Raw genomic sequence first — 71376 nt, forward strand, 5'->3', positions numbered from 1 at the left:
AGCATGCTCTATTACTTGAGGGTGTTTAGTAGTTAAGATGGTAAATTTGTAGGAACCGTTCGCATAAATAAAATAAAATAAAATTTTATTACTGATTACAATACAAAGAAAGCATGAAATAAGCAATACTATTACAACTGAAAAACAAATACAAGAAATCGAGTAGAAGCAGAGTGACTAAGGCACGTGATCACACGCTTCCCTTAAAACAAATTCCGAGTCTCCCATGAGTACTCGTTTTGTTTCCCAGGGTACAACAGCCGGAGCAGAAGTACTGCCGGAATTCACCTACAACCCGAAGGTTACCTTGATAACTGCAGGAAAAAGATGATAACAGTAGAGAGAAAGTTAGAGTTGCTGTTGTGTTGCTGGGTTTTTCGTAGTATATTCTACAGCAAGGTATGGAGCTGTATTTATACAGCTCCCGGTTTGAAACGGACAAAAACGAATTAAATGAGAGGTTTAAATTGCATTAAACGTCTTCAATGCAATTTAATACGTCATTTAATTCTCAGTCAAAGCTTATTAACTCGTCAGTTACGAAGCTGGACTGAAACTGCACTGTCATTCAATGCTGGAAGCTTCTGCGCGCGCAAGTCACCCTGGTGCGCGCGCGCCCAGGTCTGCATGCCCATGCGTGCAACCGCGCGCCATGTGTACTCGCGCGCGCATGCGCATGACTGCCACGTCATGCGCCGCATCACCTACCACTTGGTCCTTGCAACCCTTGTGCTCCACCACGCGCGCGCGGTCAAAAATACAAAGGCGGCTCGCGGCGATGCGAGCGTGCGAAGTGCGCCATCAAAGCGCCACATTGCGCCTCATCGCTCACGCCACGCGCGTGCGCGCGAGGGCGGGTGCGAGTTAGGGTGCTCCGCACCCTTCGCGAGGACACTAGTGTGTGCTTCCATGAAACAATAAGGATGGAGAGTTCCACCTTAAATACCCATTTAAGTTCCATCTCTCCTCCTATGTGGGACAAGGTGCTACTTTCCCTTTTGTTTTAGCATTCAATTTTTCAAGCACCCAACTTTGAGCCTCGATATCTCATTCATCTTAGCTCGGTTTTGGACGTGGTTTAGTTCGTTGCGAAGCTCTTCCAACATAGAACACAAACCCACAAATTAATATATAAAACCCGCTCATTTTATTATATTTATTTCTAGTCCAAAGTAGGAAAAAATCATTTTCCTATATTTGTGAATTTGATTTTTTTTAAATACCAAACGGTCAAAAATATTAGAAGAGACAACGGTCAAATATTCCTCGATCCACGCAAATGTCACACGACTTTCTCTACTAGCCAACCTAACCCGCATAGGTGGCGGCAGTGTGCTGGTAAGGGCTAAAACCCGATTTTGTCTACCCGGGTGGTGCCCCGTCCCCCTAAATGCATTCCTACCAAAAACATTTATTTTATTGTTTAACCTTGTTTGTTTGTCTTTGCTTTTGTTCCCTTTGAGTTAATTACTGTTTTCGTCCCCGTGGTTTGTGAAAAATCACTATTTCAGTCCATTAGTTTAAAAATTGCGATTTCAGTCCCTGTGGTTTCACTTTGGTAACCATTTCAGTCCACCTCGTAACCATTTCAGTCTCTGTACTTACAGAATAAATGGATTGAAATGGTTACGAAAGTGAAACCACAGGGACTGAAATTGTTACGAAAGTGAAACCGCAGGGACTGAAATGGCAATTTTTAAACTAATGGACTGAAATAGTGATTTTTAACAAACCACAGGGACGAAAACAGTAATTAACTCATTCCCTTTTTACCAATTACTATTTTTAAACTTTTTTAATGTTATTCAAATATATTATATGCTTAGATTTTATTAAAAAGGTTCTGCATTTTTTAAAATCTATACATATATTGAAAGAAATCAGATTTGAAACACTTATCACATTATGGTTGGGTGATCTTTATAGAGTTTTCCCACCTAAAATATATTTATTCTCATTTATCTCTACTTAATTTTTGAAATTTAAATAAATTTTTGATATGTATATATTATTTAGAGTTAATTGTTCTGGATGGTCCCTGTAGTTTGTCATTTTTCACCTTTAGACATCACCTTTTTTTAAAATACCATGTTTGTTTTACTCAATTATTTTCTAGGTTAGAAATTTATGTATTACACGAGTTTAATACATAAGAATATTAAATTGTTAATAATGTAGATTTATGAATTATTAAACAACGTTTCAAGGGATGAAATAAGAAAAACAAGAAAAAGAATCATGAGTTCATAGAATTGTAACATGTAACGCAATTAGTTTCTTATTTGTTACGCATAGATTCAACATTTAACACATGTCTTAATTTTTTCGTATTTTTTTATATGTGAAAGTGCCATGTTATCTATATATTTTTTTTAACGGCTCATTTTCCTCTTAAATACTTACACCTCCAAAGGATTGAACATTGTTCTTCTCACAAGAGATAATTCCTCTTGAAACCACTAGGCTATAACTTAAGTGGCGTTATCTATAGATATATACATTTACCTCATGGTGACAATATATTTTTTAAATTTTAATATGACCCAATTCATGTCTCTAAATCATGCATTATTGTTTGGTTTGAAGTTTGAACAAATTATTAACATAGTAAAAGGGTTTTTTTTTATATATACAATTTACAGAGTACCAATGGGGTGGTGGTCTATTGGCAAAGGCAAAACCTTTAAACACCTTGCGAGGGGGAGGTTGGGTTCAAGTCTCACAGACGATAAGAATAAAAAGAAATTTGCCGTTGAAAAAAAAGGTGTTTTTTTTTTGTTTTTGTTTTCAAAAACAAGTAAGAGTTTAATTTCAGACACGATAAATTTTAGTTATTTGATGCATTTATTAATTAACAACGTTGACATGTTTGAAAATCTTTAATTTTTTAAGGTTAATATATATTATTATTCTTATTAAAAAAAACCAAAAACAATTTTAAAAGCAAAACAAATGTTGCCAACTTCATCTTCTCCTTTCCAATTCCTACCTCCTTCATCTCCTATCCTCAATACTCCATTGATGAACACTTGAATACCGATACCTTAACTATATTTAAACGCGAATGAAACATAATTATCGTCTCACAACTACGATAAGAGAAGGTTATTTAACTCTAAAAAACTAAGAGAGGAGACGTTTACTAATCAAATATTTGTAGTAAACTTATTACTAAATTTACAAACTGCAAATTAAATGTATACCATGCAAGAAAATTTTACCTTCTACGTGAACAGTTGGCGTTCGCCGGCGGCTAACTGGAGGGAGATTTTCGCCGGTGAAAATGTTTTGTGGTTTGATAAAATTATAACAGGAAACTGCTGGTTATATAGGGAAGATAACTATTTTTAAGGGGGTTTAAAAAGTTTTTTTTAACTATTTTCCACAACGTGTGGAATATGGATAACGCGGTATGATTGCGAAATAAATGTTCTCAATCTTTTCACAATATTTTCTTGTGGTTTACAGTTTACTTATCAAATTTGTGAGGAAAATTTCGGGACATTTGCCTAAACCTTTTTTTTTTCGTTATTTGAGTTAAAGTGTAAGCATAAGATTACTTAACGTGTAACATCAAGTTCTAAAAAATAGGAGTAAGGGTTAAAATATTTCCGTTAAATGTTTGGTTGGTCCCTATAGTTCGTAAATATTGCAGACTTAGTTCTAGTGATTTAATAATTAAATATTTGGTTTCAGTCAGTGGCGGATCCAGAAATTTTTTCCACTGGGTTCACTTTTTAGATGCTCCAATTTCATAATATTTCTGAACATAAAAAATTTCAGGTCGGTTCGACAACTCAGATCGAGTATGGTTCATCATATAATAAAAGTTCGATACAATAATTCTAAAAACATCATTATCAGAAAAAAAATACACATAATCTAAAATACGAAAGTTTTTACGAATAAAAAAACTACCTAGAGTTGCGCCTTATGAGTTTTTATCTTTTGAAAACGTTGCATTACACTCTCGACTTTGTGAGTCCGTGGGCTATACATACCCATCCAAAATCCAAAAACCCACCAAATGGCTAGACTTGATCCAAAAACAACAAAACAAATATAAGAAGATGACTGGATAAATTATAATTTTTATTTCCCCACCAAACAACATACATTGGGAGAGGGTGGTGGCTTTAAGCTATGCGATGCTGTGTTCACACCCTTAAAAAAGAAACAAAATACAAGCACAGAAAGGCACAAAAGGTGCAGAATCAGGATTCGAACTTAAGATGTCAAAGTTAGAAACTATACGTCCAGTGGCGGATCCAGAAATTTTTTCCACTGGGTTCACTTTTTAGATGCTCCAATTTCATAATATTTCTGAACATAAAAAATTTCAGGTCGGTTCGACAACTCAGATCGAGTATGGTTCATCACATAATAAAAGTTCGATACAATAATTCTAAAAACATCATTATCAGAAAAAAAAAAATACACATAATCTAAAATACGAAAGTTTTTACGAATAAAAAAACTACCTAGAGTTGTGCCTTATGAGTTTTTATCTTTTGAAAACGTTGCATTACACTCTCGACTTTGTGAGTCCGTGGGCTATACATACCCATCCAAAATCCAAAAACCCACCAAATGGCTAGACTTGGTCCAAAAACAACAAAACAAATATAAGAAGATGACTGGATAAATTATAATTTTTATTTCCCCACCAAACAACATACATTGGGAGAGGGTGGTGGCTTTAAGCTATGCGATGCTGTGTTCACACCCTTAAAAAAGGAAACAAAGTACAAGCACAGAAAGGAACAAAAGGTGCAGGAATCAGGATTCAACTTAAGATGTCAAAGTTAGAAACTATACGTCAAACCAGTGGATCACTAGCCATTTATGGTTATGGGTTCACCCATAATTTATTTATGGGTTCCTTTTCAATTTTCTATATATGTTTTCACTATAAGTTACAAACCGAATGGGTTCCTAGGAACCCGATGTTTGAACATAAATCCGCCCCTAGTTTCAGTGTTTGTAATTTTTACACTCATATGATCTTTATCATTAACTTAGGTTAGATTTCTCAGTTAAATTTGTATTAAATTACCAAAGTACCCTTACTTATTAAGAAAAACAATAAATAAAAAATAAATTAATTAAAATAAATATTTCTGTGGGTAGCACCCCCGCTTCTTCTCCAAATCACCATCTTCACTACCACCCCTGTATCTCTCTCTACCCAAATCTCTCTCTCTCCTCAAACAAACACCACCCCCACCACACCTCCCGACCACCACCGAACACCCACTACGTACCACCACTACAAGTTTATTTTTTATAATTTTATCAAGACGTTTTATCGCAACTAAAACTTTATTGACATCACTAGTTCACTACGAACGTATTAGGCCTTAATGAGAGACTGTGGATATAATCCTACCCGATTTCACTACACTGAAAAACTTGGGCCTTGATGAGTAGCAGTGGTGGAAAAGCGGTGACGTTGATGTCGGTGAAAACTACCAAGTAGTGGAAACAAACAATGGTTATGAGTGGTTATGTTAACAAAGTTTTTTCATTTTGTAAGTTTCTAATCATTAATTGAATAAATTAAGTAGACTCAAGTTGACTTTAAGGTTATTTAGATGACCCATTCTTTAAAAAATAGGTCATGGTAATGATTTCCACCGATAGTACTAATATTTTAAAATTTTATATTAACTCATTTCACATCCTATTCTATACGTGTTGTGTGTCTACACATCTAGCCAGTAGCCGTATCAATTCCGCGTCCTATTGTATAAGGGTGTAAGGGTGTACGGTGTGGGACTCGGCAACGTGCGGCAAACCAGTTTGTCGATCGGCAAACACCGGCGCCGACCTTTTGGCGTCGCGGCAAAGCAAAGCAATCGGGGACAGCATGCCGAATCAGGAATCCTCCTTTTTGACCGTTTTTTTTCTCCAACGGTAATAATACCGTTCAAATTAAAAAAAATTATTTTTTGTTTTAAAAATTTACACCATAAATACTACCCTTCATTCTTTGATTCTCATCCTCTTTTTTACATTTCAATCTATAACACTTTCAAATATCTTGCAAAAAATGGAAGGCTACGAGAGGCGTTGCGACAAACAATGTTCGACAAGGACTTGGAGACGTATAATCGGCCTACCGACAATGTTCACCCTGCGATGTTGGAAATCACACTCGCTAGAAAACGTGAGATCGCAAAAAAATATGGATGGCCTTGTGATTTTTAGTTTTTTTTAAGTTAAATTTTATTTAAAATGTAATGTTTTATTTTTATTAAAGATGTAATGCTTTATTTTTAATTAAAATGTAATGCTTTATTTTTATTTTTAAAAAGTTTATGTTTTTTTCATTTTATCTTAAATATAAAAAAAAAACAGAAAATAAAAAAAAAAGTTTGCCACTCAGCAAGTGTTTAAACCATTGCCAACAATTTTCAGCAAAGTTTAAACACTTTTAACTGATTGACATGGCACGCTCTGATTGGTCGGTTTTTTGGTTTGCCACTTCAAAGTGTTTAACCACTCCTTACACCCTAAGGAGTGGTTAAACAATTAAGAGTGACAAACTAAAAAATCAACCAATCAGAGTGTGCCACGTCAATTAGTGAAAAGTTTTAAACTTTGGTGAAAAGTGTTGGCAATGGTTTAGACATTTGGTGAAGTGGTAAACTTAAAAAAAAATATGTGATTGGTTGAGATTGGAATGGACCCCACCCCACACTACCCTCTCTCTCTCTCCTTCCTCCCTTCACCGCAGCGACATGCCTTCACCGATCAACATTGAAACCGCAACGGCAAAGGGGTCGGCGACAGTGTTGTCGCGCGGCAAAACCCTTTTGCCGCTCCCCTTTAGCGCACCACTCTGGATACCCTAAGGCTCAAACTATCTACACAGGTGTGTAGATAGCCAACCCAAAAAGTGTTTTTTTGTCATATATGCACACCCTGTAGTGTCGAGCCGTGGTTAAAGCGCGGCGTTTTGGTCCGGTCAACCAGACAAAGACTGACGGGTCTGTTGACCGGAACAAAATGCCGAGCTTTGGCCGCGTTTTGGTCCGGTCAACAGACCCATCAGACACCCGTCAGTCTTTGTCTGGTTGACCGGACCAAAACGCCGCGCTTTAACCACAGCTCGACACTACAGGGTGTGCATATAGGAAAAAAAACACTTTTTGGTGTGCATATAGACACATTGGTGTGCCAATAGGTACACCTTTGTATAAATTGCTTAGTACTATTTTGTATGATTCATATTCATAGAGATATTGAAAGGTAATTAATAAATAGTTTTATAAACTCCAATGTTCATTAGTGCTTAAATATTCATTTGAAGATATGACACTTCATACTTTTAGTCGAGTAAATTGGTGGTTAAAACGTTTTTTTAACGACAAATGAATTATTCAAATGGCTACTGGTGATATTCACCATATCAGGATACACTCGCCTCCGAATTGGTGAAAATCCTCACCTAGTGTCGATGCCCGTGAACACTAGCCAGAAGGCACAACAGTGCAGTAAAGTAAAACCAACTCAGTTCAGCGATCGAACTAGTAATCTAAGTCTAGTCTACCATCATCACCAGGTGCTGTGGAAACTAATGGGGGGGGGGGGCAGGAATCGAACCTGGGTCACTTTGAACACCAGGTCTCTCCCTTACCAGTCCACCACTTGCTCATTAGCATGGTTAAAACATTTTTTCTATAAATTTTATGTACATGTATACTTCTTTCGATTCATTCACATTCCTAAACACTCTCCTCCACATTACTCTCATATCACATTTTTCCATCTCTTTATCGCATTCCTGAACATATGATATCAATCTTTTAATCTTATACTTCTTAAATTAGTAATTGTGATGTAACGTGACATATTTCTATAACCTAACAATGTTTTTCTCGTTTTTTTTATTAACATAGCCTAATTCATGACCCGTTTCTAATGAAATTTCCTAACCGTCATTTCCTTATTTTCATCTGATCAAACCAACATTTTCTTATGTAATATTTTTTTATTCAACTCGTGTAATACACGTTCTTTTAACCCAAGTAATTATAATCATAAAATTAAGATGAAAGTAGCCAATATTGGGTCCAAACGAAGAAATCCATTGGAATGTACTCAGGAACAAGTCACCGATTGGAGGAAGGAAGATGGGGGTATCGAGGGGGCCGGGCCATGCTCCAACACTATCGCATCATCCTAAATCCCCTCCCGAGCCCATACCATATACCCTTAGTAACAAACTAACAATTTCTTAAATCTTAAGATGATCTGGATTGCGTATTCTTCTAAACGAGTCAAACGCTATAGTCAAAAACTAGTTTTTAATTAATCGAACGGGTAAATGAATTTAACGTGTTAAAACATACATAACACAAAAATTCATTCTAAAAGAAGTATAAGTTGGTCCACCCAAAATAAAAATTCATTCTAAAAGAAGACATAAGTTGGTCCACCCAAAATAGTTTTTCCAACTTGAATTCATTTTGAGCCGTACGTTATTCAACCCATCCAATTCCATCTTGTCACCCTTTAAGAAATATGTCCATTTTCTTTGATTCCTTGTATATATAGTACGTGTGCATGTAGTACGTGACAAATGGCAGCAAGTACTATGCTAATCATACACGATTTGTACACCACTGTTTATGTTTTTGTTTTCTTTTTTCTTTTTTAAGTTAAATAGTGTTTGTGTTTCGTTTAATGTAATTTAAGTATGATGTACGTATAAAATAAAAATATTTGTGTACAGCATGTACGTACGTTGCATGCCTCTATGTGTTTAGTGTGTAAGAGAAAAAAACCCATTACATTTTAAGTAAACATATCAGATGATTATTGTTGGGGTTAAACAAGCCTTAACCCCTTAATAGCTCATACTAAAAGTACATCGATCCCAGTATATATATATATATATATATATATATATATATATATATATATATATATATATATACACACTAGATTATTAGTTAAAACAACAACATGCATAGGCTAGCTAGCTATATGAGAACAATAAAAACCATAAATACATTATGTAACTATAAATTAAAAACCATAAATAGATTATGATCAAGTGATTACTCAAAGAGCATGCAAGATTAATAACCACGAGGATAATAATCGTAACCTGCATGGTACCCAGCTGGAGGGTACCAATAAACCTGATAAGGATTTGTGGGAATAGGCGGAGCAAATGGCCTGATATCAATTTGTGGTGACGGAGATGGTGGTGGCGACGGTGATGGTGGATCCGAGTGGCTGATTTCTTGTGACACGTTGATATTCTTTTTAGGAAATGGTTGGTTAAGTGCATATTCTATTACTTGAGGGTGTTTAGTAGTTAAGATTGTGAATTTTCCTATACTAGGATCGGTTGCTAACAATCTGACATCACCAATTTTACTAAGTGTCTTCTTCACCTTTTTTATGCATCCTCCACAGTTACAAAAGTCTTCAATTTGTAGTGTAAGTGTCATTGGAGTCGTCATGTTGGTGTTTGCTGAAAATGTTAAAAACAACAAATTAAAATGCAAGTAAAAAGTTGAGAAGATATCAAAACTATGTAATCCTTACAACTTTTAGCGGCAACCGTTGGTGTTAATTGCCTGTGGTTTCCGACCGAAAAAATAGTAAAAACTTGTTATGGTATGAAGGAAGGAATGACATGTAATATAAGGTTTATATAGGGAAAAAAATGGATGGATTGTCCGATACGCAAATGCAATGAAAGTCACGAAGGGCACTTTTTGCCCTCTTGGTCAGCGCCTAAAATATAAATCCTGTTTGCTTTTCTACTACGTGTGGGCAGGAGCAGGGTTACAAACCCACACCTGCTTTTTTTAGGGGAAAATCAGAGATAGGCATTGGCCGCATTGTACTAACAAATATAGCATAATAGGCATTGTATTTTTTTTTTCATATCTAAAATAAGGAATCCTAAAAAAACCAATCAAAGATAGACAAGTAAGCGGGCCTGGCAAATGTGGGAACCGTAGAACTAAATTCGAAAAAGGTTCACGAGCCCACGAGTCCACAAAACAATCAATCTAATAGTTGTGCACGTGTAGTGTGCCGGCGCTATGTTGGCCGGCACCGAAAAGGAAGCTTCTTCGCTTTCTGTTACAGCCAAGAAAGAGTAGACTCCTTTAATTTAGCACATTGGCTAAAATAAATAAGTCACTTTACATGTGTATTTATTAGATTGGTCGGCTCCTCTTTTTCTGTGTCGGCTAAGATAGAGTCACTTCTTTTAGCCCCTGCTCAAAACTTAACCCCCTCTTTTTATGTACCGGCTAAATAAAGTCGGCTCCTTTGCCCCGCTAGCTAAGATAGAGCCAACACCTTACACGTGTAATTATTAGATTGGTGTGTTGTGGACTTTGTTGTGCTATTTTCGGGTTTCGTGTCTACTCTATAGCTGTCACCTCTATCGGCCCTGTGTACTTGTCTATTTCTTATTGGTTCTTTTTGGATTTCCAAATTTAGTGCCTCTTCTCCTATTTTGTGTGACCAACTTGCCTATTCTCCTATTTTATCGAAAGTCGCTCATATTTTATCGAAAGTCGATTGAGCGAACAATACATGATTTAACTGATGATGGTAAATGGTTGCATTTTTTTATCTTCTTTTGTAAGCTTTTAAACTAGAAACCACATAAGAGAATAAGGGAAAAACTATAGTTCTAAACTTAGGAATTCCTTACGTTTCGGGTAATTGTTTCAAGTGACATATATTTGCATTTGATCTCTTGAATGCATATAACATATTATGAATTTTGAGTTAATTTAGTGGTAGTACAACTTGTATATAAATGTTGTCAAGGGTTGTTTGTTTAGGATTTTTTTATCTTACCTCAATTAAGTTTGAGAATTGGAGTTCAACAAGATAGAGCCTAAAATACTTCTCTAATTTTGGTAACTTATATGGCATTTCAGTCATAAGATTGAGAATTAGAGTTCAACAAGATAGAGCCTAAAATATTTAGGTGATTTTCTTTTTTTTTTTTTTTAACGGCAAATTTGGATCACTGACGGACCACTAAAGTATCATCGTGCCACCAGCGGAACCACCCGATCATATCCATCTCCACTAGGCATAATGCCTCACCAATTCAGGAGGAAACCCAATAAATATGGGAAAACCCCCTTGTGGGAATCGAACCCAGGACCTATTAGTCCAAAGTCTTATCCCACCCCAAGATTTTCTATGTCGAATGTTTTTTAATAGTGTAATTCGGTGCCAGTGAAATGCAACATCATGGCTTGGAGGGCTAACCTTGATAGATTAGCAACATCGGTTTTGTGCAAGTATTGTGAAGAACAAGAGGAAACTGCGGAGAAATTATTTACGGCTTGCATATTCTCGAATCGTGTTTGGATGAGTTTTATTGTTTGGTGTGATATACCTCCGCTATACATCTTCACGGTTAAAGATTTATGGAAGTGCACGTGTTATTGTATTTAGAAAGGAAGAAACAAGAGGATTTTTCAAATTATGAAAAATAGTCCGCAAGATGTTTTGAGAGAAATCAAATCTAGAAGCTTTTTTGGTTAAGGAATAGGTCTTCTTTTAAGTCCATTCGTTGGGAGGAAAGGTGTAAATCTCTTTTTTATATGTTGTAATTTATTGTCTATTGCCCGTTTAGGTTGGGGGCACGTTTGTATGTTTTTGCCTTTGCCCGATTGGGTCGGAGGCATGTTTAATGAAGTTTAATTTAAAAAAAAAATGAATGTCCGGTATGAACTGATGAGCGCCCACCAAAAGGAAAGTTCCTAATGTTTTCACTGTTTTCTGCTCAAATTCGTATGGTGCACTCTAGCATGGTTGAATTTCTAGGCATTTGCATAAACCTTTGGGAAAATTACGATTCTAGCCAGGAAAATTGGTTGACCACCAAATTAGCCAGCTCATGCCTCTTTGGAATAGGGCATCCGCCATCTAATGCGTCCGCCAGTAGATGATTGACACGTGGCAAAACTTAGTGGAAAGGTCAGCCGCCGACGCATCCAGTCCAAAAGGTAGGCTGATGCGTCCGGCTTAGCTGCGTCAAAATGCAAATGGCTGGCTCGGCTCAGTCTGGTTGAGTGGCTCGTTGAAGCAGCTTTTAGACGCGAAATGGGGCATTGGGATGTGTTCGACGCATTGTGGCGCATGGGGGGCATCGGTATCCGTGATTTTGTTTTTCTTATTTTATAAAAAATTCATTTACATTTTTTTCTATTTACATTTCTCCCTCCTATATATATATTGAAAAAAATCAGATATATTTCAATATTTTCTCTCCAGACCAACTGATTTTTAAAAGCCTTTATAAAATGCTTATGTCAATGTATCCGCCATTTGATACTCTCCAAATAAAAATCAAGATGTTTAACAGTTTTGAAGATGACGTTTTTCTGAGCTTTAGAAGTGCTAGTGTTTATGGGTGACGGGACCTGCCACTAGTGCTCGAAGAGATCGTCGTTGCCATTTATTGTAGGGGGTTTAACGAAGAAATGTGAAGAACTCACCTACAAAGGGAACGTTGGATCACTTCGTGTTACCGGAGTTCCTCGTCCACGTCCTCCACCGCTCCTCCTAAGGCCCGAAATTGTTTAAAAACAAAGAGGAATTGGAGACCGAGCTTTGTGGAGGAGTTGGATCACTTCGTGTTATTGCTTAAAAAAAAATTTTATTATTGTTTTCCTTTATTTTTGTAATTTAATTTAATTCTGTAATTTAATTTGTTTGTTTAGTAAATAAAAAGTTGTACGTTATTTTATTTTTTTTATTTAACATTATTATCCATATGTCCATCTATATATTTAAAAATTTTTATCTAGTATATCACTTTAGAAGAGATGGGTGGTGGTGAATTTGAAGAATTTCAACCCTCGGGGTATTGCAACCCACCACCATGCTACCCTTCATTGCCACCAACCTACCGTGACCCGCCAGTAGCCTTCCCTTCACCGCCAACCGGCTGCCGGGCACCGCCAGCAGGCTGCCCTGCACCGCCACAACACCACTGTACACCGCCAGCAAACCACTATACACCGCCACCAGGCTGCCATGCAATGCCACCAGGCAACCGTGCACTGCCACCACCCCTTTTAAATCCTAATTTATTCAACCCGCCGCCTGGTAAAACTGATGATGAGTGAGACGGTATCACCGATGAAGAAGCAAGCTTTGCTTACGATTGTGCCATGGCAGAACTCCAATTTTCCTGTCTGCGAGTTGGTGGTAGTCAGTCAAACTATAGCGAGTGTGAGAACCCCAAGGAACGTGAGCAGCGGTTAAATTAGCAAAGTAGTTATTAATGGTGTAATGTATGTTAATGTTATTATGTAATATTTTAAGAAAAACTAGTCCAAATTTAAAGTTAATAAAAAACAAATTTCGTATTTTATTTACAATTCAGTAATTTCTTATGAATACACATGCAAGTATTTTGTAAATGTTAGATATTAAAATGTTAATATGTTTGAAATTTATATTTTAGGTTATTTGTTATAAAAGTCAAATGAAAACCAATAAATATCTTGTTATTTGGTTATTTTTGTAGTATTAATTAAATTATATTTATAATTGAATTATTACATAAAGAAAAAAAAACTGAAACAATCATGATGATAAATTTAAAAGGCCAAATTTTGTTAAAAATTACATATTAAACTACGTTAGGACGTGGTAAACAACGCCAGAAATACAAATTATCTGCCATGAACCTTCTATATGACTTCATTTTTTGATTGATATCACCGGTCAGATTTATCGGTTTATCCGTAACGAGATGCTCCATCAGCATACATAGATACACAGCTTCGTTTCCAGTCAAAGAGGCGTTTGACACGACATAGTCATCGTTCATTTCAAATGAAATGATTTTTTCTGGCTTTCCAGTCTTTTTCCAATACCGCAGATTAACTAATACTGCTCCAAGGTATATGCATATTTTTGTCAGCCTATGGATGACAACCTGTCTGTATTTATTGCCGGCACAAATGTCTTGACCCGGGAACATTACCAGTTGTTGGGTTTCTAGCTCTAGACGTAGCATTAGCCACTCTTTATTTTCTAGCGGGATCGGGAAAAAAACATAGTCAATGTCAAAAAAGGAAGGAAACGGGCTTAATTTACCGTTACAGTAAGTAGACGCGTTTTTCGTAACCGATTCCAATAAACAATCATAAAACTTTGGTGGTAGTATTGTCTAGCGGGATCGGGAAAAAAACATAGTCAATGTCAAAAAACGTAGTTTTTTTGAAAACGCTTAACCAAAACGCGGCATCCATTGTAGCGTGCCGTCCAGTGTGTCTAGTTTCCACGTATGACATCGCAATGGCGATGTCTTCTACTTCGCTCCATGCATCATCCATGTTGTTCAAGTTTTTGTTTAGATAAAAGAAAGTTGAGTGAATAAAATGGGAGGTAGAATATGTATTTATAGGGATGAATGGGTTAACTAAAGGTCCCTTAATTAAATGCAAAATGAGTAATATTAATTGTCATTATCCTTATATTAAAAACCAAATTCATTGAACAGTAAAAACGACATTTTTGTAATTCCATTTTATAACCATTTCAATCGTTTAGAACTGTAACTTTCGATTATTTAAAAAAAAGATAATAAAGAACTTGTATACTCAAGTATAAAAAAACTATATAAAAACATTAGTTTCACAGTTTTTATTATAACAATATTAGTTTCACAGTTTTTATTCACATCTTAGTTTAAATCGTGGGGTATGGTGGAGCGGGGGTTTGAGGCATGGGTTGACATGTGGACTTCGAGGACCATATAACTTAAAAAATGATAATTTTGTATAACTTAAAAAATACCTTTTAATAATAATAAAAAAACAGATTCAAAAACTTTTTTAAATGTTATTAAATTATTTAATTAATATTGAGTTTACCTATTTTTAACAAACGGTTTCAAAAAATTTATATTAATATGTTAGTTATAAAAAAAGGAAGAGGTAGGTGGAAGTTATTATTGGTCTATAAATATGGACCATTGGTGAGATTTCTTCATACCACCACAAATTCTCAGAATCATGTCGTCAAAAGAAAGGCGTCAATCAAGCATTCCAGATTCTGTAGAGAACGCTGTTTGGCTTAATCCGGATGACCAATCTGTTTATTGGTCACAAAATGTTCTTGACTTCTACTACGGCGGTGATAGCCAATTTTGCTATTCAACTTATATGGGGCAGACGCCATTAGACAGAGAGTGGTGGGGTGGAGTGCTAGGGTATTGTGGAGATGGATATATGCAAGAAACGGTAATTAGATTAGTTTACTTACTGTTATTAGTTATATTATTTTTAATTTCTAACTATGATACTTTAAAAAATAATTTTAGCATGTTCGTGCATGGTGTAACAAGCTAATACAGGATAGAGAAACAAAATATCGTCGGGGGACATCTTCATCAAATACTTTTCGTTGGACCATTCTACCCCCAAATTTCATAGACCTTCTGGCAGAACAGGATAACGATGCTTACGGATACGCTACTGGCAGTGTAGAACTTTACCCTCCCTTTTGGGACGTGGATACGGTAAATATTTACTCACTAAATATTTACCGTATGAGTGACATAGATATGTACTCACTAAATATTTACCGTATCTACTTTTTAGGTTTACATACCAGTATCCAAAGAGAAAGAAGGCTGGGTAATCTTGAAGATAGATATGCACTCACTAAAAATTACCGTTTATTTTACCAATAAATGTGATGCACTTAATTGCGGGGAAAGATTCTGCATTCACAGAAGGATACACCAAATTCTAGTAGAATTTGAGAGTCTCTTCTTATGGTTCCTCGGTCGTATACAGTATTGGGAAAATGCAGGACTAAGTGAGGCTGATGCGTTGGATTACACCGGGGATGTTGTCTGGCCTACATCGGAACATCGGGTTGGTCGGAATTCGGGTGTGATATTGTGTATGTTGCTGCAAAATCTTGTGCAAAACAGTGTACTTCCAAATTGGCAGGAACGAAACATGCAAGATGCATGTATGAGATATAGAAGATTTATGGCGGATCAACTCTATTCTGCACGTTTCATACCCCATTAATAATCTACTTAAAAAATACTTCCTAGTGAAATTATTGTGGGATAAATTAATCCCTAAATTAATTGAATCAAAATTTTTGTTAATTGTTTATTTAGTGAAATTATGTTCTTTTCTTTTTCAATTACAAATGACTTTTTTTGTTATTTACAAAACAAATAAAACAGAAAGTTAATATAAATAAAAAAACAATTGTAATATATCTTAAATAGGATATACATTTGGCATAAATTTATACAAATACTTCTTATTTAATCATCACCCAAGTTGTACGAGGGCCATGTATGTTGAAGTACATAATCCTGAAATTCTCCGGCTTCAACTTGGGCGGTACTGGGTTCCGGCCTAGGGACGGTGCGAGAAGAAGTCTTTGTTTTGGACGGTGCTAAACAGCTCGCCCGTGAATGCCCATACGTTTTGCACCTACCGCAATATACGGGAGTGGGGTCCTCTCCTTGCGATAAGATTCGTTTGTTTTCTTTCGGACGTCCGGCTTGTCGTTTTGTAATAAGCGGTGGTTGTAGATTCACCAGTCCATCGGGTACTTCCCACTCTGATTTATCAGGCACTGGATTTATATGCTCCACATACGTCGATTTATAAACTTCATTACTGTAAAATGGCATCGCATAATGAGCACAATCTGGTTCACCTAAAAATCTAGATACCGCAATAACATGCCCGCAAGGTAACCCAGATACTTGCCAAACCCGACAAGTGCATGTTCCATTTGAGAAGTCAACTAAACCTCTCTTTCCACCGTCATCAACATCAAAACTGTCCTGGGAAATTCCAGCAACCACCCACGAACGAGAACCTTCCACTTTGCCTCGAATTTTTTTTTGAGCCCACGGTGTAAGAAAGTGTTCCCCTTGAATTCCCTCTTTCCGGCGATCATAGAACCATTTTTGGACAGACTGTACGAAAAATTCTATCAATTGGGTTATTGGAATTTTTCGAGCATGGTTTGATAAAGCATTCATAGATTCAGCGCTATTAGATGTCATGTAATGATATCTTCTCGCTGGACAATGTGCTCTTGACCATTTCTCAAACCCAATTTCTATAAGAATGTCTCGTAATCTTGGAACAGCAGCACATAGCGCGTCAAACGATTCTTGAAAATCGGACATCCGGTAAGATTTGCACGTCTTCCACCAAAGACTCTCATATTCCTTTTTTTTTTTGACGGTAATCAAAGGTTGACCATCAAATGACGACAACATAACCCGTGAAAGCTTCTTGGAAACACCAACCGTACGGCTAATTGTATAGAAGCTGCCCGGTCAGAAATGATTGCCAATTCTGGATGTTCGCCGATGCATTCTTTCAGTTTTGAAAGGAACCACGTCCACGACTCACCGTCCTCAGATTTACCAATGCCATAACCAATAGGCAAAATCTGATTGTTTCCGTCCATGCCCACAGCCAAAAACATTGTTCCCTTAAATTCACCTTTCAAGTGGGCAGCATCTATGATGATAAGCGGTCTTAAGTTACGGACAAAGCTCCGAATCTGAAACAAATACGATAATGTTAGACATACGTGGAAAATTTTATTTATTGATTTATTTTTTTATAGTGTTTCACTTACCACCGCACCTATGGCCACAAATAACATTTCAAAACGACTTTCAGAATCAGTGCGTATCTGTGTCACTGTTCCTGGATTAACCTTCTCCAAGTTATAACAATAGACGGGAAGTTCCGCAAAAGAACTTGACGAACTACCTTGCAAAAGTTCTAATGCGTTACATTTACCACGCCATGCTTGCATATACGTTAAATTGACTTTTTCTTTAATCCTAAAATCTTTTACAATTTCGGTCGAACGGTATATCCGTCCAGAATCTTTAAATTGTTCTACTAATAAGCTACCCACCACCATTGGGTTTGCTTGTCGCATATGTGGATATGTTTGCGTCTTAGAACATGTATGATTGTTGTTAAAATGTTTTACGTAAAAAACATCACAAGATTCCCGACTCGCTGCCTTGAAATTCCACTCGCAATTCTCTTCAATACAAGATACTTCGTAACGAGTTTTGGATGATCTGTCTACTTTATACGAAAAACTTTCGGAAAGACACATTTTTCCTAATTCTATTTTCATTTCCTGTTTGTTACGGAAAATATAACCTATGTAAAACTGGCTTTTATTTCCAACGGGACAATTAACATTATCAGTTACTCCAGATTTATTATATACGTTACATTCATCTTCAGGAAAAACATTTGCATTAAGATCAGGACACTTAAAAAAATTCGAAGAACCGGCCGATGAACCAACTTGATCTTCAACCACATATAATTTAAATAACTCAAGAGGGTTTGTTTCCCCAATTTTGGATAAAAAAGTTAGATCAGAATCATCAACTATATCAATGGGATCGTTAAAATTTGAAATTTTGTAAGATACACGTGTGATGTTTTGAAGACCGGTTGACTCACTAAGATTTTTTAAAAATGTACTATAAGAAACTGTAGTAGAAGTCTCAAAACCACGTCTAACAGAATCTGCTTGGACCACGTACTCTAGCCTCCCATCAACGACTTCCCACTTGCCACCACAGTAAACAACAAATTTCATTGCCATATCAATTGAGAGAGAAAACAAAAATAGGAAGATGTATTTTCTAATCTAAAAATAGAAACGCACACATTTATAATAAAAGTAAAAACAAAAAACAAAAAAAAACAAGTAGCTATTGTTTTTGTGGTCTAATGCGTCTCGTAGACTCCTCGGGTAGACGCCTAAATAAACGTGATAAGACGCATCACATCATCCAGCTACTGACACTGGAAGCGCCTCGAAGACGCATCCGAAGCAGCCTTTAGGGGCATGGCTCTGACAATGGAAGCGTCTCTCAGACGCATAGCAAGCAGCCTTTAGGGGCTTTAAAAGCTGACATCGGAAGCGTCTGTCAGACGCATAGGAAGCAGCTGATAGGGGCAACCAAAAGCTGACATCGGAAGCGTCTGTTAGACGCATAGGAAGCAGCTGATAGGGGCAACCAAAAGCTGAAACGGGAAGCGTCTGGTAGACGCATAGGAAGCAGCCGATAGGGCATCCAGCTCTGACAATGGAAGCGTCTCGTTAGACGCATAGGAAGCGTTTCCAGAGACGCATAAAAAGTAGTGCCCAGCCAGACGCAACAAATTCAGCCGGACGCAAGCTACAGTGGATGCGTCACTTAGGCGCCTTCGAAGCAGCAGATTTCTCTGCCCCAATCATTGAAACATTCTTGCCACGTGTCAATCATCTACTGGCGGACGCATTAGATGGCGGATGCCCTATTCCAAAGAGGCATGAGCTGGCTAATTTGGTGGTCAACCAATTTTCTTGGCTAGATTCGTAATTTTCCCTAAACCTTTTTCTTTTAAAATTTTTGAAACCCATACTTGTTATTTAACCAGAATGACGTCATAAAACGTTTGTTTAGTATATAGAAATATACATAAAAAAATGAAATTTCAAATATTAATAATCAATACATGGTATGCAAGTTTAGAGTTTAAGCATTAATCTCCTAGAACGTAAGTATATAACTCAAACTCAAAAATCAATCATCTAAAGACTAATAAGCTTACAAAACGGAATATAATATATAATCATGAGTTTTTTTTTCTTTTCTTTTAGACATAATATTTATTAAAATCTATTTCAATAAGTAGGAAATCACATAATAGCGGTAGATAAATAGGCCACGAACACCGACGGTTTGATTCGTTTACAGCCCTAATATAATCTGAAATCTATGAACTATTTCTTTCTTTTTTTACTAATTGACATCGATTATATATACGTGTGTGTGAAAATAGGGTATATTTTAGTTGTCGTTTAAAAACTCGAGTTGGACTTAGCGTTGGTCTATCGGTCGGTCGGTTTGCCTTTGGTCTTCAGGAGTGCTACGGGCTCCTAACATTAATTAGCCTAGTTGTGCCTCTAGTGTCATTATTTTACAGACCTAGAGTTAGGAGTGTGCACGGTTCGGTTCGGTTTTTGGGCAAAACTAAAACCGAAACCGAACCGAAACCGAAATGTCGGTTTTTGGTTTTTTAAAACCGTTCGGTTTTGTTTTTTTTTTTGGTTTATGTTTTTTTTGGTTTTTACGTCGGTTTGGTTCGATTATTTCGGTTTTTATAACAACATTATGTAAAATTCAAATAATAAAAAGTATAATTTAAAATATAAAAACCTTTTTTATATGTTTACATTTAAGTGATTATAGTTAACCTCTTTAATTAATATTGCTTACATAAACCTAACCTTCTAAACTATTTTATGATCCTTTAAAGTTTTTATTAAGACATTTTCTTTTATAATAATGTGAAGATTATTTAATTTTTAGATTAAGTTTTGTTATTATTTGTAGGCAATAAATAAATCATCTCAATTATAAATAAACATGTAACGTTTTTATTATAAATACTTAACATTCAAGAATAAAATTAATAGTTTCTACTAGCATTGGGTTAAACACTTAAAACAACTTAAACATAAACATAAAAATATATGAATTGTAACTTATTGGTTCGGTTCGGTTTATTCGGTTTTAGAAAATGGTTATCTGAAAACCGAATCGAAATTTTCGATTATTAAAAATTCAAAAACCGAACCGTCGGTTTTTGTTTTGATTTTGTCGGTTATAGGTTTATTTCGGTTTTCTGCTCACCCCTACCTAGAGTGGTCAAGGCAATCATACGCTTTATATGCATTAGCATAGGAAAATATCTTAAGACTATCAGAGGGGAAGGGGGACTCGTATTTCATATTTTTATAGGCCCATCCTTCATTTCCCCCATTTGCCCCATCCTCACACTCATCCTACATAGCGGAGCATCCTTTGAGTACTACATTCCTCCCACACCGAGGAGCCTTAGAAATTCTCCAACATCTTCTATAGAAAATATTGCACTCTCTTTATAAACTTAAGGGTGTAAGGAGTGGGCGGCAAACCCACTCGGCAAAGTGAGTTTGCCGCTCGGTAACACCACCACCAACAAAACTTTAGTCACCAAAGTTTACCAAATCGGTGAGTGCTAGCCGATTCGGGGAAGGGAGGAAGGAGAGAGAGAGGATATTGTGGGTGGGGTCCATTCCTATCTCAACCAATCACAACTTTTTCCTTTTTTTTAAAAAATAGTTTAGCACTTCATCAAGTGTTTAAACAATTGCCAACACTTTTCAACAAAGTTTAAACACTTTTGACTGATTGACATGGCGCGCTCTGATTGGTCGGTTTTTTGGTTTACCACTTCAAAGTGTTTAACCACTCCTTACACCCTAATAAATTTTAATAAAACGTTAAATAAGGAAACATGAAACTTGTCAATAACTGATTAACAGTTAAGATAACATTTTACATCTTATGAACGGATACACTATACCGATAAATCTGAAAGGGATCGCCAATACATTGGCAACACAGAAGTTTCACTTTGCAAAAAAATAAATAAAATAATAATAATAACTATTACATTTTTGGATACTAATAAACGAGAAAGAAAAAAGTTGGATGAACTATGTTAAAGGAAAAGTGGATTATTGGATCCGTAACTCGAAAAAGTTGTTAACATTTTAGGCCCATATTTGTACACGAACTCTGTTAGCCCGAACAGGCTTGCTTGCGATTTACTAGTGAATGTCTTGTCAGGATATATATTTGGTTCTTGCGGGTCTGCTTACGCCGATCCGTTCTAGACCACTACCACAAAGAAATATTCACATGACACCCTTTAAAAGGCAACCCAAACCATCCATAAAAAGCCCGGCACGACCATAAAACCCTGCAAACGAACCTTCATCCCATGGTACCGAAAAATGAGTCCCCGTCTCCTTACCAAAAGGGCCGTTAGTTTTTTTATTCGTGACAAAACCTAGTGACGATATTACTGTAATGCCTGGATGTCGTCCGGTGGTTAGTCCAACTGTTCCAAGTATCCCTATAATTTTTTCATCGGTGTCAAAGTTGACCTGAGATAACAAAGAATAATTATTATGTCAAAAGACAACAATTGAATTAATTATCATAATTACTCTGCAAGTTGCCAAATTTTCAAATTAAAAAGAAAATGTAACATTTTTGAATCTGGATAAGATTTGTCACCTCAGAAATTATGCCACCTCTCCAACCACTATCTCCACCATAGCGTTTAGAGGAATGAAACAAACCATTGAAATCTTGAGTGGTGAAAATGAGGGAATAAACCCAATCCTTGTAATCTATGGTTATCTTCCTAAGCTTTTGATTGTTGTCAAGTTGCAATGACCATGGATTTCCACCTGTGCTCGATCCCCATAACCCGATTCGCGTGATTCTTTGACAACCCTACCATCAAATTATATAAAGTATGAATATTGATTTGAATCTAATTAACGAAAGTTATAAACTTACAATTTGAAATTCCAATGAGTTTTGTAGTTCTTCGACGATTAATCCCATTGTTGGGCGTTTTTTTCGATCGTTTTTTAAGCACTGATAAGCAATCCTTGAGAATGTTTGTAACGAATTTGGTGTCATTTGTTTTCGTAGATTGGGGTTGATGATCTCATCTAATTTTCCCTCTTTGTAGTGAAGTTTTGCCAATTTAGATAGAAAGCGACGCTCGTCGTTAAATGTTTTAATCACCGCTAGCCTTCCACACAAGACTTCAAATAACACCACGCCAAATGAGTACACGTCAGATTCTTTTGTAAGCACATCAGTCGTTGCATATAGGGGATCAATATAACCTAGTGTGCCACAAGCATTCGTGACAAGAAAAGTAAACTCCTGATTCGTTGGGCCTATTTTAGATAATCCAAAATCGGAAATCTTAGCTTCCCAATTCTCATTTAACAAGAGATTAGAGCTCTTTATGTCACGATGTAACACCCTGTGCCCCTCTCCCACATCATAATGAAGGTAATTAATTCCACGAGCGGCACCAAGACATATATGAAGCCGTTGCACCCATGAGAGATCCGTGGTGGCCAAGTACTTATCGAGGCTTCCACGAACCTCGTGCTCATAAACAATGATTTTCTCATCACTTTCATCAGAGAATCCAACAAGAGAGACAAGATTATCGTGTTTGTAACTAGAGAGCATGACAATCTCCATCAAGAACTCATGTTGTCCTTGCAAGCCCTTAACGTCCAAGCGTTTTACAGCAACGGAGATTATTGACTTGCTGGAGCTTGTGGCGGTGGCGGAGAGGGGGAGTTGGCCTTTGTAGACCCTCCCAAATCCACCTTGACCGATGAAGTTATCATCGGAAAAGTTGTTGGTTGCCAATCTGATGTGTTCAAGTGGAATTTTGAGGTGGTCTAGTTCTTGAATGAGAGACATGGCAAAATTTCAGAAGGTGGGTGGAGGTGTTGATAAGGAATAACTGAAAGAATTATTTATTGCTTCAAAATGAATTGACTTTTGCAAACAATAATCAGTACGCCAGACTTGACTGCTTCATTGCAAACAAATGGACAAGTTGAATGGACACAAGATTGTGTTGAAAATTAATTATATAACTAATAAGTTTTATTTTATTTCTCTCATGGTCGGTTACAACCATGCTTTTTCTTATACTATTTTAGAGTTAAATACCATTTTAGTCCCTGTGGTTTGGTCTATTTTGCCAGTTTAGTCCAAAGGTTTCGTTTTTAACCTGTGGGTTCAAAAAGGTTTCACTGTTGCCATTTTAGTCCACTGGGTTAACTCTACCCATTTTTTCTGTTAATGAGAAGACCAATTCGGTCATTTTATATGGCTAAATTGCCCTTTTAGTTAACAGAATTAAATACAAAATTACCGAATTGGCGTTCTCGTTAACAGAAAAAATGGATAAAATTAACCCAGTGGACTAAAATGGCAACTGGGAAACCGTTTTGGACCCACAGGTTAAAAATGAAACCTTTGGACTAAACTGGCAAAATGGTCCAAACCACAAGGACTAAAATGGCATTTAACTCACTATTTTACTTTTATTTTAGAAACATAGACATGAAAACGGATGATATTAAAAATCTGGGTATTGCTCTACTAGTTAGCATGGTTGCAAAAGTCGCTAGGCGCTCCATAGTCGGATTCGGGAGTATTCAGGAAGTACTCGGCTTAGGCGGAGATTGCTAGGGGAGTAATTGGCCTGCGAGACCAGTACTCGTGCCTCAGCAGCCTACCTTGTAGCGAGTACTCGGGGAGTACTCCGAGCCTAGGCGGAACTTTTATAACCATGCTAGTTAGTGCTCCACCTTGTTATTTTTCATGGTCGCTAACAACAATAACTTTTGGAATTAAATGCCTAGTTGGTCCCTGTAGTTTGCAAATATTGCAGACTTGGTATCACTGGTTTACTAATTACAGAGTTGGTCCTACTGGTTGCAAATTTTACACTCGTGTGATCTTTATCACTAACCCATATTAATTTTCTCAGTTAAATGTATACGAAATGACTAGATTGCCACTGAACAATAAAAAAAAAATGGTCCACCCTCGTCTTCTTCTTCACCTCTCTACTCTCTCTAAAACCCACCGTGACCGCCACCATGTTCAACCCACCACCACCACCTTCAATCCACCACCTCCAGTCACCTTCAACTCACCACCACCACCTGTAATATTTGCTAGATTACTATCTTTAATTGGTATTAGAGCAAATCTGGGAACATTACATACCTGCGATTAAGCAAGGGTAACTTGCTGGAAGATTGAGTTCGAGAATCGGCGGTAACTACTAATTGTCCTGTGCACACCGATAAGAACCAAGCTGTAGCAAATCGGAGCTGAAACAGATCTGGACAGAAAAGGGAACAGTGGATGATGAAGAACTTGCTTTTGTTGTTGTGAACAGAACCAAAAGGGAGTGCAGGCGTGCTGCGGGTTTTTTGATGGAGTGGTTGTTAATTGAAGGGTGGGGGTGGGGTCGATTGAAGGTGACAGTGGAGGTGGTGGTGGGTTGAAGGTGACGGTGGAGGTGGTGGTGGTGGTGGGGGGGTTGAAGGTGGTGGCGGTAGTGGGTTTTAGTGAGAGGGAGGGGAGGAAGAAGATGAGGGTGAGTATCTTTATTTTTTTTTTTTTTTTATTGTTTAGAAACAATCTAGTCATTTCGTATACATTTAACTAAAAAAACATGGATTAGTAATAAGGATCACCCGAGTGCAAAATTTGCAACCACTAGGACCAACTTTGTAATAAGTAAACCACTGAGATCAAGTGTGTAATATTTTCAAACCACAAGGACCAACCAGACATTTAACTCTAACTTTTATTAATACTTTTTTACTTTTATTTTTATACATAGGCATGAAAATAGTTGGTTGAAAAAAAAATAGTCGTGAAAATGGATTTATTAATAAAAAGTAAAAACCAGGTATTGTTTCACTCTTTAGCGTTCTAAGACCAGATGATGTGGGGCAATGCTCCCAATCACCTCAATTGGGTGGCGCTTGTCTCAGCCAAATGAGGCGCTATACATAGGGTTGTTCAAATTGCTCGATGATCGAGACTCGTTCGATGTTCAATCGAAAAATGTTCGGAATTTGCTCGTTCGATTCTGCTTGATTGAAAAAGTCGCTCGGTTCGGATCGGTTTGACACGAACCGATCATGAGCAAAGGTCCGCTCAGATCAGTTCGACTTGGTTGGCTCGAATAATTTTTTAACATACATAACAATGCATGCTTATTCTAAAACATTAGATAAAAAGAATGCATGCTTTTCTATAAAATATTAAATAATAAATAAATAAAAAGAATGCAGAGCTTGATCGAGCATTTGAGCAAATAAAAATCGATCAACAAGTCATAGGTAGTGTTTTCTACCACTTCTCATTTTTAGTGCTTTTTTTTTTGTAAATAAAGAAAGTAATATGACGATTTAAGTTAACAATTGTTTTTGGAGCGTAATAATAAGGCTAGGGGGTTTGGCTTCGCGTCACCTCGCCACACAAGCTCAATAGCGCACTTTGGCGAAACATACAATGGGAGTCATGGAGAAGAGGTTTTGAACACATTAGCTTTGTTTGGTTTGAAATATGATCTGTTTGTGTTCCATTTTATAACTTTTGTATCGTTTTGTGATGCCTTAGCTACTTGCCGAGTGCTCATGGTTTTTGGTAATAACAAACTGTCGCTGCCGTTCAAAAAAAAAAAAAAGTGTTATTGGTTAAAGTTATCATTATCGATCAATAGATAATAGTTTCTACTAGAAATATCTATTTTGCATCTATAAGAAAGTCTTTCAAATGTTGGTCTTCAAATAACAACCAAGGGCTTCGACGTACCAGCCACAACGACCATAGAACCCATGAAACGAACCCAAGTCCCATGAGCTTGAAAACTGTGCCTTTTTTCTTGGGCGAATATAGTCCTTTTCTCCGAAAGGACCATACGTTCTTTTGTTAGTCACAAATGACAACGTGGTGATTAACTCAAGACCATAACGTCTCCCAACAGTTCCTGCTATCCCGATTATCTCTTCATCGGCTTCAAAGAGGATCTGTGAACATTGAAAACCAACATGTGAAGAAATAACTTTGTCATCCTAAACTGTTGAGAATTTTTTTTATCTGTTTGACATCTCAAAATATTTGATCCTTTAAACATCTTTAACAATAATTTTCTGGATTTATAAATGGGAAAAGTGAATACGCTATTGTCACACACCTATACTTAGATGCAAAACCCCTCCAAATTAATTTTTATTGAAACCCTAAAATTTAAAACTAAAACACACATTTTTTACTCATCATGTGATTCGTGTCTCCTTATCTACAAACTTACAGTCTATGGTAGCTGAAATATCAGGGGCACCCTGGGGTGGGCGGGGAGGACCACCGGTCAGGGCCTGATGTTTCGATGGGCACGTTATTTTTGAAAAAAAAACCCCGATATGTATATGTAAAAAAATTAATAGGATATACCTATACAAACATTAACATAGGCCCACGTACAAAACTATTCTTATGGTTTAGATTAGTTACTAGCCCATTCACATTAGGTTTAGACCTTTAGTGAGCCCAATACCCGATTTCGTTAAGGCCTCAGGATACACAAATTCTCAAGACCGGCCCTGCGAAATATATTTCATCGCCAACCTTCTATCCAAGTTCATCACAGTTTATATATAATTTAATTTTAGTCGTTTGGCTAGCAGATTCTTCCATTCTTTTGTTTTCTTTTCTTTGGAATTGTATGTTTTACTAATCATTTTATTTGACATGGTCAGAGTGAAAATCAATGAAGGATCTTTATGAAATCACATTATAACTTTGATGGTCTAACCTTATTGATGTTTTGTGCAAGTGGACTAAAAGATTCATTTAAAATAAATAATAAATAGGTTAAGATGATTGGAGACGTTTGATGAAAGTTTCAAAATGGAGACAAACAAGTAAAACGAAACATGTAAAATATGTGTCGGCATCTATGGACTGTAAATAAGGAGAAACATGAACCACATAAAAAGAGAAGTAAAAAAACTGTGTTCTAATTTTGATTTTCGGATATTTAATCAAAACAACGTAAGGGTTTCACGTCTAAATTTGGGTGTGGGACAACATCGTATTCACTTTCCCTTTTATACTCTCATAATATTCCTCTTTTAGCAGTTTCATCTCTATCATATACTTGAGAATCAACTCTATGACACTTTGTGTTAATTTTACCGTATTTCTTTAATTAAATTGTTTCTTTAAAGTTGAGACTTATACCATATTTCTTTAATTAAATTATATTTTATGTGAACACAATAACTTACTATATAAAAAGTAAAATTTAGATAACATTACATGCCAGTTCATATAATACTAGTTTTTTAATTAATGATTCTAAATAAATTGACTACTTATAATTGAAGTAGAGATAAGAGTTGATCACCTTAGAAATTTCAACCCCCTTGTTGTTAGCGTCATTGAGCCCACCATATTGTTCAGAAGAATGCAACAAACCATCAGAATCTTCCACCGTAAACATGAGTGAATGAATCCAACGGTCGTGACCTATCGTGATCTTCCTCAGTTTTTGATTGCTCTCAAGCTCGAACAAGAATGGCCATCCACCAATCACCGATCCCCATAACCTCGTTCGTGTACGCTACCATCAAATAACACATACAGTTTGTGATTTTTGATCACCGCAAAATTAAATCAAATTTTAAGGAAATGATAACCTACGATTCGAGGGTCTGAAGCGGTTGATCGCGTATCCTAATATCCCAATAATACAAAGTGTGTGATTGTATGTTCAAATCTGAATTTAAGAAGATGATAATAACTTTCTTTTAATTTCTAGGTGTCTTGGAAAAATAAGTGTTTCCAGGAGGTTTTTAGAATTTTGGCTTCTAAGGAGTTTGCAACCCTGGTTAATTGATTCCAAAAGAATCTGACACCAGATATTCACATGACAAGCGAACTCCCCTCAAATACGCTGATATGACAAAACTAAAAAATGAGTCTGCTCCTTTGACTAGCGACTCCAATGGAGTCTACTTCTTTAACTAGACTCTCTGGAATCCAAAACAAGTTTACAAACCTCCTGTGAACACTTAGGATTTTTCTAGGATAACTTACCAGTTGATGTTCTAAAGCTTTTTCTAACTCTTTGACAACTAAACCCATCGTTGGGCGTTGTTTACGATCTTCATTCAGGCATTGAAAAGCAATATTGGAGAACACTTCTAAGGAATACGGCTTCATTTGCTCGAGTAGATTGGGGATTATAATTTGGTGTAGCGTTCCCTTCTCTTGATGAAGTTTCACCAGATGAGATAGAAATCTACGCTCATCTTCGTGTTTCACAATCATCGCAGGTCTCCCACACAGGACTTCAAATAATACAACTCCAAAAGAATACACATCAGATTCTTTTGTAAGTACTCCGGTGGCTAGATATAGTGGATCAAGATAGCCAAACGTGCCGCAAGCATTAGTGACAAGAAAAGTGAATGGTTGATTAGTTGGACCTATTTTAGATAATCCAAAATCCGAAATCTTAGCTTCCCAGTAGGCATCTAGCAACACATTAGAGCTTTTAATATCACGATGTAGCACCCTGTGCCCCGCTCCAACACCTTCATGAAGATACTCGAGTCCTTGTGCCGCCCCAAGACAAATACGCAAACGTTGCGCCCATGTGAGGTCTATGGAGGCCAGATGTTTGTCGAGGCTTCCATTAACCTCGTATTTGTAAACTAGAACTTTCTCATTACTGTCTTCAGAGAATCCAATGAGAGAAACAAGATTGTCATGTTTGTAACTAGCAAGCATAAGAATTTCGGTTAGGAACTCATGTTCTCCTTGTCCACCGAGCTTCACATCTAACCGCTTTACAGCCACCGTGGTACCTGGCTCACTCGAGTCGGTGGAGGGGAGCTGACCTTTGTAGACCCGCCCAAATCCACCTTGGCCGAGGAAATTTTGGTGAGAGAAGTTGTTGGTGGCAGATTTGATGTCATCAAATGGGATTCTGAGGTGGTCTAGCTCTTGAAGATGAGACATGATATGTGAATTGGTTTGTGATTTACTGATTTAGGATACAAAATTTTGATTAAAAAAAAGTCGTACGGTTGTAGGAAACAAGCCAACTAGTAAAACTTATCAGTTAATTTGCCTTTCGGGTGGGGGGTTTTCAACTATTTAGGGGCCACCAACAACGACCAATTTGTTTATTAAGATTTATTATAAACCATACACTTTGTCCGATTTCTATCCATTTGCACATTAAAAATGTGATTTTCTAATATGGACCAAATCACTAGATTCATCTTTTCAATCAAAAATAATAATTAATGGTAGTAGGTATTAGGAATTACATATTTAAGCTAAAACATTGAATTCCTAACATCCTAAGACGAAATCAATGTTTTAGCTATGTTTGTAAGCTGAAATTTCTGAATAAGTACGCAAACAATAAAATATCAAATCTATATACTCTTTTCTAATAATCTAAATCTCATATCTACCCCATTTAATATATGTCATTGAAATAGTTTGAAACATCAGTGGGTTTCCTCTTGAGATGGATATGATCGGGTGGTTCCACTGAAACATCAGTGATCCAGCCGTTAAAGAAAAGAAGTTTGAAACACAACAGTTTTACCCTTATTTTATAAAACTTTAATTTTTGATATATAAGAATTTTTAAATAATATAAGGTAAGAACCAAGAGAACTACCATCAAAGTATCAACTACGCAACTTTTTTTCTTGTTAATTTTGTTTGTATGTTAATACTTATTTACATAAATTATAAAAATATATATGTAGATCGATGAATGTTAAATACTTTTTACATAAATTTAAAAAATATACATATGTAGATCGAGGAGCTACCATCAATCCATATATATTTTTAATTTTTACAATAGCGACCTTTTAATAGAAAAGGCTGATCTTTTTTTTTTTTTGTTTTAAATTTGCTTGGACGATAATTTTGTTTGTATGTTAATACTTTTTACATAAATTACAAAAATATACATATGTAGATCGATGAATGTTAATATACTTTTTTACATAAAATTAAAAAATATACATATGTAGATCCATGAGCTACCATCAATCCACAAATATTTTTTAATTTTTACAATAATAACCTTTTAATTGAAAAAGTTGATTTTTTTTTTAAATTTGCTTGGATGATTTTTTTGAACGACAATTTGGATCACTGACTGACACCAATGGAACCACCCGATCATATCTATTTTCAATGGTCTTAGATAATTCTTAATAGTGGTTCTCTCGAATTCTCAAATAACTTTGTAATTTTCTTATGATCCACACCCGAAAATCAACCTTCATGTTTGAACCTCCTGGGCCTTGGTCAACAAAGAGATTTCTTTAATTTTAATCAAGTTAATGAAGACATTTTCCAGGTAACCACCACAATTAGTGCTTATCTTATCAAAATGAAAGGCATGTTTTTTTTCAGGATTGTACGTTCTAGGGGCGGACCTACTATGTAATAAGGGGTAGCCTCCGCTACCCCTTAGCGCTCCGGCGGTAGTGTAAATTTTGGAAAATTTTGACGTTTTTTCGATTTCGTTACACCTTTTCTTTGAAATGTTGCCCCTATACGAAATTTCTAGATCCGCCACTAGTACGTTCCAACTCAGTCAACGTCAGTGAGTTACACGCAAGCATCCACAAAAGGTACGTTTTTACCGGGCCGTATACCTTGTAAAATACAAACAGAACATCAGGTAAATTGTTCATTATTTCAATAGAGTGATCAGAACTAGGAAGGTGGTGGGACTTTTTAAATCTTGTACTGGGCCTTTTCTTGCTAATTAACCGTATTCCTGTGAAAGCATGTAACTAAAGAATGCTATAGTTTATAAGAACACCCGTACTCGGGCGTGATTCATCAAAAATAAAGCCCAAACACGTCCCAAAACGCTGGGACGCCGCCCCCCTAGGCGTGTTCGGGCGTTTGCTCTGGCAAAAATCGAATCGGCGTTTTTTGAATAACGCTGGAATGGGCAAATGATGGACCAATGAGAACGAGTTAGCTTTCGTCATCAACGTTTTTTGCCGGAATTTTTGGGTTTGGCCGGAGATGTTGCAGGTCAAAGAAGAAGAAGAAGGTCAGAAGAAGAAGAAGAAGAGTGGGAGGCGGCCCCTGTGGTTTTTAAGTTTAAAAGTGGCAAATTAGGCCCCTGTGGTTTTATTTTAAGTCTAAAAATGGCAAATTAGGCCCCTGTGGTTTTTATTTGTTTTTTATTTCCAGTTTTTTTTATTTCCGGTTTTTTTTAAGTTTAGTTGGTTTTTTTTTTTTTAATTTTTAGTATTGTATTTTTTAATTTAATGAAGTATTTTAAGTTTTTAATTTAAAAAAAATAAATAATTGTGTAATGATTGGATGGGGCGTTATTGGACATTATTCCACTACGTCACTTTTGCAAAAACGCCCAATAATGCCCCCATGCTGACTGGACTGTCACATAGCAGAAAACGCCCCAGGGTGGGGGCATTATTCATCAAACCACTACGCATGGTCTAATATTAAGCACTTTATTTGCACCAAAATAGCTAGATTATTTTTTTAGTTTTCTTTACAAGATGTTTTCTATGCAATTGGTGTGCGAAAACACAGTCACTCCCAAAAAGAACAGACAGTTGAAGCTGAGAATTAGGGGTGAGCAAGATTAACCATGACTGACCATTGACTGATAACTGAACCGTTATCACACTGAATTTAACCGAAATTGATATAACTGACGGTTATGGTTAAAGTTTTGTGATTAACCCATAAATCGGTTATATTTATGGTCAGTGGCGTCTTTGAGAATTCACATACCCTGTTCGAGCTCGAAAAATGGGCCCGTATGCTTTAACGATAAACAACATAATTACGAAAATGACAAAAATTATATATATCTATGGAACCCATTAAATCTAACCACCATCCAAATTGATATCCACCGTCGGATCATGCTGAGATGAAATCTCAGCCGTTTAAACTCATAAAAATAACCGCTCTAATGGCGGTTCAGGGCGGTTTTTGACAGTTTTCCTGCTGGTGGTTTTGCTCCCAAATTTTCTGCTCATGATCTCCACTTCTCAGCAGGTTTTCTTCATATTTTAAGACCCATTATCTCTAAACCAACTCCTACAATCAGTTGAGATGATCTATTGCTATATAATGCAGCAGTTTTAAAGAAGTTTTCTAGAATGTTGAGGCGTAAATCATAGAGCAATTTACACACCATCAGAAAACTCCAATTCCTCCGTACCTTTCACCTCTTCCATAAAATTTCTAGGTTATGCGAGGGTTTCTTCCAAATCCCCTATCAAATTTAACCAATATGCTCCACCAAACAACCAAAATCACTTTCTAATCTCAACCACACTAATCCAATCGGTACACACACAATTGTAACTAGATGGATGCGTATGAGTCGATCATACGAAGCGGATCAAGTTTTCAGTTATAATAAACCGTTTAGAGACACTACGTATACGAAGGTTTTCGTTGGAGGACTTCCATGGGAGACTCATAGCAAGACGGGTACTCTGAACAATCTGCGGGGATTTTGGAAGCGATTGTAATTATGTAAAATCATCCTTAGTTCTGCCCTAATTTCTTCTCTCACCACCTACCAGATTGAAGCCTAAAATCATCACCATTTAATTCCTCGTCACCGGAAACTATCATCGTTACCATAACATGTTAGTTATTCTCAGTTTCTTTTTTAATTTTTTATTGATCGATTTGTTTGGTTTTTTTCATAAATGGAGGTGGATTTTAAGTAATTTGCAGGTCATCATTTTCTCCTCATCTGAACTTTTAGCATGATTATTCTGTTCAGGTTTCAGAGTTTTTATGTCGAGATTTGTTATGACCAACTCCTCTTCGATGGAGACGAGTAAGATACTGTCAAAATTTCCAACTTAATGGAGACGTACTTATCTATGTGCACTTTTAACCAGACGGGTTATTTCAGATTTTTATTTTAATTTTTTTTAATGGCTTCTATTTAATTAGAATCACATTGAAGTATTGAACTAGACTATTTATTTTAGGTTTTTACTTTAAATCTTCAATTAGAAACACATTTTTTAACAGGAACTATATTCTGTTCGTAATGTACTTTTATTGCTAATTTGCAGGTTTATGAGGCTATAGCGTTTCGGCTTAACAAAGGGCATGATAGAGGGGTGATTACATTTGCTGAAAACATTGAAGCAGTGAACATCAATGGATCACTTTCTGAACCAGACTAAAATGATGAAGTTCACATATTCATAATTCAAATATTGTTGATATTAAAGTATATTGATATATTCTTATGTACTTCATGCAGGTCTGCCATTATTATTGCTAATGAATATACATCTAGACTTACTCGCTATTTATATTGAGGTTAATTTTTTTAGTTCTTACTTTGCCTACCATTTTGTAGATACATGTTCAGTTAAAAAATTTATATTTTTTTAGTTCTTACTTTGCCTACCATTTTGTTGATATATCTACATTTAAAATACGGATGCAATGTTCCTATGCTTTTGATTAATGATGTCAGTACACACAATGAGTTAAACAATGTATTGGTTTAACATTTTTATAGTACACACAATGAGTTAAACAATGTATTGGTTTAACATTTTTATTTGCTTTTTTGCATTAATATAATTGTCTTCGTTTGTTGCATCCTAGGTCCATGGGTTTACTATGTTATAACTTGTGAATATAAAATGCAGGTTGATCACATGGGTTATCATAGCAAATGGAGACTATTTTGGATTGAATCAAAGTGGTACAAAGATGTATCTTTATCTTTCAGTTTTACTTTTTGTTAGTTCAAGTGGAAATGGAGTCTAATCATGTCATTCATGTGGTTCAGTTCGGCTTCTGTTTGAGTTCTAATATGGGTTATTTTCGTTTTTTTTGTCCAGAAATAAGAGATTTGCATTGTGACAATCGAAGGAGAACCGATAACAAGCTATGGAGGCAATGTTAGTGGTTTTGACGCCACTGTTGTTGAATCCAATATATGATAAGCTTTATGTCATGAAGTTCGTGTTCTTGGAACCGTTGTCTATGATATTAATTACAAAGTCCTGCTTTTTTAAAGATGAATAGTTAACACATTCATTCTGACTACAAAAGCAACACCATTACCATAGTTATATAGATCTTTGGATAATACACTTTAGGAGGTTATATGCTTGAAAAATAAATTCCGAACAACTTTCAATGCATCCGTGATCCTTTTAAGGTAGTTTTTTTTCTTGTATATTAGACCCATTTGAAATATAATATAACCCAAATTGATCATTCACTTATGAATGATCAAATTTGCCACCTTTACTTATTCTAGGTACAATTTGACCTTTTGAGGTCAAACATGTCCTGCTTTTTGAAATTTTTATGAATAGCCTACACATTAAACTTTATTAAAAACAATATTATTAAAATAATAATATAGATCTCTGAATTATAGCTGAAAGGTGGCAGGTTTGTGGACGCTTCTTTGAATCAGCTTCTGGTCCAAAATTGATTTAAGCATGTTTGCGAGTAAAGATATCCTCTTTCTTGCTTCTCTTGTAGGCAACAACTTTTGGTGGTTCCAACATCAATCCAACTACTTAGGATGGAAATAAAGGCAAAAGCCAATAAATGCGAAGGCGGATCTAGGTTTCCTGCTCAGGTAAAATATGTTTACATTTGGTTTCTTTGGTGCACCCTTCATGTGTTGGTTCAGTTCTGTTTTATGCATAATGGAAAACATGAATACATACCTTTGATTGCATCAGTACCGGCCAGAAAAGAATCCAGATGTAGATGCAGCAATAGTGTTTGACATAGTTGTCAGTTTTGGTTTGGTTCCTCCTTAGGGTGCAATCTAATGATGGTGGCGATGAGAACCGAACAAGGGAATTCGGTTAGGAGAGGAGGTCGAAAATTATGATGTTATGGCTAATAGGGTGTCTGATTTTGTAACTGAGTAACCCTTTAACCTCCACATAATTCTCCTTATATAAGCACCCAGGAGGAAACCTAATTAGTTAATAAGGGTAATATGGTCCATCAACAATTACCAACTAATTATTAATAGGTTGTTATATATTTTGATCCATATAATGTAAATGATTATAATGGCTACTAGATTAAATATTAAATCATAATATATTTTATCTTACATCATGAACCCGAGGCAAGGTCTTTGTCTGGTCATGCAATCTCATAAAATATGTCCAATAAATCAGTTGAGAATCCGCATAAGGAAAGCCTACAAAGAAGATGCTTTTAGGCCACTTTTTCATCACCATGATTGTCCTAAGTTTGACTTGAGTTGTCAATCCCCAAGGCCATATAGAAATTCCCATGCTTATCAGCTGGCGATGACTATATGAGGCAATTATATGTGAAATTTGATTAACCATTTGTTTGTTAAATTGACAACACTAGTAAATTTTAGTATATAGTGTTATTTTTTAAAATTTATTTTATAATTTTAACAAGTGTACTTTTAGGAGGCATATTAGCAACACGTTAGACCACTAATTCTAAAGGAATGTGATAATGAATGGAGAAGGCTAATAGAACAATGTTGGGCACCTAACCCTATGGTAAGGCCTTCCTTAAATAACCGGCTGGTCACCCATTATGTGACACACCATACTGAAGGCAGTCATGGCCATATTTGAAGGAAGAGCTTGAAAAATAAACTTAGTACCATTAATGGTTTACTGAATTAGATAAGTGTAGAGAAACTGAATTTGAAGATGCAAAGAAGAAATGGGTTTTTTAGTTAGGTTTAAAAGCTAAGTAGCAAGGTTTGAACGGTTGTGCTAACATGGGTGTTGAGTTTTTCTTGGTTTTTTAGCATTTTTATTTTTGGATGGCATTTTCTTAGAATTTTTGAATGAAGATTACATATGATGATAAATAATGAGTAGTTCATGTTTATGTGGAAAATACAATTCTCATATCAGTAATGAGTAGCCTCAAAAGTATAATTATACATCATCATTTTTTTGTCCTTGGTGAGGGCTTATTGTTGGTTGAGTCAAGGGTGGGAAAAGAATGATTTAACCAGCATCATGACATGGTTTTTTGAAGGATAGGAAAATTTAGCTTTTTTCAAAAAGGAGATGGAATAGAAGAAAAGGAGAAGCAATCCCAAACACCCTCAATATATATTATCTTTGTTTGTTACGTTGTTAGCGTAACCCGTCCACCGGACGGGTATTAAACTAGTTTAGTATTGGATTGGAGCCAATAAACCTATTGTTAAGTTGGGTAAATTATAAAAAATACAAATCTTTTGATAATGGGCCTCTATATTGGATTTGTTTTGTGTGTACAATTTTTATTTTTTTTAAATAACATATATATATCGAATTTTTTTTTTAAATCCCGTGCCCCTCGAAAAAACGGACCTTGTGCGGAAGTCCTCCCCGCACACCTAAAGAGCCGCCCATGTTTATGGTTATGGTTAAGAGTGCCCCTTAACCAAACTATAACCGAAGTGAACCCCATGAAAGTATTTTTTTATTATATTTGGGTAAATTACTTTTTGAGTCCCTTTGTTTTATGGGTTTTAACTAGTTGAGTCCAAAAGCAAAAAGTTTAACGACCTGAGTCCCTATAAGCATTTTCTTTAACATTTGAGTCCAAATTTCTAACTCCATCCATCAAATCTATTATGTTAACTATGAGGGTAATTTGGTCATTTACACACAAAGTACAACTCTTATATGCACAAAAGTATAAGAAACAAGTGTCTAATGCATAAACTTTTAATATATAATATATATAAAATAATTAGATATATATAATAAAACACACACACCAGCATCTCATCTTTACACACTCCTCTCTCTCTCTCTCTCTCTCTCTCTCTTTCTCTCTCTCTCTCTCTCTCTCTCTCTCTAAACACCTGCACAACCACCATACCCACAACCACCACCTCCAAACACCCACCACCGCCGTCATGTCCCCAATAATCAAAATCACACATCCAAACACCTCGTTTTTACCCAATCAATTAAAACAAGAAAACGGATATTCGGTTTGAACACAATATCACCTCGTTTTTACCCAATTTCGACATCTCAAACCTTCCACTCCTAGAAAACACTCAATCTTCTTCCTCGGCCTGGTTCTGTGCTCTTTGGATTCGTCTCGCCGGAACCGTGTATCTCCGACCAGATGTATCCCTCTTCCTTAATGACTAATCGGGTAAATATTTGATACCTGTTACTCATCTCTTGTAGCCAACCCAATGGATTTGCTCGCATCGACACATGAGGAATAGAGAGGGAGACAACATTCAGTTCTCGAATCTTCATCTTTCTAACTCCGATTCTACACCACATCGAGACCCATTTCAGGTAATCCCTCGCTTCTTTAGTGGGTTTGGTTGAGATTGAAGTGAGGGGTTTTCCGGCGCCAGAGATGGGGTGGTTGTGGAGATGAAGGGAGGGTTTGAAGTGGCGGAGGTGGTGGGGTTTAGGGTGGAGTTTACAGATGTTGATGGATGGAACGGTGGTTGATTTCGCCTGAGAGAGTTTTTGGTGGTGCTTGGTTGTTTGAAGACAGTGGAGATAAGGGTAAAGGAGATAAGGTTATTTATTTTTTAATTATAAGGGTATTTTGGTCATTTAACAATATTTGACCAAAAAAATTCTAACAGTGTTAGAAATTTGGACTCAAATGGTTAAAGAAAATGGTTATAGGGACTCAGGTCGTTAAACTTTTTGCTTTTGGACTCAGCTAGTTAAAACCCATAAAACATAAGGACTCAAAAAGTAATTTACCCTTATATTTTCCTATATTAGTTTAGTTGTTTTCATGTCACATTAATTATCTGTTCTTATGTTCTCGTTAATTGTAACTACCTATTAAATGCATTTCAACCCTTGGATTAAGCTGAGAAGAAATCATGACCATAATGATTCATCATAACCTTCTAGAAGGAGAAGTTGTAAGACGGTTTTTCATTTCACTGATTTCTCCCACGGCGTCTACGATCACAACTATCCTAACCCCACATCAGTCATTAATGGATGGAAACCCACTTCTACACTCCCAATTCCTTCTTCCTCTCCAAATCCCTATTCATTATCGTTCGTAATTCGTTGAGTTTCAAATTCCTTAGGAAGAAGAAATCAAGGATCAAAAAGGTAAGAACGACGGAGGCTTGTCTATCGCCAATAAGAAAGGAAAGTCAGCAAGGCAAGAACCCTATATATTCCGGTCGTCATCAATTTAGGATTTTTTTTTCTGTTCTAGTGTTAAATTTTAGTTTATGTAATATTATGATGTGTGATTTTAGGTTTGTAATAGAATGGGTTATCTTCTGTAGATCCTTGTAGTTGGAGAATGGTTACTTGCACCACTGACCATTCTGTTTCGGCTTTGTAAGTTTTTTTGGATCGTTTTATTTAGTTTTATTTTTATAAAATAATTGAATCTCTATGGGTTTTGATTCTTGATCAGAGGGTTGCCTAGTCAAAACTTATTCGGGACCTTATCGTCTACAATCGGGAATCTTAGCAACTTGCAATCAGTGTAAGTTCTTGATTGGTCTTGTTTTGTTGTTTTTAACTAAAAGTCAACCAACAGTAGTAAGGAATAAGAATTGATAATTGTATTGTATACAATTGTGTAGTACGCTACAGAATAATGCGATATTTGGACCGATTACGGACGCAACTGGGAAGCTGCAGAAGCTTCAAACTCTTGATCTTTCAGGAAACATGTTCAGTGGTCAGCTTCCTAGCTCTTTTGGCGATCTCAAGAACCTTAATTTTTTGTAAGTTTTAATCGTTATATATGTATTAGCAATATAAGTGCTAGTAAAATTAAACTTATAACAAAAATTTACTCATTTCGAATAACTTTTCTGAGCAAGACAGGCGCATGAACAACAATAGTCTTACCGGCTCGATTCCCTGATCTTTATCTGGAGTTGGAGGTCTAACTCTTGTGTATGTCACTTTTCCTATCATCAATCTTTCTTAATTACATAAAGATGAAGAAGATGGTGTAGAAGTGATTAGAGATGAAGATTGAAGAAGATTTGAGGGAAAAACTTATAAAAATAGCCTTGAATTGCGACAGAGTCTTGGGGAGCGGATGAGAGAACCAAAGTGTTGAAATGAGACACAATGACCCTATTTATAGGTGAGGGTGGGAATTTAAGTCGGTGCGCTCGAATGGGTTCGGATGGGTGGCATTCGGATGGCTCCATTCGGATGGCTTCCATTTGGATGGCCTCCATTCGGATGGCTCCCATTCGGATGGGTTTGATTCGGATGGTTCCCATTCGGATGGCCTCCATTCGAATAAGTTTTGGTGCGATGTAAATTTCCAAGTTAAGCATTACGTTGCGTTAATCATTGTGGATACTTTACGCGCTTTAGTGAGATAAGTAGTATCGTGTTAGGTTGCGTTTCGGTGCGATAAACTGAGTTGCGCGTGCCAGCGTGTGCGCATTTAACAAGTCTTAATACCAAGATATTTATAGCTAAACTATTTATATAATAGGTCATAGCATAAGTAACTGCCTTTCGAGTTTGCGTTGAGTTTGCGTTTGCGAGTAGCGTAGCAATAGCGTAATAGTATATGCGAAAAGTGTAAGCGTGTCGTAAAAAGCGATGTAATCTGAAAATATGCAAAGTAGTGTTTGCGGTATAGTTTACATTATGATCCGAATCTCTAGTGATAGGCGTAACGAGAGTAACAAGCGTGAAAATGCGGGTTGTTACAGTCTCCCCTGCTTTAGGAAATTCCGTCCTGAAATTTATTCGCAAGGAGGACTGCGAGAATTGACACGAGTAAGTAGCGATTCAAGTGTTAGGGTACGCGGAGGATGGACGAGCAATCGATTGAGGATTTGACGGGTGAGAGCGTCTCGGTGACAAGGGTTAAGCGATGAGTAAAGCGATTCGTTTGGCTAAAGGATGGTAATTCACGAGTTAGCGATCCAAAAACGTTTTTAAGTTCTAGAAAGGTTTTACCGAAAAGAGATTTTAAGGAAAACTGGGTTTATGAAAATTTTTTACGGCGTGGCGTTAAACTGAGTCGATGTTCACACCAGTGTTGTAAGAGAAGTTTTGTTAAGTTATTAAAAGATTTTAAAGAAGCCTTGATTCATGAAAATATTTTCTTATGCCGTGGTGTTTAACTGAGTTAATTGTTAAACCATCGTTGTAAGGAAAAGCTTTCTTTGTCCAGAAAGGCTTTAATTCAGATTTAAAAGAATTTTCAGAAAGATTTCCATTTATTCCTAAAAGTTTACAAGAAAATTTTTCCTATACAAATAAGTTTTAACGGTACAAAAAAAGTTTTAATTAGCGTCGAGCCCCACATGGCACCACGGTAAGCGGTAATGGTAAGTTTAACGCCGAATAGAAAAAAGTAAATATATATATACTTACCTCGTTGAGGTCTGCCAACAACCATTCATTATGATGGTGACGATAGCCGGACACGACCTCGTGCGCGTGAACATCATTTCCACTCCAATCGTAAGAATCAGGGACATTAGACCCCGCTTAATACAAGCGGTGTGCTAAGTATTTCATAAACAAAAAAAGAAAAAAACAAAATACGTTAAAAAAATGATATACCACAATGCTACCCGGAACAAACGTGCTAGTGTTTGCCTCAGACGGCTCACCGAAAACAAAGTTGTACCAAGACATGTTTGTTAGTGAATGTGAATATATAACTAAGACGACATATATATCGTCTTCTTCGTCGTTTTATAGAGGAGGAAGAATTCAAATTTAGAATTCAATACGGGTCGTATAGCCCTATATGATGCGTATAGGGCTTACGTCAATCACTTTACATGACTCAACTGTCACACCCCAACCAATGGCGGAAACATCGGGATGAGACAAAGTATGAAGATTGCTAGAGACATCATAACGCTATTTGTGACAATATTTAATAAAACGATTTAATTTCATAATTCATTTGTCAACATTACAAAGAAATCAAATAACGTCAAGTTCAAAGGAATTACAATACAACATAATCAAAATTGATACAACGAGTAAACCTAAACGTCTATATGTGTATCTAGGCATCAACGCTACTTCATTTCATAGCATCATCATCCTCAACCTGTAACATGTTTAAAATAAAGTTCAATGCAAAAGCAAAGGCGAGCATACAAGTTTAAGCATAAGTATAAGTATAAGTATAAAAGTTTAACGCGAATCCACATGGCAACTTAGTTTATACGAGATCAACCTATCGTGGCATGCAATATTTCTAGCCAACCTCTGTTTACGCAAGAAAGTTTAATTAATTCAACATGACCCAAGTTTAAGGGGGCGGTGCGTTGCTCCTATAGCGCTATACATGTCGAAGGGAGGCTCGTGAGAGCTAATGACTAAAACATATCACATAAGTATGGTCCACGTAAGCATCAAGTATCATAACATAGTATTCATGTATAAGTATTGTTTTGTACATTGCATAAAGAATAAGTTTAAGCGTACTTTAATAGTAAACATGTTACACCCCAAAAAGTGGTAAACATAAAAAAAAAGGGCTGCGAGTATACTCACAAAATTTGCATATGCTTTCCGATTATCCAATGTGACGAAGTTGATGAGGTTAGAAAGTTGAATATGTTCGCGTAGGGATTTAGGAAGTTAAAACACAAGAATATAGGTATTCGAAAGTAATCATCCTTTAACACCAAGTACTTGTTCTTGACACTATGAAACCTCAAGGGTTAATGTTTTCATGAGTAATATACTCATTAGAATCGTAACAAGTCTTATGTCTTAGATGATGTTATTCTAATATCTTGACGAATGAACACAAGTCCATCATCAAGGGTTCGAATAGTATATATATGTATAAGTATTATAGGTAATATTTAGTCCATTAGTCATGCATGATGTAGAAGAGAAAATCTTCATTTAGGTACCTCTAAATATCATGGAAATCATGTAGGAGGTAGGAAGAACAAGCTTCCTCTAAGTGTTCACCACTACACTTGATGTAAAAACAAACAAGGAGGGTCATGAACATACAATAAAGAATGAATAAATACAACTAATCTAAGGAAAACATCAAGTAATGTGTGGATTTACAAGTAGGATAGCCCAAGCTAGTCCTATAATCACACAAACATCAAGCATTAGGCTTGTTCATTACTTGTGGGTTAAAACCCAAACAAAACAGAAAGTATGTGAGGTTTACACCTCTGATTTCACATGTCTCAACCTTGTTTTTAAGCCTAACCAACCATAAGATAGGTTGTAAGCATTAGGACATAGGTTTGAGTGAGTTAAACTCAAGTTTAAGTAAGTATTGATAATGATTAATGAAAACAAATTTGAACAGTGGACTTTGAAGCCTATTTGCCGGAGTTCCAAGGGTTTATTCATTGAGAAACACCCTTGGAATCGAAGATAAGGTCAAGCCAAGCGTTCTGGAAAAAGAATGAGCTAAAACGGATGAGAAATGAAGAAGTTATGCCCATTTTCGTAAAGCTCGATGAATCTGTCTTGTTCTGGTAATCAGCTACGTTTTTAGAGTATTTGGGAGTGATTAGAGAGTGTTTTTGGAGTGAATAAGAGGTTTGTAAAGTGGAAAAAGAGTGGGGAAAGTGTTGTTTATATAGGGAATGATTAGGGTTAGTATTAAAAGGGTATTAATTGCAAGTTAGTTGGGAAGATGGAGCCCAAAACCAGCCAATGGCTGAACAGCCATGTCTTCGGCTGTGGTGAAGTAAGGCCGCATGCTTGGCTGGCCAAAGCCAGCTAAATATTTTCTCATTCAAGTCCATTTGTTTCCTTTAGTGGAGGACTAATTTATTTAATAAAAAAATGGTATGTAACCTAAACTAATATCAAGCAAAGTGTTAAAAAAAAAAAAAGAACAGCCAATAGTCTTGCTAGGGTTGGCCGCAAGGTTTTGGTCAGTTTATTCTATCTTTTTTTGTGATATTTAATATATAGTTCATAAAATAATAAAATAATGCCTAACATATAATAGTGTAATAAGAATCAACCCAATAACTTGATCTTTTGGGCTGAGTTACGTTCGGCCATAAGGCCACTCAAAACCTTTAATGTACTTTTTTATAACTTAAAGATTGATATAATATGGCATATTATAAGATGTATTATTAATCCATGATTAAGCAATATTAATATATGTAATTTTTTTAGCCATAAATATATATTATCGTTTAATTTACATGAAATTAAGTAATAAGTTTGTATAATAAAAGTATAGGTTGTGTGTTGTGAACGTAGAATCAAGTGTTGGTATAATTTAACGTCTAGAGTCATGTATTTCTTTACGAGACGCATGAATATGCATCGAATCAGTGTATGTATCAAATGTATAAACGGATTTAAATGCACAAGCCTGAATAAATAAACAATGTATAATCTGTATGAAATACTAAATTTTATTACGATCGAATTTACGAATTATGAAAACGAAAGTGAAATACGAATACGATACGGATCTAAGTTTCCAAAAGTAGGCACATGAATAATCTTTCCAATTAAAGTAAGTTTCGAAAAGCGAGGCGTTACAGTCTCCTCTCCTTTAGGAAATTTCGTCCCGAAATTTATTCAAGAGGAATACTTGAAAGAGTTTTCGCAAAAGGTGATTATTAAGAATTGAGACTCGAAAATTTTGAAACGTAAAAAGTATGAAATTTTGAAGAATGACAAGATAGGTTTGCAAAGGAGTTCGTTTGTCTAAAATGATTTTTGAGGTACTAAACATAATTGGAAACGTATAGTTGCGTATATGGAATTGACGATTGACTCTTAATAAACGAATGCAAGTATAAGAATGGCATATGTATTGGATAGACGAAAGTAGCGTGCTAAGAATGAAGTCTCGTCATGGATAATCGGAAATAATGCGTTTGTGAGTTGTTTAGAGTTTGAATTAGGTCTAACAGGTCTGCAAAACACTGAATTTCTCATGGCACGTCTTACGAAAGTTTGGTAACATGATGAAAACACTTATATATAGGAAGTACCAGCGCCGTATCCACCATGTTTTGACCATGTTACGTCCGTTTCGTATTCGGTGTCATGTTACGTTCCGTGTCTTACCATACACAGTAGTACACTCTATGGTTTTAATACGCCCATCACTATAATCTCGTGTGCAACCGCGATTATTTTGATCGTCGCATGATCCACATAGCTTGTACTAGTTATGTATGAATCAGGGTATACATAATTTTAAAAATAAGAACGTGTACGTATAAGAATATAGTATATATGCAAGTCCATGCTTAAGTATGTATGAGACCCACGTGAGCGAATCTCTCGGATTCCACTCGTGTACGAGTACGAATGTATGAATCATGAGTATGAATGAAAGTATGAACATAAATATGAGTTTAAGTATGATTATACACGTAAGTATGAGTATAGACATAAAAAGTATGAGTATAAGTATAAGCATAACACGTATGAGTGTAAGCGTAGGTACGAATAATAAACTTACGTATATAGTGTAGGTTGGAGCATAACGAAATTGGACACATAAAACGTTTGAGAAATTTTGAATACGTAAAACGAGTGACATAAGAGATTTCGTCTTGAGGTATCGGTTAAAACGTGTACGATGATATGTATGTATAGTGGTTTAAGCGAAACGTCTAGTTTATCGAATCAAAAATAGATCGAGTTTGATTTGGAAGGTAGAATATAACTAGTAAATGTAAGACATTATAAAGTATTCATTGGTTATGCATAACGTATTTTGAAATGAATGAAATGCTACTTTTGTTTTTAAAAGAGTTTACGTATCTTGAAGATTGTCGGTCCCCATGAAGTCTTCTAGCCCACATGTTTTGAAATTTGAATAACAAATTAAGCAGTGTAGAAAAAGGTTTTTGAAAATAACGGGTTTGTTTCATTTGCATCAAAACAAGAAATTTTGAATTTTGGAGGTTCTTGTGAAAACGTCGATTCTTAGAAAAGAAATTTAGCATAAGGACTTAGTGATTGTTTAAAAAAAATAACAAATGGTTTGTTGATGTTGAAAAGCATCTTTGGTAAAATGATCGTATAATATTTATAAGATCTTAAAAGTATATGAGAAAGTTGGTTTGAATTCCGATTGGGAATGAAAGTCTTTAGTATGGTGATATAACGTAAGTGTGTGTTTTAGTGATTAAGTCGAATATGAAGTTCATGGGCAATAGATTCATTGGACCGATTAAATTGATGGGTAGCATCTCGTAAGGTTTTGAAATTTAGGTAATAAAACGTTTTAAGACATGATTAAGAATCTCGTGTATATGAGTTGAGTGAAAATAGATTGTAGAATAAGAAGTATATGTGATAAAACAATGTATTTTGAAATTGGTATAAGTAGGTATTTCGAATAATGATAAATGATTTAGGTATAAAACATGATCGGGTTTTCATAATAAGATATTTGGAAGAGACGTTTTGGTAACGATCACCTAGGTAACGGAATCACCTCTAACTCGTTGGTGAGGTCGTTTTAAGAAAAAAAAGGGAGTGGGGTTAATCGTCAAGGTAAGGAAGTCACTCCTATCTCGATGATATGTCTCCATTTGTTGTTACAAGGAATATGAATAAAATTATACGAAATCATGCATATGTATAAATGTATGAAAAAGATTTAATATGTTGCGTGTGTGAGAAGAAAATATCGAAAGTAAACTTTTGAATTTGAAAGGTTGCATCGTATAAAATAAATAATAGAAACACATGTTTGATTAAAATTTGGATGGTTCCAAAACGAAACTTCGACTAACCAAAGTGGTCGAAAAGTCTTTTGAATTTGAGGAGCATGCTTTGGCCTAATAGGTAAAATACTCTCGCCGACAAGTCGGTTAACGGGATTTACCCTTCCGGTTACTACATGTCCCCAAATCAATTGAAATTTCGAGACTTGGCGGGATTAATGAAAATTAAGGAGTGGAACTAGTCGACAAGGTGCGGATTTCACCCCTAACTTGGCGATTTAGTATCCTAAGTGTGGTTGGCACTCGTCGAGTCAAAATTTGAATTCAACACCATGACGAGGGTCCACTAGAATTAAAAATTTGAACATCTCCATCAAGGTGAGGATTTCACTCCTAACTTGATGGTGGATTTCATGTAAAAGAAAAAGTAGATGGATTGAGGGTCTTTCACCAAATTATGGGTTTCACGCCTATTTTGGTGAAGTCGTCTCGTTTGTGTAATACGAGTGGTTTTGATGTTAGTATAAATGAGTAAAAGACGTAAGCTCAAAATAGTAATAACAAGTATAAGCATAATAAGTATTGCAAGAAATAATACGAAAAGGCATTTCAAGGATAGCACATAAGGATGAAATAATGCAACAAGTATTAACAAACAAAGCAAGTATTAACACGAAAGTGGCATATATGTTTAAAAGGCCAAAAGCAAGTAAATAAGGAGTAAATAATGTATCATGCAAGTGGTTCAAGCAAAACATAAGAATAAGGCTCTAGAACTATAGACTAGGTTAAAGCATTCCTACTTTTCCTAATTCCCTATAGTTATGGCTCTGATACCAATCTGTCACACCCCAACCAATGGCGGAAACATCGGGATGAGACAAAGTGTGAAGATTGCTAGAGACATCATAACGCTATTTGTGACAATATTTAATAAACCAATTTAATTTCATAATTCATTTGTCAACATTACAAAGAAATCAAATAACGTCAAGTTCAAAGGAATTACAATACAACATAATCAAAATTGATACAACGATTAAACCTAAACGTCTATATGTGTATCTAGGCATCAACGCTACTTCATTTCATAGCATCATCATCCTCAACCTGTAACATGTTTAAAATAAAGTTCAATGCAAAAGCAAAGGCGAGTATACAAGTTTAAGCATAAGTATAAGTATAAGTATAAAAGTTTAAAGCGAATCCACATGGCAAATTAGTTTATACGAGATCAACCTATCGTGGCATGCAATATTTCTAGCCAACCTCTGTATACGCAAGAAAGTTTAATTAATTCAACATGACCCAAGTTTAAGGGGGCGGTGCGTTACTCCTATAGCGCTATACATGTCGAAGGGAGGCTCGTGAGAGCTAATGACTAAAACATATCACATAAGTATGGTCCACGTAAGCATCAAGTATCATAACATAGTATTCATGTATAAGGATTGTTTTGTACATTGCATAAAGAATAAGTTTAAGTGTACTTTAATAGTAAACATGTTACACCCCAAAAAGTGGTAAACATAAAAAAAGGGGTTGCGAGTATACTCACAAAATTTGCATATGCTTTCCGATTATCCAATGTGACGAAGTTGATGAGGTTAGAAAGTTGAATATGTTCGCGTAGGGATTTAGGAAGTTAAAACACAAGAATATAGGTATTCGAAAGTAATCATCCTTTAAAACCAAGTACTTGTTCTTGACACTATGAAACCTCAAGGGTTAATGTTTTCATGAGTAATATACTCATTAGAATCGTAACAAGTCTTATGTCTTAGATGATGTTATTCTAATATCTTGACGAATGAACACAAGTCCATCATCAAGGGTTCGAATAGTATATATATGTATAAGTATTATAGGTAATATTTAGTCCATTAGTCATGCATGAGGTAGAAGAGAAAATCTTCATTTAGGTACCTCTAAATATCATGGAAATCATGTAGGAGGTAGGAAGAACAAGCTTCCTCTAAGTGTTCACCACTACACTTGATGTAAAAACAAACAAGGAGGGTCATGAACATACAATAAAGAATGAATAAATACAACTAATCTAAGGAAAACATCAAGTAATGTGTGGATTTACAAGTAGGATAGCCCAAGGTAGTCCTATAATCACACAAACATCAAGCATTAGGCTTGTTCATTACTTGTGGGTTAAAACCCAAACAAAACAGAAAGTATGTGAGGTTTACACCTCTGATTTCACATGTCTCAACCTTGTTTTTAAGCCTAACCAACCATAAGATAGGTTGTAAGCATTAGGATATAGGTTTGAGTGAGTTAAACTCAAGTTTAAGTAAGTATTGATAATGATTAATGAAAACAAATTTGAACAGTGGACTTTGAAGCCTATTTGCCGGAGTTCCAAGGGTTTATTCATTGAGAAACACCCTTGGAATCGAAGATAAGGTCAAGCCAAGCGTTCTGGAAAAAGAATGAGCTAAAACGGATGAGAAATGAAGAAGTTATGCCCATTTTCGTAAAGCTCGATGAATCTGTCTTGTTCTGGTAATCAGCTACGTTTTTAGAGTATTTGGGAGTGATTAGAGAGTGTTTTTGGAGTGAATAAGAGGTTTGTAAAGTGGAAAAAGAGTGGGGAAAGTGTTGTTTATATAGGGAATGATTAGGGTTAGTATTAAAAGGGTATTAATTGCAAGTTAGTTGGGAAGATGGAGCCCAAAACCAGCCAATGGCTGAACAGCCATGTCTTCGGCTGTGGTGAAGTAAGGCCGCATGCTTGGCTGGCCAAAGCCAGCTAAATATTTTCTCATTCAAGTCCATTTGTTTCCTTTAGTGGAGGACTAATTTATTTAATAAAAAAATGGTATGTAACCTAAACTAATATCAAGCAAAGTGTTAAAAAAAAAGAACAACCAATAGTCTTGCTAGGGTTGGCCGCAAGGTTTTGGTCAGTTTATTCTATCTTTTTTTTGTGATATTTAATATATAGTTCATAAAATAATAAAATAATGCCTAACATATAATAGTGTAATAAGAATCAACCCAATAAGTTGATCTTTTGGGCTGAGTTACGTTCGGCCATAAGGCCACTCAAAACCTTTAATGTATTTTTTTATAACTTAAAGATTGATATAATATGGCATATTATAAGATGTATTATTAATCCATGATTAAGCAATATTAATATATGTAATTTTTTTAGCCATAAATATATATTATCGTTTAATTTACATGAAATTAAGTAATAAGTTTGTATAATAAAAGTATAGGTTGTGTGTTGTGAACGTAGAATCAAGTGTTGGTATAATTTAACGTCTAGAGTCATGTATTTCTTTACGAGACGCATGAATATGCATCGAATCAGTGTATGTATCAAATGTATAAACGGATTTAAATGCACAAGCCTGAATAAATAAACAATGTATAATCTGTATGAAATACTAAATTTTATTACGATCGAATTTACGAATTACGAAAACGAAAGTGAAATACGAATACGATACGGATCTAAGTTTCCAAAAGTAGGCACATGAATAATCTTTCCAATTAAAGTAAGTTTCGAAAAGCGAGGCGTTACAGTCTCCTCTCCTTTAGGAAATTTCGTCCCGAAATTTATTCAAGAGGAATACTTGAAAGAGTTTTCGCAAAAGGTGATTATTAAGAATTGGGACTCGAAAATTTTGAAACGTAAAAAGTATGAAATTTTGAAGAATGACAAGATAGGTTTGCGAAGGAGTTCTGTCACACCCCCAAAATACCACATGCGGGAACTCCGCGGGATGTGCGACGTACCAGGATTCGAGCCACCAATCACATTGAACCACGCATTGTATTTAAACAAAACATATCATTAATTGCCAATAGTAAATGTCAATCATAAGATTAAACCAAAAGAGTTGTGTAGCGGAAGCATATAGTAAATCGTTAAGCAACTGTTTCATAATAAATGTTCAAAACCAATGTATCAAATATATGTTTATCCAAGAGCCTCGATCCATGACCACTCCAGCACTCCCAGTTAGCAAGTCCATGTCAAGAAACCTAACGACCTGCAAGCATGCAGACAAGTGTGTCAGACGACGCTGGTGAGTTCAAAGTTTTGTTAACGCGTTTAGTTACCAGATGTGTGTTACAACAGTTCAACGTTTTGTTTTGATGTTGTTATTACTCGATTACCGTATGTGGCGACTAGATGTGAATGCCCAACCCCAATGCCTCTAACTAGGCATTGGTCATGATGTCAAGGTATCAAACAACCTTGAATAGATGTAAGGGGTCTTATATGTACACGATGTGAATGCCCAACCCCAATGCCTCTAACTAGGCATTGGTCATGAAGTCCAGGTAATTAGTTCACGCCCGTCCTTTCGGCCCGGTGTGAGGGTGCCAAACCTAATAGCGCTATCAACTAAATACCTCGTTGCTTCTTCAGCAACACGGTAGATGTATGGGGTCTTACATGATTTATACTGTATTCAATAACCAACATCCCAAATAAACAGTTTACCCAGTATTCCCTTTAGAAACGTTTACCAGATGTCCCAAACCACCGGGACGCATGCTTAGAAAAGTGCAGTGAACTCACCTTGGTTTGCTCGGTTTGATTAATTACTTGTTAACCCTTAGACAATCACAGCCTATGATATTCAAGCACTCGTAATCAGTTTATATTCACATACAGTCATAGCACGCATAAAAGCTATCACAACAGCTATACAACTCATAACGTCACATAATTCACGTATACGATCTACAGTAATGCTTAACAGTTGTGTGTACAATACTTAGGTGTTTGTACCAGGTTATGCCACTTATCATGAGTAATCATCATTAGTAGTAACTACTATGCTTTCATTAACCTATTCGTTTAGTAACTAAGCCAATTTACCTAATGAGTTCACATATATACACACCACATACTAGTCAATTCTTAATACTCGAACATATGCATCAGCCCATTTATTAATCCTCCTTGACTTGTGCAGCCCAATTACAAATCATAAATAAAATGTGTGCTAGTTTGTGTGGGTGTGTGTCCCATTAGTGCCCGGCCCAAACCTTAATACGGCCCAACGCAAGTTTTGTCCATGTGTGTGGGCGGCCCAATTATACTAAGCCCATAACACTTGTGTAATGCGGTTTAGTGTACGGCCCGGAATCGTATGGCCCATCAAAATGTAGCCCACGGTTTACCCAACCCTCCATAATGTGCGCATACGCCACTGGCCCAAATCAATTACAACCAAAATAAATCCACAAGTCCTTATTTATAACCTAACAACTACTCATTAAAATCATGTGATCAGTTCAAGAACTCCTAATAATCCCATGGGTGCACATTAATAATCAACAGGAAAAAAAATCATGAATGGCACATCATAAGTACTCTATAGTGATTCACCCTAGTCATGGATTCATCTTTTAACCTTAACGTTATTCATAATCGCATGGGACATATCATTACTATAATCATCATCGTGCCATCTATGGACTAATCCCTAAGTCACGTTCTAATAATATATGCCGATAACATTCTACGTGATCCTAAACCTCTATCAATTTCATACAAGTTCACGTCATATATACAACTATCATTACTGGCAAATCAAGTAGGTACAATCAAGTTCAAACCATAATCAAAGATTATAAACATCCATTGGTCACAATCAGGTTCCCATAACACGATCATCATGCAGCCTACATGTACACCTTTGTTATTCAACTTGCACATAAACACGATTATCAATACAGATTATACAAAAGAAATCACTAACCCAAATGGCTCGATCGACCAAGATAATGATTCGAGAGGGGGGGTCTGCCACTGCCATCATGCGATTAGGGAAGGAAAAACTCTAGGGTTATGCAATTTTTGTGATTACGAATTAATGAAATCTCTGATTACTATCGGGTGCACAAAATTCACCTAAGTGGGCCGGACCCAGTTGACTTGATGGAGGGTGTGAATCTGGACCCATGTTACCCGAATAATAAAAAGAGGGGTGTAAAGAAGTGTGCGGCCCAATGAATGAGGTGTGAGACACCATCTTCTCACCACAATACTATTAAATTAACTAGTCATATCATATCAACAATTCGTATAAACAATAAACAAGTCAACTACAACAAAGCAATTCATATAAGCAGTTCATATAAATAATAAACAATTTGTTCATACGTATAAGCAATTCATATAAGCAGTTCATATAAACAATAAACAATTTGTTCATACGTACACATCAAACGTCAAAGGAACTAATACATAAAATGACCTTGAAAACTAAATACGAGTTGTCACATCATCCCCAACTTGAAAGAAATTTCGTCCCGAAATTTGATAAGTAACTCAAAGCGACAAGGTGTTAAATCAAAATGACTGTGGATTTTCCGCAGGGGCCACATCATCCCCTACTTGAAAGGGAATTTCGTCCCGAAATTCGACAATGACATCAGAAAGTGATTTAACTGTTCGACCGATTAAAGATATCGGGGCTTCATCAGATCATTGCGTTCTCACGTGATCTTCAGTCTACGACTTGAGTTCCTACGAACTCCCACGATTTGAAATTTGACTAACTTAACGAACCTTGGCTTCCTGGTCCATGTTTTTGGTAGATTCCTCGACAACTGCAACTTGTCGTTAACCTTAGACTCTAGTAAAAGATATCACAAGTGTTTCATTGGACAAACACTGCTTTAGATTCGTGAAGTAAATTCACATTACGTTACGTGGCCCAACGTAACGTAAGTTAAGTTTGTCACGCTTCCCAAAGCGTACCACACCCTCCCAGGGTAAAAGTTTCAACAAGACTCGCCCGCCTGCAGCAAACTCCTAGTGTTTTCTAAACTTATCAGCTTGCCTGGCAGTCACACGTTGTCGCCAAATGAGTTTCGACCTAAACAATCTTCCTAGGAGTTTCGAGTACAAGTCCTTGACCTGTGATTAGGTTGTTACCCACCTTAGTCCATCGAGGAGGTTGGCATTATCATCCCTGCAATGCTTCAAATAGAGCTATTTGATTACTAGAATGGTAACTGTTACGGTAGAACTCAGCCAAAGGTATGTGCTCTTTCAAATTTTCACTACGCCATTCACACACATGCTCGCAGCATGTCTCCAAGTTTCAGGATGGTTCGTTACAATGTCCGGTTGTCTTACAGTGATAAGTAATGCTCATGTCTAGACGTGAGCCATGGGTGTTGTATTGCCTGACATGAATCACGTATAGATCGAAATTGGAGGTAACAGGGGTTGGCACCTCGTGTCTAAAACTGGCTCTCTTAGAGGGACATTCACAAGCTGTGAAGATTCGTCAGCTTCCTTGATTGTAAGAATGTGTGCTGGTTACATGAGACAATCAACAATCACCCAGGTGATTCTGTTTTCGTTTCGAGTTGTAAGTAGACTAGTGACAAAATCCATGGTAGTCTGTTCTCCTTTCCGTATGGGTGTTTCTGGTTGCTGATACTCCCCCTTGACTTTCCCATAAGTCAAACATCATTCACATACGTAGCCAGGTGGGTCTTCATGCCCAATCACCAGTACAAAATTTATAGATCCTAATATCTCTTCCTCAGAATCCAGATGACTAGAATATCGAAGCCGGTGTGCTTTGCTCAACACAAGTTCCCTAAAGTTGCCGTATAATGAGATCCACACTCATTCCTTGAGGTAGCGAATATCATCCGACCTGCCAAAGGTTGCTTTTCCATGCCCCGCATGGGCTCAACTTGGAAACTCTCTTCCTTTAGTTCTCCAGTTTGAACAGAGCGAGTCTGATCAGATAGGTTAAAGTCAATAGTGAGCTGCAAAACTCGTGTACGTTTAGGTTTCACGGCCGTACTTATTCAAAAGTCCCAGCGAACGGTGCCTTCACATGTTTTAGCTCTTTCGAAACAAAGGTAGACGGGAGGCCCTTGCGATCGATCTAAGTAACGCATTCGGTACCATCCAGGTAATGCCTCCAAGTAAATCCAAAGACCACGGTTTCCACCACCGGTTGTGTGTTGTGTAGTTCCTCTTTGTAACCCCATTACGTAAGTCATCACTCTTTCGTGTTGCGTCGACGTGTAACTGGGAATCTAATTCGAGCCAAGATGATATACCACTGAATCACCCGCACCCTTGGGTAAAAACGATGCTCAGTGCGTCACAGAGTTGGGATTCGAAAGCTGAAAAGACGTCCTCCTGTTCTGTCTTTCACGAACACAGCACCCGGCTGTGCTAAAGAGATTTAAGCCGCGCAACCTTCGAAAATCCCGTGATTAATCTGCGATAGTAACAAGCGAGGCCAAGAAGTTGCTGTATTCTCGAAGGACGCTTTGGTGTCGATCAGTTTCCAACCAAAACGGGTCTTAGCGAGGTCCACATGCATTCCCACTTCATTGATTACATGACCCAGAAAGGGTACCTCTCGAATCAATAGTTACATTTGTCAAGGCTTCGCGCGGTGTGACTCCTCCCTCAGGAGTTCTCAAATAAGATACAACGCTGTCCATGATGTTCTTTTTTTTTCCTTTTTCTTTTTTTTTTCATGGAAAGGATTCAAACGTCACCCAATAACATGGTCGGTTCACATGATCCATAAAGTTGCTGGTGTGATGATTACCCCAAAGGTCATGGAATACAAAGTCGTATGGGCGAATTGCGTCTGATCAGCTTCCTTAAGAACATTTTCCCCTTGGACTTACACCTGATAATAGTTTGCTCATAAATCAATCCTTGAATGAAAGCTCGTCCCTTGCAACTAGTCGACAGGTTGTCAATTCATGGTCGAGGCAAACGGTTCTCGACCGTCGCCTTGATTAGTTCTCGATAATTAGTACACACACTAAAAGGCTTATCTTCACGGATATACTGGGGCTTCCCAAAGCGAAAACTAGGTCCAGAAAAACTCCAGTCTAACAGTTCTCGTAGTAGCTTATACAGTTCTTGCAACCCTCCTGGTGCAAGACGGTAAGAGTACGAGTATTCAGAGCTGCCTCTGGCGTGAGATCAACTGAGATTCCGACTAACAGTTGTGGTAGTAAGCCTGAAAGTTCCTCGAACAGCACACTGAGATGAGTCACAAATAATTGATGGATCCTCGAGCCTCTATTCTTAGCCTTAGCATCAGTAACGGTTGCTGTCATGGCGGGGTAATCCCTCCGTAGACACTTCTGGGCTCTCATTGCTGATAGAATGCTACCCCTTGCACCACTCTGATGCTTCAACTCAGACGACGATTCTCCACTAGGGAGAGGAATACACAAAATTATCTCCTCACCGGGTGTATCTGCGCCACATCTGGACAACCAATCCATACTAACTACTGTGCCAAACTATCAAGGGTAGCAGAAGAAAGGTCGATGTCGAACACTTGTCCCACAAGGTCGAGTTTGCATTCCAACGAACATATGAGGTTTCAATTGACTTGCCATCGGTCGATTTCATAACAGGGTTAGTTTCCAAAAGCTTCAGGGTTAAGCAGAACAAAGGCGGAGCGATTAGCTATCCATACAAGCTACCATGTTGCTTTTATGCCTGGCGTCTCCTACGCCAATTCCAAATGCCCTTCCATGAACACCACTACCAGTGTCGCTATTATGGTTACGAAGATTTTCCAATGTTGTCATTGTTCCCTTGGTTGTTGTCGTCTTGAATGATCAACGACCCACCTATGCCGTAGGCACCTTCATTTCCATACTGTAGGCTACGATTACAAGTACCTTGATGTTGCCATGACTGTTGCCTCTAATGTCGTTGCTCGAAACGGAGCACTGCGACCTTTCACCAACAAGGTCCATCCTGTCACATTTCCATGCCACGTCCTAAAGTGTTTCTCATTGTGCCGACAATCAGACATCCCATACTACAGTCGATTGTCATCGCCGATGTCCCGATTGATTCGTAAGAGTTGACTCTCATAAGTCGCTTAGGATTCGATTGACGTCAAATTGCTAATGTTCGCTGCCAGTAATCAGGGTCGTTCTGAGACTGAGGTTGGTGAGGCTCTACGCTCATCCTCTTGTCCATCGTTCTTGCAAGTTAACTGGGTAACGCATTGTATGTTCCTAGAGTGTTGCAGATGTGATCGCACTTCGGGGTCTAAGACGTCAGTACATTGAGTTCCAACAACAAAGAGGAGTGGGGGGATAGACCAATCATTGACGCTGCAACATCCACTCAGGGACGTTCGTACAAGCACCTAGCATTCTACACAGTTTACTAGACCTTCAGATGGGTGTTCAGGTAATACTCGATAGCATCAAGATTCGAAAGGTTTTAGAGGGAAGTGAAAAGATCACATTCAAGTAGGAGACAATCACTGCTATGACTCCTATAAACTGTTGTGTTTCACATCAACCAAATAATGGAACAGAACCCCTTTTTCACTTGTTAAGCCTCACTGGGACTCACATGCACCTCACATTATTATTATGTGTGCACCCACAATAATATTGTGATTTGCATGCTCATCTCAGTTCCTCCCAAATTATGTCAAATGGTCCTTCAAACTCAGATATCAAACAGGGCTGTCAAAACATCAAGGTTACAAGAATCCCAGGGCTACGACACACTAACAACACATCATAATTAAACAAGCAGTTCATGTAGTTATGCTATAGTGACGAGTGTGTGTCCGTATGCTACATCATAAACAGGTGTACACTAGTCATGTAATGTATGCATCAAGTGAGAAAGACGAACCTTGCAATCTGGAGCTGAGTGTCATGGTCGTATTCCCATTTTCAGAACGGTTCAGTTATAGTCTGGTTTTATAAAAACGTTTTTAAAACCAAGTTCACTATAACCAGTGGCTCTGATACCAAACTGTCACACCCCTAAAATACCACATGCGGGAACTCCGCGGGATGTGCGACGTACCAGGATTCGAGCCACCAATCACATTGAACCACGCATTGTATTTAAACAAAACATATCATTAATTGCCAATAGTAAATGTCAATCATAAGATTAAACCAAAAGAGTTGTGTAGCGGAAGCATATAGTAAATCGTTAAGCAACTGTTTCATAATAAATGTTCAAAACCAATGTATCAAATATATGTTTATCCAAGAGCCTCGATCCATGACCACTCCAGCACTCCCAGATAGCAAGTCCATGTCAAGAAACCTAACGACCTGCAAGCATGCAGACAAGTGTGTCAGACGACGCTGGTGAGTTCAAAGTTTTGTTAACGCGTTTAGTTACCAGATGTGTGTTACAACAGTTCAACGTTTTGTTTTGATGTTGTTATTACTCGATTACCGTATGTGGCGACTAGATGTGAATGCCCAACCCCAATGCCTCTAACTAGGCATTGGTCATGATGTCAAGGTTCAAACAACCTTGAATAGATGTAAGGGGTCTTATATGTACACGATGTGAATGCCCAACCCCAATGCCTCTAACTAGGCATTGGTCATGAAGTCCAGGTAATTAGTTCACGCCCGTCCTTTCGGCCTGGTGTGAGGGTGCCAAACCTAATAGCGCTATCAACTAAATACCTCGTTGCTTCTTCAGCAACACGGTAGATGTATGGGGTCTTACATGATTTATACTGTATTCAATAACCAACATCCCAAATAAACAGTTTACCTAGTATTCCCTTTAGAAACGTTTACCAGATGTCCCAAACCACCGGGACGCATGCTTAGAAAAGTGCAGTGAACTCACTTTGGTTTGCTCGGTTTGATTAATTACTTGTTAACCCTTAGACAATCACAGCCTATGATATTCAAGCACTCGTAATCAGTTTATATTCACATACAGTCATAGCACGCATAAAAGCTATCACAACAGCTATACAACTCATAACGTCACATAATTCACGTATACGATCTACAGTAATGCTTAACAGTTGTGTGTACAATACTTAGGTGTTTGTACCAGGTTATGCCACTTATCATAAGTAATCATCATTAGTAGTAACTACTATGCTTTCATTAACCTATTCGTTTAGTAACTAAGCCAATTTACCTAATGAGTTCACAAATATACACATCACATACTAGTCAATTCTTAATACTCGAACATATGCATCAGCCCATTTATTAATCCTCCTTGACTTGTGCAGCCCAATTACAAATCATAAATAAAATGTGTGCTAGTTTGTGTGGGTGTGTGTCCCATTAGTGCCCGGCCCAAACCTTAATACGGCCCAACGCAAGTTTTGTCCATGTGTGTGGGCGGCCCAATTATACTAAGCCCATAACACTTGTGTAATGCGGTTTAGTGTACGGCCCGGAATCGTATGGCCCATCAAAATGTAGCCCACGGTTTACCCAACCCTCCATAATGTGCGCATACGCCACTGGCCCAAATCAATTACAACCAAAATAAATCCACAAGTCCTTATTTATAACCTAACAACTACTCATTAAAATCATGTGATCAGTTCAAGAACTCCTAATAATCCCATGGGTGCACATTAATAATCAACAGGAAAAAAAATCATGAATGGCACATCATAACCCAATTGTACTCTATAGTGATTCACCCTAGTCATGGATTCATCTTTTAACCTTAACGTTATTCATAATCGCATGGGACATATCATTACTATAATCATCATCGTGCCATCTATGGACTAATCCCTAAGTCACGTTCTAATAATATATGCCGATAACATTCTACGTGATCCTAAACCTCTATCAATTTCATACAAGTTCACGTCATATATACAACTATCATTACTGGCAAATCAAGTAGGTACAATCAAGTTCAAACCATAATCAAAGATTATAAACATCCATTGGTCACAATCAGGTTCCCATAACACGATCATCATGCAGCCTACATGTACACCTTTGTTATTCAACTTGCACATAAACACGATTATCAATACAGATTATACAAAAGAAATCACTAACCCAAATGGCTCGATCGACTAAGATAATGATTCGAGAGGGGGGTCTACCACTGCCATCATGCGATTAGGGAAGGAAAAACTCTAGGGTTATGCAATTTTTGTGATTACGAATTAATGAAATCTCTGATTACTATCGGGTGCACAAAATTCACCTAAGTGGGCCGGACCCAGTTGACTTGATGGAGGGTGTGAATCTGGACCCATGTTACCCGAATAATAAAAAGAGGGGTGTAAAGAAGTGTGCGGCCCAATGAATGAGGTGTGAGACACCATCTTCTCACCACAATACTATTAAATTAACTAGTCATATCATATCAACAATTCGTATAAACAATAAACAAGTCAACTACAACAAAGCAATTCATATAAGCAGTTCATATAAATAATAAACAATTTGTTCATACGTATAAGCAATTCATATAAGCAGTTCATATAAACAATAAACAATTTGTTCATACGTACACATCAAACGTCAAAGGAACTAATACATAAAATGACCTTGAAAACTAAATACGAGTTGTCACAAGTTCGTTTGTCTAAAATGATTTTTGAGGTACTAAACATAATTGGAAACGTATAGTTGCGTATATGGAATTGACGATTGACTCTTAATAAACGAATGCAAGTATAAGATTGGCATATGTATTGGATAGACGAAAGTAGCATGCTAAGAATGAAGTCTCGTCATGGATAATCGGAAATAATGCATTTGTGAGTTGTTTAGAGTTTGAATTAGGTCTAACAGGTCTGCAAAACACTGAATTTCTCATGGCACGTCTTACGAAAGTTTGGTAACATGATGAAAACACTTATATATAGGAAGTACCAGCGTCGTATCCACCATGTTTTGACCATGTTACGTCCGTTTCGTATTCGGTGTCATGTTACGTTCCGTGTCTTACCATACACAGTAGTACACTCTATGGTTTTAATACGCCCATCACTATAATCTCGTGTGCAACCGCGATTATTTTGATCGTCGCATGATCCACATAGCTTGTACTAGTTATGTATGAATCAAGGTATACATAATTTTAAAAATAAGAACGTGTACGTATAAGAATATAGTATATATGCAAGTCCATGCTTAAGTATGTATGAGACCCACGTGAGCGAATCTCTCGGATTCCACTCGTGTACGGGTACGAATGTATGAATCATGAGTATGAATGAAAGTATGAACATAAATATGAGTTTAAGTATGATTATACACGTAAGTATGAGTATAGACATAAAAAGTATGAGTATAAGTATAAGCATAACACGTATGAGTGTAAGCGTAGGTACGAATAATAAACTTACGTATATAGTGTAGGTTGGAGCATAACGAAATTGGACACATAAAACGTTTGAGAAATTTTGAATACGTAAAACGAGTGACATAAGAGATTTCGTCTCGAGGTATCGGTTAAAACGTGTACGATGATATGTATGTATAGTGGTTTAAGCGAAACGTCTAGTTTATCGAATCAAAAATAGATCGAGTTTGATTTGGAAGGTAGAATATAACTAGTAAATGTAAGACATTATAAATTATTCATTGGTTATGCATAACGTATTTTGAAATGAATGAAATGCTACTTTTGTTTTTAAAAGAGTTTACGTATCTTGAAGATTGTCGGTCCCCATGAAGTCTTCTAGCCCACATGTTTTGAAATTTGAATAACAAATTAAGCAGTGTAGAAAAAGGTTTTTGAAAATAACGGGTTTGTTTCATTTGCATCAAAACAAGAAATTTTGAATTTTGGAGGTTCTTGTGAAAACGTCGATTCTTAGAAAAGAAATTTAGCATAAGGACTTAGTGATTGTTTAAAAAAAAATAACAAATGGTTTGTTGATGTTGAAAAGCATCTTTGGTAAAATGATCGTATAATATTTATAAGATCTTAAAAGTATATGAGAAAGTTGGTTTGAATTCCGATTGGGAATGAAAGTCTTTAGTATGGTGATATAACGTAAGTGTGTGTTTTAGTGATTAAGTCGAATATGAAGTTCATGGGCAATAGATTCATTGGACCGATTAAATTGATGGGTAGCATCTCGTAAGGTTTTGAAATTTAGGTAATAAAACGTTTTAAGACATGATTAAGAATCTCGTGTATATGAGTTGAGTGAAAATAGATTGTAGAATAAGAAGTATATGTGATAAAACAATGTATTTTGAAATTGGTATAAGTAGGTATTTCGAATAATGATAAATGATTTAGGTATAAAACATGATCGGGTTTTCATAATAAGATATTTGGAAGAGACGTTTTGGTAACGATCACCTAGGTAACGGAATCACCTCTAACTCGTTGGTGAGGTCGTTTTAAGAAAAAAAAGGGAGTGGGGTTAATCGTCAAGGTAAGGAAGTCACTCCTATCTCGATGATATGTCTCCATTTGTTGTTACAAGGAATATGAATAAAATTATACGAAATCATGCATATGTATAAATGTATGAAAAAGATTTAATATGTTGCGTGTGTGAGAAGAAAATATCGAAAGTAAACTTTTGAATTTGAAAGGTTGCATCGTATAAAATAAATAATAGAAACACATGTTTGATTAAAATTTGGATGGTTCCAAAACGAAACTTCGACTAACCAAAGTGGTCGAAAAGTCTTTTGAATTTGAGGAGCATGCTTTGGCCTAATAGGTAAAATACTCTCGCCGACAAGTCGGTTAACGGGATTTACCCTTCCGGTTACTACATGTCCCCAAATCAATTGAAATTTCGAGACTTGGCGGGATTAATGAAAATTAAGGAGTGGAACTAGTCGACAAGGTGCGGATTTCACCCCTAACTTGGCGATTTAGTATCCTAAGTGTGGTTGGTACTCGTCGAGTCAAAATTCGAATTCAACACCATGACGAGGGTCCACTAGAATTAAAAATTTGAACTTCTCCATCAAGGTGAGGATTTCACTCCTAACTTGATGGTGGATTTCATGTAAAAGAAAAAGTAGATGGATTGAGGGTCTTTCACCAAATTATGGGTTTCACGCCTATTTTGGTGAAGTCGTCTCGTTTGTGTAATACGAGTGGTTTTGATGTTAGTATAAATGAGTAAAAGACGTAAGCTCAAAATAGTAATAACAAGTATAAGCATAATAAGTATTGCAAGAAATAATACGAAAAGGCATTTCAAGGATAGCACATAAGGATGAAATAATGCAACAAGTATTAACAAACAAAGCAAGTATTAACACGAAAGTGGCATATATGTTTAAAAGCCCAAAAGCAAGTAAATAAGGAGTAAATAATGTATCATGCAAGTGGTTCAAGCAAAACATAAGAATAAGGCTCTAGAACTATAGACTAGGTTAAAGCATTCCTACTTTTCCTAATTCCCTATAGTTATGGCTCTGATACCAATCTGTCACACCCCAACCAATGGCGGAAACATCGGGATGAGACAAAGTGTGAAGATTGCTAGAGACATCATAACGCTATTTGTGACAATATTTAATAAACCAATTTAATTTCATAATTCATTTGTCAACATTACAAAGAAATCAAATAACGTCAAGTTCAAAGGAATTACAATACAACATAATCAAAAGTGATACAACGATTAAACCTAAACGTCTATATGTGTATCTAGGCATCAACGCTACTTCATTTCATAGCATCATCATCCTCAACCTGTAAAATGTTTAAATAAAGTTCAATGCAAAAGCAAATGCGAGTATACAAGTTTAAGCATAAGTATAAGTATAAGTATAAAAGTTTAAAGCGAATCCACATGGCAACTTAGTTTATACGAGATCAACCTATCGTGGCATGCAATATTTCTAGCCAACCTCTGTTTACGCAAGAAAGTTTAATTAATTCAACATGACCCAAGTTTAAGGGGGCGGTGCGTTACTCCTATAGCGCTATACATGTCGAAGGGAGGCTCGTGAGAGCTAATGACTAAAACATATCACATAAGTATGGTCCACGTAAGCATCAAGTATCATAACATTGTATTCGTGTATAAGGATTGTTTTGTACATTGCATAAAGAATAAGTTTAAACCCACACCCAGGTTCCATAGCTTTTGGTCCGCATTCCCATCATGATTTTCCTAGTAAACATGTTACACCCCAAAAAATGGTAAACATAAAAAAAAGGGGTTGCGAGTATACTCACAAAATTTGCATATGCTTTCCAATTATCCAATGTGACGAAGTTGATGAGGTTAGAAAGTTGAATATGTTCGCGTAGGGATTTAGGAAGTTAAAACACAAGAATATAGGTATTCGAAAGTAATCATCCTTTAACACCAAGTACTTGTTCTTGACACTATGAAACCTCAAGGGTTAATGTTTTCATGAGTAATATACTCATTAGAATCGTAACAAGTCTTATGTCTTAGATGATGTTATTATAATATCTTGACGAATGAACACAAGTCCATCATCAAGGGTTCGAATAGTATATATATGTATAAGTATTATAGGTAATATTTAGTCCATTAGTCATGCATGAGGTAGAAGAGAAAATCTTCATTTAGGTACCTCTAAATATCATGGAAATCATGTAGGAGGTAGGAAGAACAAGCTTCCTCTAAGTGTTCACCACTACACTTGATGTAAAAACAAACAAGGAGGGTCATGAACATACAATAAAGAATGAATAAATACAACTAATCTAAGGAAAACATCAAGTAATGTGTGGATTTACAAGTAGGATAGCCTAAGCTAGTCCTATAATCACACAAACATCAAGCATTAGGCTTGTTCATTACTTGTGGGTTAAAACCCAAACAAAACAGAAAGTATGTGAGGTTTACACCTCTGATTTCACAAGTCTCAACCTTGTTTTTAAGCCTAACCAACCATAAGATAGGTTGTAAGCATTAGGACATAGGTTTGAGTGAGTTAAACTCAAGTTTAAGTAAGTATTGATAATGATTAATGAAAAAAAATTTGAACAGTGGACTTTGAAGCCTATTTGCCGGAGTTCCAGGGGTTTATTCATTGAGAAACACCCTTGGAATCGAAGATAAGGTCAAGCCAAGCGTTCTGGAAAAAGAATGAGCTAAAACGGATGAGAAATGAAGAAGTTATGCCCATTTTCGTAAAGCTCGATGAATCTGTCTTGTTCTGGTAATCAGCTACGTTTTTAGAGTATTTGGGAGTGATTAGAGAGTTTTTTTGGAGTGAATAAGAGGTTTGTAAAGTGGAAAAAGAGTGGGGAAAGTGTTGTTTATATAGGGAATGATTAGGGTTAGTATTAAAAGGGTATTAATTGCAAGTTAGTTGGGAAGATGGAGCCCAAAACCAGCCAATGGCTGAACAGCCATGTCTTCGGCTGTGGTGAAGTAAGGCCGCATGCTTGGCTGGCCAAAGCCAGCTAAATATTTTCTCATTCAAGTCCATTTGTTTCCTTTAGTGGAGGACTAATTTATTTAATAAAAAAAAATGGTATGTAACCTAAACTAATATCATGCAAAGTGTTTAAAAAAAAAAAAGAACAGCCAATAGTCTTGCTAGGGTTGGCCGCAAGGTTTTGGTCAGTTTATTCTATCTTTTTTTGTGATATTTAATATATAGTTCATAAAATAATAAAATAATGCCTAACATATAATAGTGTAATAATAAGAATCAACCCAATAAGTTGATCTTTTGGGCTGAGTTACGTTCAGCCATAAGGCCACTCAAAACCTTTAATGTATTTTTTTTATAAAAGATTGATATAATATGGCATATTATAAGATGTATTATTAATCCATGATTAAGCAATATTAATATATGTAATTTTTTTAGCCATAAATATATATATTATCGTTTAATTTACATGAAATTAAGTAATAAGTTTGTATAATAAAAGTATAGGTTGTGTGTTGTGAACGTAGAATCAAGTGTTGGTATAATTGAACGTCTAGAGTCATGTATTTCTTTACGAGACGCATGAATATGCATCGAATCAGTGTATGTATCAAATGTATAAACGGATTTAAATGCACAAGCCTGAATAAATAAACAATGTATAATCTGTATGAAATACTAAATTTTATTACGATCGAATTTACGAATTACGAAAATGAAATTGAAATACGAATACGATACGGATCTAAGTTTCCAAAAGTAGGCACATGAATAATCTTTCCAATTAAAGTAAATTTCGAAAAGCGAGGCGTTACATCAACAGTGACAGAAAGCTGCTCGTACTTAAAAAAAAAGTAATACGCATTGTATAGGCCTATACGATGCGTATTACTTTCACCTCGAGAGACAATGTCAGCTTTTGACTGACATAGAAGTTTGAACCAATTCAATACGCATCATATAGGCCTATACGATGCGTATTGAGAATGTTGATTTAATAAGTCATGGTGTGCCAATAATATGATCCTATATTCATTTGTCTTGCAATTATTACCACATATTATATTTTAGGCATTAGGTGGTGGATGATTTTTGAAAAGATTTTTCTTTTTTTAAAAGACATAGGTGGTTGATTAGGTTCACCAACTACTTTGTAAATATTGGAATTTGAAATTTTAATATACAACTACTTTGTAAATATTGGAATTTGAAATTTTAATATACAAGTGGTTTCAACATGCCATCAATTAATTAATTATTTATTTGTGTGAGTTTTATTAGTGAACACAAAAAAGTAGAAATTATTGGGGAAGCGATTCAAACGAACCCCGACTGAAATCATTCTAAAGGCATTGGAACCAGTTCGTCAAACCTTAACTAGGATCTTTTAACCCTAAATTATTTATTTTTCGCTCAGACTTTAGGAGTTAGGATTTAGGGTTAAGAGATCCTAGTTAGGGTTCGACGAGCCGGTTCCAACGCCGCTGGAATGAGTCCAATCGGAGTTCGTTTCAGACAGTTCCCCGCTGTTCCCCACTTTTTTAGTGTTCCCCAATAAATCTTCCCATATATATATATATATATATATATAGGTAAAGGGTACTGTACAAATTCCCTTATCGTACATTACGTACGCTACAATCTCAGCCATCCGATCATCTTCCCGCAATGAAAATCGCATGTTGTTTTTTTTTTTTTTTTTTGTAATAATTTCGCATGTGATAAATTTGATGAAATAGCAGGTGTTTTTTTTAACAATTTCGCATGTGTTAATTCAATTTCGCATGTGATAATTTTGATGAAATAGAAGGTTGTTTTTTTGTAACAATTTCGCATGTGGTAATTCAATTTCGCATTTGATAATCTTGATGAAATAGCAGGTTGTTTTTTTGTAACAATTTCGCATGTGGTAATTCAATTTCGCATGTGATAATTTTGATGAAATAGCATGTTGTTTTTTTGTAACAATTTCGCATGTGTAATTTTTGATGAAATCGCATGTTAAAAAACCAACATGCGAAATTGTTACAAAAAAAACAACATGCGAATTTCCATGCGGGAAGATGATCGGACGGCTGAGATTGTAGCGTACGTAATGTACGATAAGCGCATTTGTACGTTAACCAGCCCCTATATATATATGTATGTCTTGCATGTGAAGAGAGAAAGTTAGTAAATATAATTTTCCCAAGATACCCTTGCAATCTTTTTTTTCCTACATTTTCATTTTAACCATTGATTTGAAAAAATGAATGGTCAAGATTTCTTCTTATTTTACTTAGACAAAATGAACTTTTTATTTGATATAATCCGATATATCATATAATGGTTAGGTGTAGAATGAAGGATATTATAATTATTATTCCATATATAAATAAGCAACATATATGTGCATCATGACTTGTACCTTGTGCTTGGGGAGTTTTTCAAAAAAAAAAAAAAAAAAAACCTAATTTTCCACTTTTAAACTAAACATTTCATATTTTACATTTTAACCCCTTTTCATTTTTTTACTTTTAACCCAAAGTTTACCATCTTTTATAATTTAACACAACACTTTATTATTTACATCTTTGGTCCCCCATACTTTTAATCTTTCGCAAGTTTTTCGTTTTACATTTCATTCTAAATTTTGCGAGTTAACATGTCGTAGCGTGCATGTGAGGTTCAACGCTCTATTTTTTCATATTTGACAGACCCATCGCAACGCGTCCATTTCTCCCCTTTTGAAAAGTTCGCCGCAACGGGCGGGTCGTTGATGACTAAGTTATTATTTTCTACGTTTTATGTTTCTGGTTAATTTCTTGGCATTAAGACACTGTAACGGATGTGTGTGGTTCAACGATTTTAGTCTGCTTTCCATTCAATGTAATTTTTACTATTTTATCTATTTTATTTTTATGATGTTGAGAGTCGATGTGCTTGTGGCATTGGTGCTACTTGGCACGATTTTACGAACATTTTTAACCTATTAAATTTTTTACTAATTTTCTGTTTCGGTTTACCCCTATACTTCCTTTACTTAAAAACTATTTTTACGTGTATATTTTATGTACGTGTATGTGTAAATATGATTTCTTCTACATTCCGACGTAAACTTTTTTTATAGACGAGCCAGGTCAAATATAATACGTTTTCGTTTAAAGAAACCATTTTTACATGCATATTTCTATGTATGTTTATTTTATGTATGTTTCGTAAAGTTTGTTTCAAACCGAGTGGAGTCAAATTATAGTTTCTTTTTCTTCCCTTTTTTTGAAAGCTTTAACTAATCCCTTTCGATTACATGTGCATATTTTCCTTCGTACTCATTACGTTTTCTTTGTATAAGTTGGGTCACATGTAATACGTTATGATTGTTCGATATGAATTTCATTTACTTTACGTTTGATCCAATCACAATGCTTATACATGTTACACTGAGTTCAACTGGATACGTCGATATGTGTGTTTTCATATGGTTAATGCATCGTATAACATTTGGACTAATCTATTCAATATTTATGATGTACCCGCGCCGCAACGCGGGCGGGTCTTAACCCTAGTTTATACTAAATTACTAATTATATCTATTATATAAAGTTAAGTGAAGAAGTGAAAAGGGGATGGTTCAAATGAAAACCATTTTTATCGCGAAAACTCGAAAACTAACTAAAAAGCCTAAAAACACTTACCAAAAAAAAAATTCAATTTTATTTATAAAAAATCACAGGTTTTTTATATAAAAAAAATTCAAAAAAAAAATTTGTATTACACATGTGCACTACAATTTTTTTTTGAAATTTTTTTATATACTAAAAGTGGCGAAAATTGGTATGAAAAAAAATTGGTATGTTTTTTTGGCTTTTTTAGTTAATTTTCGAGTTTTTGCGTTAAATAGTAGTTTTCATTTGAACATTTCCCTAAGTGAAAAATGAAGGATATATTTTTTTAAAGATTACCAAAACGAGAACTATGCCAATAAGGGGAGGAGGGGTGGTCACTAGTATCACTCCCACTATCCAATCAAATCATGCTATGTCATGTCATCACCCAATATTCTATCACTAGTGATAGAAATGTAGGGGGGTGGTCACTAGTGATAGAATTTCATCACTCTACTAATTTTTTTAATTTTTTATTTTAATATCAGTTAAAACAATAAATCAATGTCTGAATATCAGTGGATTTGAGGGGCTATTTTTGCACTTTTCATCAAAGTGCTATAAATTTAATTGCAAAACGACAAAAGGAATCTTTGTTCAATTCAACTTCAACGCGTTATATAAAGCACGCGTTATAGTTTAACGCGTTAATTTAACGGGCGGCAGCGGTGTTCCGTTATTTTTTCACGCGTGATGGGGGTCGTATAACATACCACCCCGTGTGCCCTAATGCTGAATAAAGTGGATTGACGTGGAGCAATTATGCAATAATGCAAATCCCTTAAAAGCCGTTCACATGCTTGTATTTAACTATTTATAATAGTAAACACAATCACTCACATATGCTTGTAGTTATATAGAGTCGTGCAAACCCCTAAATATTCAACTCACAAAAGATAAATCATGGAAGCTCTAAGAATTACCTCCGCTGTTGCTCCACCACAGTCGCTTATCAAAGCTCACTTGTCCAAACCCATTTTCACTACTCCATTTACTCACACAACATCCAATTTAACCCGATTTTCAAAATCCAAACTCACTAAGTTAAATGTCATTTCTCCTTCTGTTTCAACCCAAACCGAAACCGGAAACCTTGATCATCAAGATGAGAAATTTGACTGGTTTTCTCAATGGTATGCACTTACGCCTGTGGCTGATTTAGACAAGAGAGCTCCCCGTGGGATTAAGGCGTTGGGTCTTGATGTTGTGGTATGGTGGGATAAGAACGAGAATGCATGGAAAGTGTTCGATGATCGTTGTCCGCACAGATTGGCTCCCCTTTCTGAAGGAAGAATCGATCAGTGGGGTCGGTTGCAGTGTGTGTACCACGGCTGGTGTTTTGGTGGCTCTGGTGACTGCAAATTAATTCCTCAAGCTCCTAGTAACGGTCCTGCGGTAAATAAGATCACTTGGGGTCTTCTTTCTTACAACTTCATACATTATCATACAACCATTTTATCCATAAAGGCTGGCAATAGGTAACCTGTAGGTAACCTGCTAAGACACGATAACATAAAAGTACACCATGTGATTTGTTACGTTTTTTAAAATAATCAAAATTTGAAAGTTAGTATCCATTATTTCTCCATCTAGGTGCATAAAATATACATCTGTCTTATAGACATTGGATATAAAGTAGTTAAACGAGTCGTATTTATTTTTAGAATTTTTGTTGTTCGCGTTATCAGATACCTGTTAAACCTGCTAAGACACGATTATCAAATACCTGTAGGTTCATTCTTCCACAAAGGCGTGTGTTGCTGTTTATCCAAGCACCGAGCAACACGGAATTGTTTGGTTTTGGCCCAACACTGATCCAAAATACAAAGATATCCTCACCAAGAAGAAACCACCATACGTCCCTGAAATTGAAGATCCTTCTTTCAGAACCACCATATGCGCCAGAGATATACCATACGGGTATGATCGTAGTTACAGACATACACCAACATATGACATCAATTCAATGACTTTATTTCTACAAAATCATGGGTTTTGTTGATCAAGAGGATGATAATTGATGTAGGTATGAAGTCCTGATTGAAAATCTCATGGACCCTTCTCATGTTGCATACTCACACGCTGGGATAATGACTTATTCACCACCGCCCAGATAAGTATTCAGCAATCAAATAATTCTTATTTCCTTAATTTTCAGGATAATCAAAAAACAAGAGATAGAAGAAATAGATAGTGACTTTTAACATTTTGAAATGTACATTGACTTTTAACATTTAAAGATAGACTTTCTAAAAACCAACCAATCAGAAAAGACTAAGGGTGTAGGGAGTGGTTAAACTCCTAAATCACCCAATCAACAAGTGCCAGTCATTTTACAAATTTTGTTTACCTATTGCTTAAAAATATTGGCGGTGGTTAAACACTTTGTAATAGGTAAACTATTTTTTTTAAAGGGAAAAATATGTGATTGGTTGAGAAGGCATGGACCCCACCACACACCCTCTCTTTCTCCCCTTCCCTCCCTTCACCGACCACCGTGTCGGTGAACCTTCACCGAATTTCCCCTCCATTAATTTGCTACTGTTGAACGGTAAACAAACTTGGCGGTGGTCACCGATTCGGTGCCGACCACCTTTATCGCTCCCACACCGTATGCCCTAAATAAGCAAAATCAGCTACAAAAGGTTAGATTTAGCTGGCACAAAAATTTATGGGTCCACACAACAGTTAATCTAACAATTACATGTGTAAAGTATCGACTATATCTTAGCCTGCAAAGAAAAAGGGGGAGCTAAATGTGAGCTAGCGGCTAGGATAGAGCCGGCTAATCCTTTTTCCCTGGCTAAGATAAAGCCAACAGATTACGCATTTACTTATTAGATTGGTTGTTTTATGGAACTATTGTACTTCACAGTATTGTTTTTGGTGTCGCCTATAATAAAGCAAGTACTTAGTCAACTTTGCTTATTTGGTGTTTTTTCATTGGTTGGTTTTGGATATGTATATTTTCAAATGTCATTATTCAATGCCTATTTTTATTAATCTTTTGGGTCAACATGCATATTATGGTGATTTTCCTTAGTTTTCTCGTGTCTTGATAATCTCCCCTGCCTAACAAAAGTTTCCTTTGCACGGTTAAGCTTGATCGAGAAGGGGGTGCACCTATCGATATAAGCATGCAAAAAATAGATATAAATGGTTTTACTGCAAGCGAGCATCAAGGTCGTGTATGGACCTTTGTTTCTCCTTGTCTGCTAAAAGGTAGTCTCACAATCAAGGAAAGTTCAAATAACACACAGGTAAAAACTTAACTTTTGTAATTAGTGATCTTGACTGGGTCGCATTAGGGTTGAAGGGTCAAATCCTAACATGACAAGAGATTCGGTAAAACTGGCACCAATAAAACTCGTTTAGAGTTTATGTTCATGTCGTAATTTTGT

General features: G+C 36.2%; 7 protein-coding genes and 1 long non-coding RNA gene across 15 annotated transcripts in view; 3 read left to right on the plus strand and 5 right to left on the minus strand.

The window, feature by feature from the left end:
* The first annotated feature begins 14650 nt into the window (after window positions 1–14650).
* LOC110907765 lies at window positions 14651–16061 on the plus strand. The gene is made up of 3 exons (XM_022152698.2): window positions 14651–15260; window positions 15341–15538; window positions 15621–16061. Exons 1-3 carry the CDS (start codon window positions 15033–15035, stop codon window positions 16059–16061), a joined length of 867 nt encoding a protein of 288 aa, XP_022008390.1. The 5' UTR covers window positions 14651–15032.
* A 248-nt stretch (window positions 16062–16309) lies between these two features.
* LOC110907764 lies at window positions 16310–17191 on the minus strand. The gene has a single exon (XM_022152697.1). The coding sequence runs from the start codon at window positions 17189–17191 to the stop codon at window positions 16310–16312; it is 882 nt and encodes a 293-aa protein (XP_022008389.1).
* A 62-nt stretch (window positions 17192–17253) lies between these two features.
* Window positions 17254–18654, minus strand: LOC110907763. Its single transcript, XM_022152695.1, has 2 exons — window positions 17653–18654; window positions 17254–17574 (listed from the first exon to the last, which is right to left on the minus strand). The coding sequence occupies exons 1-2, from the start codon at window positions 18652–18654 to the stop codon at window positions 17254–17256; spliced, it is 1323 nt and encodes a 440-aa protein (XP_022008387.1).
* A 2810-nt stretch (window positions 18655–21464) lies between these two features.
* LOC110904752 (probable receptor-like protein kinase At5g59700) lies at window positions 21465–23537 on the minus strand. Its single transcript, XM_022150606.2, has 3 exons — window positions 22457–23537; window positions 22169–22390; window positions 21465–22035 (listed from the first exon to the last, which is right to left on the minus strand). The coding sequence occupies exons 1-3, from the start codon at window positions 23390–23392 to the stop codon at window positions 21784–21786; spliced, it is 1410 nt and encodes a 469-aa protein (XP_022006298.1). The 5' UTR covers window positions 23393–23537; the 3' UTR covers window positions 21465–21783.
* Window positions 23538–24438: 901 nt separating this feature from the next.
* LOC110906217 lies at window positions 24439–25262 on the minus strand. Its single transcript, XR_002573753.2, has 2 exons — window positions 24716–25262; window positions 24439–24651 (listed from the first exon to the last, which is right to left on the minus strand). It is a non-coding gene; the product is annotated as an uncharacterized LOC110906217 (long non-coding RNA).
* Window positions 25263–26198: 936 nt separating this feature from the next.
* LOC110904751 (probable serine/threonine-protein kinase PBL28) lies at window positions 26199–29635 on the minus strand. Of its 2 annotated transcripts, XM_022150604.2 has the most exons (4): window positions 28607–29635; window positions 28211–28243; window positions 27915–28130; window positions 26199–26535 (listed from the first exon to the last, which is right to left on the minus strand). In XM_022150604.2, exons 1-4 carry the CDS (start codon window positions 29531–29533, stop codon window positions 26278–26280), a joined length of 1434 nt encoding a protein of 477 aa, XP_022006296.2. In that variant the 5' UTR covers window positions 29534–29635; the 3' UTR covers window positions 26199–26277. The 2 variants fall into 2 exon arrangements, with proteins under 2 accessions (XP_022006296.2, XP_022006297.2); XM_022150605.2 differs by lacking the exon at window positions 28211–28243 and having other exon boundaries at window positions 28607–29634.
* Window positions 29636–32567: 2932 nt separating this feature from the next.
* On the plus strand, window positions 32568–40015 carry LOC110904748 (protein NSP-INTERACTING KINASE 3-like). Of its 7 annotated transcripts, none has more exons than XR_004879778.1 (10): window positions 32571–33201; window positions 33342–33398; window positions 33643–33690; window positions 33837–33895; window positions 34234–34289; window positions 34429–34751; window positions 35084–35183; window positions 38981–39052; window positions 39153–39296; window positions 39400–40015. XR_004879778.1 is itself a non-coding variant. In XM_022150602.2 (4 exons), exons 1-4 carry the CDS (start codon window positions 38864–38866, stop codon window positions 39437–39439), a joined length of 294 nt encoding a protein of 97 aa, XP_022006294.1. In that variant the 5' UTR covers window positions 38341–38863; the 3' UTR covers window positions 39440–40015. The 7 variants fall into 7 exon arrangements, 1 of the variants encoding a protein (XP_022006294.1); XR_004879777.1 differs by having other exon boundaries at window positions 32572–33201; window positions 33643–33765; XR_004879780.1 differs by lacking the exon at window positions 33342–33398 and having other exon boundaries at window positions 32568–33201.
* Window positions 40016–68756: 28741 nt separating this feature from the next.
* LOC110904747 (protochlorophyllide-dependent translocon component 52, chloroplastic) overlaps window positions 68757–71376 on the plus strand; it is a 3505-nt gene continuing 885 nt past the window's right edge. The window contains exons 1-4 of the mRNA XM_022150601.2: window positions 68757–69370; window positions 69708–69895; window positions 70002–70088; window positions 71070–71235. Coding sequence (XP_022006293.1) covers window positions 68879–69370; window positions 69708–69895; window positions 70002–70088; window positions 71070–71235 — 933 coding nt within the window. The 5' untranslated portion in view covers window positions 68757–68878. The remainder of the gene's footprint in view (window positions 69371–69707; window positions 69896–70001; window positions 70089–71069; window positions 71236–71376) is intronic.

The sequence above is a fragment of the Helianthus annuus genome, chromosome 14, assembly GCF_002127325.2.
Source record: "Helianthus annuus cultivar XRQ/B chromosome 14, HanXRQr2.0-SUNRISE, whole genome shotgun sequence".
NCBI lineage: Eukaryota > Viridiplantae > Streptophyta > Magnoliopsida > Asterales > Asteraceae > Helianthus > Helianthus annuus.

Excerpts from the sequence above, each read along its gene's own strand:
- LOC110907764 (XM_022152697.1), bottom strand. The coding sequence starts at position 17,191 with ATGTCCGATTTTCAAGAATCGTTTGACGCGCTATGTGCTGCTGTTCCA.
- LOC110907765 (XM_022152698.2), top strand. The coding sequence starts at position 15,033 with ATGTCGTCAAAAGAAAGGCGTCAATCAAGCATTCCAGATTCTGTAGAG. Across the intron at positions 15,261-15,340 it reads ATGGATATATGCAAGAAACG|CATGTTCGTGCATGGTGTAA; the intron begins GTAATTAGATTA and ends AAATAATTTTAG. Across the intron at positions 15,539-15,620 it reads CCTTTTGGGACGTGGATACG|GTTTACATACCAGTATCCAA; the intron begins GTAAATATTTAC and ends TCTACTTTTTAG.
- LOC110904748 (XM_022150602.2), top strand. The coding sequence starts at position 38,864 with ATGGTTACTTGCACCACTGACCATTCTGTTTCGGCTTT. Across the intron at positions 39,053-39,152 it reads CTTAGCAACTTGCAATCAGT|TACGCTACAGAATAATGCGA; the intron begins GTAAGTTCTTGA and ends ACAATTGTGTAG. Across the intron at positions 39,297-39,399 it reads CTCAAGAACCTTAATTTTTT|GCGCATGAACAACAATAGTC; the intron begins GTAAGTTTTAAT and ends TGAGCAAGACAG.
- LOC110904752 (XM_022150606.2), bottom strand. The coding sequence starts at position 23,392 with ATGTCTCTCATTCAAGAACTAGACCACCTCAAAATTCCACTTGAACAC. Across the intron at positions 22,391-22,456 it reads ACTCATTGGAATTTCAAATT|GGTTGTCAAAGAATCACGCG; the intron begins GTAAGTTTATAA and ends ATTTGATGGTAG. Across the intron at positions 22,036-22,168 it reads GAGGTGGCATAATTTCTGAG|GTCAACTTTGACACCGATGA; the intron begins GTGACAAATCTT and ends TTGTTATCTCAG.
- LOC110907763 (XM_022152695.1), bottom strand. The coding sequence starts at position 18,654 with ATGGCAATGAAATTTGTTGTTTACTGTGGTGGCAAGTGGGAAGTCGTT. Across the intron at positions 17,575-17,652 it reads TTGTGGCCATAGGTGCGGTG|ATTCGGAGCTTTGTCCGTAA; the intron begins GTAAGTGAAACA and ends TATTTGTTTCAG.
- LOC110904751 (XM_022150604.2), bottom strand. The coding sequence starts at position 29,533 with ATGTCTCATCTTCAAGAGCTAGACCACCTCAGAATCCCATTTGATGAC. Across the intron at positions 28,244-28,606 it reads AAGCTTTAGAACATCAACTG|GATACGCGATCAACCGCTTC; the intron begins GTAAGTTATCCT and ends TTGGGATATTAG. Across the intron at positions 28,131-28,210 it reads CCGCTTCAGACCCTCGAATC|CGTACACGAACGAGGTTATG; the intron begins GTAGGTTATCAT and ends ATTTGATGGTAG.